This window comes from Hemibagrus wyckioides, linkage group LG04 (genome assembly GCF_019097595.1).
Source record: "Hemibagrus wyckioides isolate EC202008001 linkage group LG04, SWU_Hwy_1.0, whole genome shotgun sequence".
Lineage (NCBI taxonomy): Eukaryota > Metazoa > Chordata > Actinopteri > Siluriformes > Bagridae > Hemibagrus > Hemibagrus wyckioides.
In genome coordinates, this window is record NC_080713.1 from 2,143,899 (window position 1) to 2,215,987 (window position 72,089).

The following is a 72,089-nucleotide window of genomic DNA, read 5'->3' on the forward strand; positions in this document are numbered from 1 at the left end:
GAAAGTGGTGGTGAATTCCCGGGGTAAATAAATCATGTCCATCATCATGGTAATAATAATAATAATTATTATTGTTATTTTTTTATTATTATTAATTATTTATTTATTTTTTAAATACATTTAAAAACATTTTTCAAGCTGCTTAAAAATAACTGGACATTTATTTATTTATTTATTTTTTAAATCATATAGTTGTTTTTAAAATATTAACTGATACCAAGAATCATTTAATATTGTTTATTATTTTTTTTAAACTATCACTTTTTTTAAAGACTGAATCACTTCACTGTTGAACTCTTTAATACAAAAACACTCGCTAGTAAATGAAATAAAATAACAAAAAGTCTAAATATGATTAAAAACTCAATCCTGACAATCTTTCCCAGTTCCAAAGCCATTTTTTCCCCTGATTCCCAACTCTCCGACATCGGATCCCGACCCTCATGCTGGGAATCGGATCAATGCTCATAAATTATGATGAAAATAAATGAGACATCAATAATGTGGAGGTTTTTACATTTCCTGTGTTCTCCACAGCCTTTGGCTCCGTCTGCTCCCTCCGTCATACATCCTGCCATCCCGCTCCAGACAGGAAGTGCTCAGTTTGGGGATTCCTTTCAGCAAGCCCTCATCATCTGCCCTCCAACTCTACAAGGTGAGCTCCGGTCTGTGGAAAAGCGTCTGTGGAATGGTCTAAAATCATTAGCATGTTGTTTAAGAGCATTAATGCAGGTTTATTAAGTATTATGGATGATAAATAATGCGTTATGAATTTTTTTGTGTTGTTAAAGCAGGATTTATAGAATGTCAGTGAAAATAACTGAATAGGCCACGCCCACAAGACACGAATCAGGAGTTGATCAAGTTTACAGCTTGTCCTGCTTCCTCCTCTCACAGGTCTCCCCCCCAACCCCAACAAGCCGACGGGCTACTCGGTGCGAATGGAGAGCACGGTCCCGCTGGTGACCCAGGCCCCCACCATCCAGCCTCTGCAGATCAGACCAGGCGTCATCACACAGGTACACACCCTTCTCACCACATACAGGTCTTCCTACCATCACATGTTCATGTATCATTGTCATAATATCAGCATACGCCTTAATGGTAAAAAATATCACCCGGTCAGCATCTGAATCTGGAACGATTGACCGTTTTGACCTCCTCGCTCTCTATTAACTGACTCTCTCAAGAAGCCCCGCCCCTTCTCCCACAGTCGTTAGCCTTAACTCTAGTCATAACTCGAATTTCTTGCTTTATAGATGCACATATACGACGTCATGGCCACTGGATAGTTTTTTGAGTTCTTTCACATGAAATAAAATCTATTATTAGATCAAATCTGACACTTTAGAGCTAATTTAAATAGTAATAATAATAAAAAACTGACTTAAATGCTGCATGGGTTTAATGAGCTTATTTTATTTTTATATTTATCATATTTATTACATTGTGGAAAAAATGGTCAAATTATAACACGCTTCTTTTCAGTGTATTTTTGTAGACACTAAATAAAAGTGTAATTTTAATAGCTCATATTTTTCAGTGCAACAGTTTTATTTTGAAGTTATTTTTCACGTCACCTTTTCCAGCCCTGCACTATATGTATAGAGTTTTACATAAATGCGTAATATCTCCTTGTCTGTTTGCAGCAAGCCTGGTCCAATCGGGCCCAACAGATCCTGGTTCCGGCCTGGCAGCAGGTGACCCCGGTGGCGTCCGATTCTGTGGCAGGACCACAGAGGCTGGCAGACTGGGGGTAAGTGAGGGGTAAGGAATCTGAATTTTGGCGTATCATGTGCTAGAAATATCATCACTTCATCACTTCTTGTGTGTTTTAGGAAAGTCCGGCCTCACGGAAACCACTACAGCTCCATCCTGCCCCACCCCCAACCTCTGCTAGCCAATCACATGACAGCCATGTCAGCGCACCAGCCAATCAGCATCGGTATCGCTCACGTGGTGTGGCCGCAGCCGGCGGCTAACAAGAGAAACAAACCCTGCGCTAACAGGTGAGTCTGACGCGCGAATCAAACACGACCCGAAACTCAGATTATTCCTGTTATGATAACGTGACACTCTTTTTATTTTAGGACTAACTTCTTACACAACAGCAACACACACACCACCGCGTGCCATTCCCCAAAGACCACCACCGCTCACAAACGCACAGAGGCTGCCGAGGGTCAGTGTCCCGAGACGGAAGATTGTGTGGTGGAGGCGGAGTCACAGGCTGAGTCTCAGGAGGAAGAGGAGGAGGAGCCTGCATGCTGTAAAGTGGAGGTAGAGGTGGAGGCGGAGTCGAACAGACTGGGCGTGTCTGAGACGCAGAGGCAGGCCGTGACGGCCGACACCCCGAGTCCAGCAGGCAGCGTGATCAGCATCAGCAGTGATGAAGAGGAGGAGGAAGAGGAGCCGGAAGCACAGAAGCATTCAGTAGAGTGAGCACAAAGACCAAGCTTTAAGTTTTTTTTGTTTGTTTGTTTGTTTGTTTTTAAATGATTTTGGAAACAAAACGGTATAAATTTCAATTTGTGTGTGTGTGTGTGTGTGTATAAGGTGTAAAGGCAGTCCGGAGTGTGAGGCATGTCGGAGTACGCTGAATATGGAGCGAGTTTGTTCTCTCAGCAGTCCTGACTCCAGCCTCAGTACCAGTTCATCAGCATCAGTACAGTCCAGCACCTCACCCTGCAAGAGACCCAACAGGTACACAAACACACACACACATACACACACACACACACACACACACACACTAACTTATTCTCTCCATCCAAAAAAATCTTATCTTTCACTTTAATAACCAAATCCTGTAATATAGTTTCTAATCCCTTCTTCTAAATCTAAAGTGTGTGTGTGTGTTTGTGTGTGTGTGCAGCATGTCTGAGGACGAGCGAGAGAGCGGCTGCGATACGGTAGACGGCTCTCCTGCCTCGGACTCGTCGGGTCGAGCGGACAGTCCGTTCCTGGAGAGCAGTTACATCGCCGATGGGAATCAGAACTATAAAAGCCACGTGAACGCAGAGACGGAGATGAGCAAAGCCCCTGTACGGACCATGGTGGTGCCTCCCATGAGGGTGCAGAATAACAACAATGAACCGGCGGCCAGAACGGGTACGGAACTTTTCTATGACCATTCGATGACAGCTGTAAAGGTCGAGTCAGGAGTCGGTGACATTTACAGGCTTGACCTCAAACATGAATTCGAAGAAGATCTTAAAGGATCTCCACAGCCACACAGGTGGTAAAGAGATGTCCTGGTAGATCCTGACCCGGTGCCCTGAAGGGTTCTGGAGTTCATTCCTGTCAGGTCAGGGTGTAATCAGACACCGGCACTGGACCCACATGCTGTCGTCTGTTTTCAGGTCACATGTCTCGAGGTCACACGGCTATAATAGGTGAAAATCGGCCGGTGATTACAGCTGCAGCCTGAATCCTGAACTTCTCCATTCTTTACATGCACCTGAACATTCATGCAGTTTTCCAGTCAGCCAATCATGTGGCAGCAGCATGACACAGAAAATCATACAGATAGCTTCAAGAGCTTCAGTTCATCTTCATCAGATGAAGAGAAAGTCTGATCTCTGTGACTGTAACCGTGGCCTGGTTGTTGGTTTTGAGTTTTCCAAAAACTGCTGATCTCCTGCTGGGATTTTCACACCCAAGTCTGTAGCGTTTACATTAGGTTATTACAGCCGTGGTGAACATAAAAGAACTCACAACACATCAAACTTTGGGGTGGATGAGCTACAACAGCAGGAGACCAGGTTCAGGTTCCTCTCCTGGAAGCCAGGAGCAGGACTCTGAGGCTTTTCATCATGAGCACAGACTCACCAAAACTGGAGAGATGAAAATGAGACAAAAATTTGTCACAGAGATCAAACTGATGTTTGATGTGAACTTTCAGTGAAGTTCTTGACCTGTATCTGCTGTGTTTCATGCATTGTGCTGCTAATACATGATTGGCTGATTGAATATACAGGTGCTCCTAATAAAGTGGATGGCATCATCAGCTGCATGCAGACACAAAACACATTACTGTTTAAATGATGCTTTAATTCCTCGAATAAAGTCCTACCACTTTGATACAAGAAAACATCTGGATTTTTAAATACTCCAAAAGTACATTATTTCACAATTTCACAAAATGAAACCAACTCAAGATTCTAAAAGAATCCCCTGCTAGTGTTTTATATTTAAGTAACAGAGCAGCATGTACCATGTATTTGTGTTTCCAGATGTGTCCTGTTCGGCTCTTAACACTCCCAGATGTTGAGAAGCATGATTCACAAACACATGGCTGCCGTCCCATGCTTTCTGTCTTACTGTTTATGATCTGAAGCTCTGTCATCATTGCTCTAATCTAATTCCATGCTGACTTCGTGTTTAAGGTTGTATTTCTTCTCGTCTGCGCTCTGGTGGTGTATTTTTAGACGCTGGTGTGACCTGAAACTTTAAATACCAATATTATCGGTTAGCTGATTCCACATCCTGCCTGCAGGGGTCACTGTTTTCAAACTGTTTTATTAAGTGGTCACTAATTGCACTGCAGATGGTGAAGTCCAGGTTCTGATTAGTTAGAAGGTGTTGATGAGTTTCCGATAACAGCAGCTCACCGGTTTAGTTAATACAGACACCATGTTGTTGTTGTTGCTGTTTCCATAGCAACAACTCAAACAGGGAACAATGGATTGGCTGCATTTAAATCTAACAATACTTAAAGATTGATAAAAATAGTTTAAGATTTTATCCTCCACTTGAGCACACGGTGTTACAGGAAAATAATTGACTCTTTTATTCCATCAGTCCCGGAGCCGTTGTGTCAGGTGAAAGGTCGCGTCGGTGCCGTCAGACAGCCTCATCACTCAACCCCGCTCCTGAACCGACCGCAGAAACTCATCCCTCCATCCCAGCAGTCACAGCCACCGCCGCCTCCACCACCACCACCTTTTGGGCAGGTCAGTATTCCTCTGACATTACAGTATTCCTCTGACATTCCTCAAAAATTACATTTTTGGTATGTAATACAGTTTCTACTATTTATTGTTTATATTATAATAATATAATAATTTATAGCAAGAAGTTATTCAGTCTTTACAGTCCTGTAATAAAATAAATAAAAAAAAGAACACTATTTATTTATTTGTTTGTTTGTTTGTTTTGACGACCCTATTGAGCAGTAGATGTTTATGTTAATGTTAATATTTCTGGCAATTTATTTTTAATGAAGATACAAAACCCATCAGATTTTTTGTTTTTGTAAATAAGACTGAAATAAAAAATGTTCCTACGCTCATGTTTATTTCATTCCTCCGCTTTGTGGTTTCAGCTCCAGCATCCCGCTTCGTCCCACACAGAATGGAACGGCAACTACAGCCACCGGCGGCCTCAGGCTTTCATCCCCCCCACGGTGCACGGGCACGCCTTCACCCTTCCACACAGCAGCCCCACCCACTCCACGGCCCATCCCCCCGGCCCGCCCCTGGGCATCGTCCACCCCCACGCTCAGCCCGCGTTGCTCTCGTACCCGCCTTCGGCTCCTCTGGTGCCCACCGGCCACATGTCGCACCTCCTGCCCTCGCCCGGTACTACACGGAGCCACGTGCTCCTTTCGCACCCGGCCAGGCACCTGGTGCACCAAGTGAGTGTGGGCATCAGCGCCCGCCTCTTGCCCTCGCCCACGCTCCACCCTCAGGGCCAATTCAAACCTCTCTTCCCTTCACACTCGTACATCGCATCTCCCGCCTACGCGGGCTTCCCGCTGAGCCCCACCAAACTCAGCCAGTACTCCTACATCTGACGGCCTCTGGGTGCGGGCAGCACGTCCGCCCCCGCCCCCGGTCTGGGGGTGTCTCACAGGAACCACACGTCATCCGGATTTCATGCCCAAAGCCATGGCACAAACAAGAACCCAAACAAGCTGTTTTTTTTGTTTTTGTGAACCACGTCAACTCGGGTGCAATCGAACTTTAATCGAGCTTTAAAAAAAAAAAAAAGAACGAATGTTTTTCGAAGGTATTTCGCAAGTCGGTGAAGAACGCAAAGAGGAAAAAGCAAGTATGGATGAAAAAAAAGACAATGTGTTTTGCACATTTTCTACAACTTCTTGTCAGATTTTCAAACGAAGCACTCCTCCAAACAGGTGAATAAAAAGGAGGCGCAAAAAGAAAAAATCATGGAACCCTGCACCTCCCCCCCCTCCTCTTCCTCGTCCCCTCTCAAATCTATTTTTCTATATTGCCTTCTGAATTGTTGCGAGACACATCTCTGTTTGTAAAGCCACCCCAGTATCCCGGTCACCGACCCCTGACCTGCACATTAACGTCCACGTCGTGATGTTCTGCCTTTTCAGAGTATTTATACCGGTTGTGGTTTCAGTGTCCAGTCACTTAATCGGATTAGAAACGTGGTCGTTCCTCACGCTGCATGTGTTCTTGCATGAGCTGCAAACGTCGACGTCGGATCGGATCGAAGAGACGCCAATAGATGTCGCTCTTAAGTGTTCCAGTCATGACACCCGCTGCATCGTTTCAATGCGTCCTCAGCCATAGTGCCTTAAATATTTGAGGTTGTTCATGTTACTACTTCTATAAATATAAATATATATATAAATATAGATCGATGTATCGGACTGCAGCACTTGAAATTCGGATGGGTCCGTGCATTCTGCGTGTGTATACGCACAGGTGTATGCTTTCATACCTGATTTGGCATGGATGTGTCGCATTGCACAAAAAAATTGGATTTTTTTTTGTTTGTTTTGTTTTCCCGTTGTTTTTTTTGCGAGGACGGCATGCTTTCCTGCTGTAGCGAAACGCTCGCTGTTTGTTTCCTCCTTCTTTTATTACCTTCGACGAATGAACTCGTGTACAAAAAGCAAGCATCGAATATCGCTTAATGTTTGATAATCGATTTCTATTAGGTGGAGAAAATATAATTTAAAAAAATATATCTACAAAATTACTACTAACAGTGTTTGTACTGTTTCATGAAACCGCAATACAATCGAAAAATAGTCGTCGAATCTTCGGACGTCCGTGCGTTTTTCCTTTTCTTTTCTTCCTTCTTCTTCTTCTTCTTCTTCTTCTTCTTCTTCTTCTATTATTCGTTTTCCTTTTTTTGAGATTCTCGGAGTTTTCGTATTCTAGATGTGTAGAATGTGGTGGGCATGGCTTTGACTAGATGACGAAATGCTAAAAAAAAAAAAAAAACTAGGTTTCTGATCCCATGGTTTGGATTCATCTTTAGCCTGACAGACCATGCAGTATTTGGAATATAATCTAATCTATATGTACGGTATATCTCCTAGAGCTAGTCTATTTAGTGCTGAAGCTTGACGAGGTGTGACTTTTTAATCTTGTGCAATCGTTCTCATTTATGCATGTGTGAAACGTGTTTCCTTTGGATATTCTGTAATCCGTTCTCAAGGCTTCAACCGGTGTCGACTGCTTCTTTTATACATTCCGTCAGGGAGATAATAATATGTACGCTTCGTGCAGGTTTTGTTTCGTTTTTGGCGTTTACTTTTTCCGGTAATCGTGCGTGCCTGTACCGTTTATTTCTTTTTTTTGTTTCTTTTTAATATAAAGTTGCTTGTGCAGCACCAAAGACTGTAATTCGTAAAATTAATTCATTTTCTAAGCAAGGTAGCTATTCTCCCTGCATTAGACCTCATGTATACTGTAGTAAACCTAGTCCTGGGGGTATGTTTTAAGACTAAATGGAAATGTATTTGAAATATGGCTATTAGGTTAGCGTTTTAGGTTTTAGCTTTTTTCTGAGCAAGTAATAAGACGCATCATCTATCTTGAATGTATCCTAGATAAGCTGCTATATTAATTATTGCCACTTCTGATAGCTGTGAAATTAGACGATTCATTTATTTTCTCTCTTAGTTCACGTCTGCGTTTGTAATTTTTATTTGATTTTGTTTGTATAGTTCTCTCTTCTTACCTGAGATAGACGTGTATTTGGGTTGAATAGTTTTGCCTTCATGTTTTTTCAGAGTGTAAATGTATCTACTGTATCGCTGTTGATGGAGATTAGGGTTGGAGTTTGTCGCTCTGTGGGCTGGCGGTGTTTCGCATCAGTATTTTTTAACTTTCGTTAACTGTTCCTGATCAAACTTAAAGGATTCTGTTCGTTTGTTTTTCTACGTTTTCTTTATACGATCGCTCGCATGACGGACGACGTCGTTTTAATGATCGCTCATTTAGTCGGACGAAGCCAAAACTTCAAGGGAAATATTAAGCCCCGCCTCCCAAAAATAACACTTTCTATAAAGCTGATATTGTTAAAGATTTATGGCTGTGTTTATAATTCTGTAAGTCCGTTAGCATTAATAATGAATAACGAATTATAATACAGGAAACAGCTCCAGGATTTGGTCAGCGCAGAAATCTGAGGAAAACTACAAACTCATGAGGATCTCGAAATTTTTTTAAAACATTACAGCAGATTTTTTTGCGTATGGTTCGACCCAAAACTGCAGGAAAGCTGCTGCGATTGTTGAAAAATTGCAAGATCCTCTCGAGTCTGAAAGTCAGTTCAGATGCGTCTCAGTGAGAGGAGCGTGAAAGAAGAATCTGGTGCTTGAGAAGTTTTACACAAAGACAAGCTGAAAAAATCAAGTTACATCACAAATATTTTGAAAATTTAACAATCCCAAAAAAAAAAAAAAAATCATTACAACAATAAAAGTAAATTCTGAAATTCTGGAGGGACTGATAATGAAATGGATATTTATAGGAAAATAATTATTAAATTTTTATGAATAATGACAGTGCATTTTACAAAATTAGATATTTTTGAAATATTCATTATAAGCCTTAATTTTTTTTGTGTAATATTTTAGGTTGATTCTAACTACATTTTGTATATATTTCAATAAATTCAGAATATTTTTTCCCTTAAATTGGAAAGCTCAACTAAGTACAGCGCTCACATTATATTCAAAAGAAATTAATTTTTTTTTTAATGCTGTTTAACATCTGGAAATAATTTGTCGGTCCTCTAATTTCCATAAATATTAAGTTTAATTTCCAAGTTGGAAAAAAAAAAAAACCGACATAATTATAGTAAATATAATAATAATTAATGAATATTTAAACAATTAAACAAATGAATAAGTAAATTTTTTAATGGTTTAAATTTCCATATAGAAATTTAATATATTATTATATGTTTACCGTCTGCCATTAGCTCTGTGAGCACAGTGCTGTGTATCGGTGCTGGATATGGAGAATAATTATATCCACAGTTATATAAATTTATAAATATGAGCTTCATAGAGGAAGTGTTTCTGAAGTTTATTCTCACAGTCAGCAGTAAAAGAGTTAAAAGCTTCATGTTCATGTCCTGCATGTGGATGAAGCTCAACACGTGGTTGTTGGTGTTTTTTTTTGGTTTTTTTTGTAAGGAATGTCTGAAAACATGATTTAATTTAAAGAGAAAAAATAGATCAGTGCGTGTGCCTTTACCGAGGAGACGTGTGGAACCGGCCGAGTAGCAGAACCAGACGCTTTATCCTCCGTTCCTGGGATCGGATACCCGAATGAATCCATCTGACGATGTAGAAATTCAAGTCGTTATTTTCCGCGTTTGTTTTCTTAGCTACAGGAGATGTTTACGTATCCGTGTGTCCGCATTTCGGTTTCGGAGAAATTAAGTAATTAAATAACTAAATCGATTGTTTCCGAAGTTCCGATCCGGAGCGCTGTGTATTCCGATCCCCGTGAAACGGCCTTCACCAGCAAATCTGTCTCCATTAACACATCGGATATTGTTGCAAAAATGACTGTACTTTTATTTCCAGAATCTTTTTTCTTCGTCCCCTTTAATAAAACCTACTGAAAGACTTTTTTATTGTTAAATTCACAACATTGCTGTTTTTTATCCACTTTCTGACTGTTTTTGTTGTTTTTTTCTCCTAATCAGCCTACTATAAGACTGCATTTTAATCACCATTTATTATTATTATTATTATTATTATTATTATTATTATTTAAAAGTAAAATTGTTCCTACTAATCTGTTGTTGCTACATTGCGATTATTACTTTTGTTTATTTTATTTTTTAAATCTATCCACTTAATTCAGGGTGTTTGTACTAATCTGCTGTTGCTACTGTATTATATCCTGAACCACCTCTCAGTATGACGGCTTGGAAAAGTCCTAATGCATATTATTTTTATTTTATTTTTCCTGGATTTTTATTCGAGTTTTTCTGCTTGTTCGACTCCCCGCTGATGAAATCAGAGCTGTTACTCATCATTTATTCGCCCGTCAGTCCATTCTGTAGCTTTGGTTTGCTTTTTTATTGTTTCGTTGAAGTTTTCCTTGGATGCTACACTAGTTTTTTGCCATGTAGCAATTGCACTGTGCAATATTTGAGCGTATGAGGACGGGACGGGGGGAAAAGTCCGACTCTCGGATGTGTGACGTCTTTATGGTTTGCGATAGTTTGTATCCTCTCTAGTTCTCAGTGACTTGGATGTGACCGGGCTTCGTCACATTAAGCGGGTTTTCCAGGCGACTCTTTTTGGTGAGTGTCATAATAAAGAGTTTATGGTGTATTGTCAAGATTCACTTTGAATTAAAAAAAAAATCTATTGCTGCAAACTCGGATACACGTGTTTTTATTATTATTATTATTATTATTATTGTTTCTGCATTATAGGTAACATGCCGTTCTTCTCAAGTTTAAACATTTACACACCAAATAAGTTTAAAAAAAAATTAATTTACACCAAGACGTTTCAGTTCTTAATAAAAGAAATGGTCCAAGATGATAATATTCAAATGAAGCTGTGTAATGATATTCATCATATGGTCTTTTCCATGGGGGATTACACTATTGCCAAAAGTATTGGGACACCAGTATCTCCAGATCATTGAGTTCAGGTGTTGTTTTTCAGGGGTTGGGCTCGGTCCCTTAGTTCCAGTGAAAGGAACTCTTAATGCTTCAGCTTCATACCAAGACATTTTTTGGACAATTTCATGCTCTTTGTGGGAACAGTTTGGGGATGACCCCTTCCTGTTCCAACATGACTGCACACCAGTGACCAAAGCAAGGTCCATAAAGACATGGATGAGTGAGTTTGGTGTGGAGGAATTTGACTGGCCTGTACAGAGTCCTGACCTCAACCCCATAGAACACCTTTGGAATGAATTAGAGCGGAGACGGCAACATTGTCTAACATCAGTGCCTGACCTCACAAAGGGAGGAATGGTCAAAAATTCCCCAAAACAAACTCCTAAACCTTGTGGAAAGCCTTCCTAGAAGAATTGAAGCTTCATACTACATGAAACTCCATATTACATTCATGTGCATGTATAGGCAGCCATCCCAATACTTTTGGTGACATAGTGTATGTGTTAATTAATTAGTTTTTTTTTCTATTTCTAAATGTTGCTTTATGTTACAGGACAGGATACACACCTTTGGTACACATTGGAATGTATATTAGGTTAGCATTAAATACTTAAAAGGCAAACAAACAGAAATAAAAAGAAGCAGAACCAAATCACCATGAGAGAAAATATATTTAATAATAAATTGTTTAATAATATTATTATTATTATTATTATTATTATATTTATTTATTTAATAGCATTAATAATAGCCAGTGTTAGTCTCAGATGGACTGAATGAATAAATGAAGAAATGCAGAGTGAAAGAGGACTGAGGAGAGAATAATACATAAAGATTAAATGGTTAGTTTTAAGGTGATTTTATTCCCTTGTTGTTCACCTTCTAGGTGTTTAATTAGAAAATAAAGATATTTACTAATTCCCAGACTCTGCTTCTCCATCATACAGCAGCTAACACCGGTCGAGGCTGAACATGTTCTTCCTCTGAGACACGTGAAGCCAACGTCAAACTGCTGCCCCTGCTGCATCACAGGGCACACTCGGAGAACACACTCGGAGAAAAGCACTAATCCATTCTCTTCCTCACACAAAAGAGTACACAGATGCTCATATCTGACTCGTGTCACTGGAGAGATATGCCCCGCCCTCATTCACACGATCATGAGCAGGACGCTTGGACTCCTGGCCGCTGGATTCAAACTCATGACCTCCTGCAAAACTGATAAATGTAGCTCCAGTCAGGAGTCCAGGTGTTTCACCCTGCACTGTGAGTGGGTCCGATAAAACACACATTCATTAAGGGTATTTGTAATGTAGTAAAATGTGCAGGGTTGCATGATGGGGTGATCAAGACATTGTCCATGAGAAAGGGAGGTGGGATCACCGCCCAAATCAATCTGTGGTCATTTTCTTTGATGCACAGTTTAAGGGGTGCCAATACTTTCTGCACAACCTCACACACTGATCTGTGTGATCGGTGGGTGTGATGAACTGATTCCATTGTAGTGTGTTATGTTTTCCACCAGGGGGCGCAGATTGACTCCGTTCTCGAGTGGGCTGCATGCGCGAGACATTTAATAAACTAATCAATTAATATGCAAATGTTTTCTCTCTCTCTCTTTTCAGTAAATCTTTTATGAAGTGCGTGCACAGAGCATCACCGGAGCTGAAAGGATAGATAACGGATAGGTGTGTGTGTGTGTGTGTGTGTGTGTGTAGAGTGCTGCAGTTGCAGTGATGATGATGATGATGATGATGATGGTGATGATGATGCTCGAACCGGAAGGCAGCAGCAGCTCTAGCAGCTCCTAAATTCAGTGAACACCGGAGGACAGCGCCAGGCTGCAGGAGCGCGCGACGCTTGGGTTGGGTTGGGTTGGGTTAGGGTGACTCGCGGTTCCGGTTCGGTTCGGACAGATGTCTCAGTCACGGAAACGGAAATGGCTTCCGGATCCAGCTCGAGGACTGCGCGAGGAGGAGAGCAAGAAGAAGAGGAAGACTTCGTGGACCGCGCGTGGAGGTGCCTCCGCGCCTGGCGCTCCTCCGGGGCGCGTGTAGTAGGCGCGAGAGCGGGCGCGTGCCTGCGGCGGCGGAGCGGCAGAGGCGCGCGCGTGGGAGGCATGCTCGCGGTGTTGGTGCTGCTCCTGCTGCACGGTGCGCTCGCCGACCCCGGTAAGAGAGAGAAAAAAACTCCTTTCTTTGCTTTATTTTAGCCCCTCGGTCAGACCTCAGTGTGTGAGGAAGTTGGAGCCTTGATAATGAGAGATAGGAGGGGGAGAAAAATATGCACCGATGCGTACCGGTTTCATGCACGGTAGCGCGTGCACTTCTACCTCGACAATGCGTTATTAACGGCGTATAACTTATGAACTAAAATCCCAGGTTTTCTCTTCCCTCTCCTCCTCTTCTTTTTGTTTTGCGCATTTCACTTGTACCGCAACGCTTAAAAGCTTCCGTCATCACCATGGCGACGTCCCAGCTCCATACAGACAACTCCAAAAATATTGGCACCCTTCATGAAAATGAGTGCTCTTAATCACACCGTCGCTGTGGTACAGGCTCTGTAGAGATCACCAGCACCGAGGTTCCACTTTCCTCTACTTTCTCACCTGCTTTCATTCAGACCAGGGTTCAAAACCACTGCGGACCAGTTCATTCACAGGGACCAGTACCGTGATCACTGGTGTGGTGAAGTTTCCTGTAATGTGTTTGTGTATGATGTGTGGAAGGAGTCTCCAGTGTCAGCGCTGAGTAACAGTCAGAGTTAAAGCTGCAAGTTTCTCACTAACACGTCAAGATGAATTTCTCTAAATAAATTTAAGGGAATAAAGCTCTGGTGAAGGATCTTCAGGTTTATAGCTGCTATAACGTAAGCGACAACAGGAACTAACTTGTTACACAAACATTAAATGTAACTATAAATGGATAAAAAGTATGACTAGGAATAAAACACTTTATATAATACTGTCATAGATTTAATCAACAGTAGCTTAGTTCCACACCAGGCTGTTGTGGATTATTTTCCTAAAACAGTGACATTATTGTCCTGACTGGTGTTTTTTAAAGCTGCATATGTATTTTATATATACACTGTGTTGCCAAAAGTTTTGGGACGTCTACCTTTAAATGAACATGAGTGTAATATGGAGTTGTCCCGCCCTTTACAGCTATAACAGCTTCAACTCTTCTGGGAAGGCTTTCCACAAGGTTTAGGAGTGTGTTTATGGGAATTTTTGACCATTCCTTTAGAAGCACATTTGTGAGGTCAGGCACTGATGTTGAACGAGAAGGTCTGGCTCACAGTCTCCACTCTAATTCATCCCAAAGGTGTTCTATGGGGTTGAGGTCAGGACTCTGTGCAGGACAGTCAAGTTCCTTCTCACCAAACTCACTCATCCATGTCTTTATGGACCTTGCTTTGGTCACTGGTGTGCAGTCATGTTGGAACAGGAAGGGGTCATCCCCAAACTGTTCCCACAAAGAGCATGAAATTGTCCAAAATGTCTTGGTATGAAGCTGAAGCATCAAGAGTTCCTTTCACTGGAACTAAGGGGCCGAGTCCAACCCCTGAAAAACAACACCTGAACTCAATGATCTGGAGGGGTGTCCCAAAACTTTTGGCACTATAGTGTAACGATAATTAATCACTCTTTTCTCCTCAGTGCATAATGATTTCTTTTGTTAGAATAGATCTAATTTCGAAGCTGCTCACTTTGTAAATAAACGGAAATAAGTATGTTGTTGAACAGCCACTAAAGTTAACAGGTAGACATTTGTTGTGTATTTCGAATCGTTTGTGTAAGTTTGCTGTTTCAGGTTGCTTGGAGATTTATAAGATGCAGATCCTTTATTTGTTTAGTCTCACTGAATTTCTAAATTTAGTCCAGTGTCTCTGTAACGGCTGCACCTACTGTACATAGTGAACAACAGTGACTTGGGGAGAGAGAGAGAGAGAGAGAGAGAGAGAGAGAGAGAGAGAGAGAGAAAGGAGAGAAAGGGAAAGAGAAAGAGAGAGAGAGAGAGAGAGAGAGAGAGAAAGGAGAGAAAGAGAGAGGAGAGAAAGGGAAAGAGAGAGAGAGGGAGAGAGAGAGAGGAGAGAAAGGGAAAGAGAGAGAGAGAGAGAGAGAGAGAGAGAGAGAGAGAAAGGAGAGAAAGGGAAAGAGAAAGAGAGAGAGAGAGAGAGAGAGAGAGAGAGAAAGAGAGAGGAGAGAAAGGGAAAGAGAGAGAGAGGGAGAGAGAGAGAGAGAGAGAGAGGAGAGAAATGGAAAGAGAGAGAGAGAGAGAGAGAGAGAGAGAGGAGAGAAAGGGAAAGAGAGAGAGAGAGAGAGAGAGAGGAGAGAAAGGGAAAGAGAGAGAGAGAGATTTTTACATCCTCATATCCATATCTCAGAGATACAGGAGAGAATCAAACACAACAGTTTATAGATGCTGAAATTATAATTTGTTTTTTGCTTGGAGCAAGAATACTGTTATTTAAAAAACTTACATTTTTAAGAGATTTATTATTTTATTATTATTAATGAAAAGGATTATTTTTTGCTCTTTAAGCTCGCTAGTTTCTTCCAGGTACCAGTAACTCTGGACTTTAGGACACTAGACGGTCACTAGCCCGTGAGCCTGTTTGCTGGTGTTACTGTAAAGCCATGACATTAAAACACTGGCTGAATAAAATTCTGCTTGCTCCTGACATCTTTGTGCACTCCAGCAAAATACTGCGTGTTGCAACCTCTGCGTTTCTGCCGGCCGCATGCTGGAGTGACTTCCTGGATTTCTCTACCTTCAGTCTGAATACAATTCTGAAGTCGTTCTGCTCTGAGAAACTCCTGCAGTCTGATCTCACTTCTAATGGAGGTCTAATCTCTAATTCACACTGGACAGTGAAGTAGAGCAGAATCCTACAGTCTCTCTCTCTCTCTCTCTCTCTCTCTCTCTCTAATTCATTTAGTCTTTAAATCTTACGCTTTATTCTCATTTATTTTAAAAGATTATTGATCAAGTCTAACAGCTGACCTTTGATTTCTCTTTTCTTGTAAAATCCTCGTTTGTTGTAAACACACACACACACACACAAAGAAGCACATTTGTGAGGTCAGACACTGATGTTGGACGAGAAGGTCTGGCTCACAGTCTCCACTCTAATTCATCCCAAAGGTGTTCTATGGGGTTGAGGTCAGGACTCTGTGCAGGTCAGTCAAGTTCCTCCACACCAAACTCACTCATCCATGTCTTTATGGACCTTGCTTTGGTCACTGGTGTGCAGTCATGTTGGAACAGGAAGGGGTCATCCCCAAACTGTTCCCACAAAGAGCATGAAATTGTCCAAAATGTCTTGGTATGAAGCTGAAGCATTAAGAGTTCCTTTCACTGGAACTAAGGGGCGGAGCCCAACCCCTGAAAAACAACACCTGAATTCAATGATCTGGAGGGGTGTCCCAATACTTTTGGCAATATAGTGTATCACTTTATCAGCTACACTCCTGTAAATTAGATGTATAAATACGCTAAAAAAATCACATACTACACCTTTAACCTCTGAGTGGAATCAGATGTGTGTTCTGTCGTGTCTCCAGAAACCAGAGCCGTATTCAGGACACAGTAGAACTGGGTCATGGTGCTGAGAGAGTCAGGAGATGGTCTGATTTTAGAGGAAACACAATGAATGTTTGCTTTGTTTTCAGAAGTCGCTTCATCTGTCACGGTGGTTTTATTAGATACAGTATAGAAACTAAAAACCAGCATGAAACACTCACCACATGATGACAATGACGCAGGGAAATGTTTTTACGACAATTGGAAATTTAATCAATGTACAAACAAATGGCTGCATAAAATATTTCAAATGAAATGTGAAAGTTTCCTGAATGCTGATTGGTTAAAAATGGACATCTCTTTTGCTTTTAAGGAAAGATTGAATCTAAACTAAATCTGAATTTCGTGAATAGAATCTAAAATCATTTTACTTACAAATTCAGATGAAGGGGAAATGACCTCTGGTTCATTCAATGAAGCTTTTATAAAGTCACTTACACTGCATTGCCAAAAGTATTGGGACACCCCTCCAAATCACTGAGTATAGGTGTTGTTTTTCAGGGGTTGGGCTCGGTCCCTTAGTTCCAGTGAAAGGAACTCTTAATGCTTCAGCTTCATACCAAGACATTTTGGACAATTTCATGCTCTTTGTGGGAACAGTTTGGGGATGACCCCTTCCTGTTCCAACATGACTGCACACCAGTGACCAAAGCAAGGTCCATAAAGACATGGATGAGTGAGTTTGGTGTGGAGGAACTTGACTGGCCTGCACAGAGTCCTGACCTCAACCCCATAGAACACCTTTGGGATGAATTAGAGTGGAGACTGTGAGCCAGACCTTCTCATCCAACATCAGTGCCTGACCTCACAAATGCGCTTCTAGAGGAACGGTCAAAAATTCCCATAAACACACTCCTAAACCTTGTGGAAAGCCTTCCCAGAAGAGTTGAAGCTGTTATAGCTGCAAAGGGCAGGACAACTCCATATTACATTCATGTGCAGGTAAAGGCAGATGTCCCAAAACTTTTGGCAATATAGTGTATTCAGTGCAGTGACACACTCACCACTTTACTAGCGGTGTATTTAATTAAACTACTATTGAACTGAATGTTTTTTGATTTTAAACTGGTGGATCTGTAGATGCCAGTTTACTGGACCCCTGGATTTGGATTTTTAATAAATCCAGTGAAGCTTTAAGATCCTCACATTCCTCTGGTTAGTCTGTAAGCATGCAGGTCAAGGTTTTAGCAACTGGTGATGTATGTTAAAGAGTTTGGACGGTCCATAAAGACAGGACGAGTCCATTCAGGACGAGAGACGAGCAGAAGCAGATGGTTGCTCACTTCTCTGTGTGTGTCTCTGCCAGAACCACACTTCATCATTTTAATAAATGGGATTGGTCGGTGAAGGGTCACCTCTCTGCTCCGTCTCTCGCTCTGCTTCATGATGGGACGTTTACAGCCTGCAGCAGAATCTCTATCCTCATTCACACTAATGCCATTTTAAAGAGAGTAGGCAGAGAGATGTGTGTGTGTGTGATTTATTCTCTCGTGTTTTATCACATCCATCCAAAAAAGATGGCGATTTTTTCATCAATCTGGATCAAATATTCACTTTACAATCCACAGCATGTGGACTTAGATACCAAAGGAAGGCTGTGTGTGTGTGTGTGTTTTGTAGATGATTAATTCATCAGTTATCAATTCATTATTTGGATTTAAGGGATAATGTTTTCTAAATGATATGTGATAATGTGTCAGAAATATTCACAGGGCATTTGTTCCCACACTACACAGGAAAAAAGTCATGCTAGCTCGAGGATTTTCCTTTAACGTGAACAAATTTGTGAACCACATTCACAGCTTTCACCCTCAGTACCCACCTCATCAGGGCCTCAGGGGTTTAAACAAAGCTACTGGATTATTTCTATTCAGTAAAACAGAACCAGTTCAAGTCACCAGCTAGAAACACTGGAAGCTAAAACCTCGTAATTTTCCCACAAACCCACAGCCCATGTTTTTTCTCGAATAGTGTGTGTATTAACTGTGTGTGTGTGTGTGTATGTGTGTGTGGTACAATCTCCAAATTATTGCACATCATTTTCTGTCATTTATCTCTCTTGGTACTTTTAAAAATCTTAGAAGTCTTCTTAAAAAGGCTCACTGGATAAGTAGCAGTACTTTTTCAGAAGGAGTACAGTAGATGTAGAGAAGCTTAAATTAGCCATGTGCTGCACACGGCCTCGTACGTTCTCCTCAGTACTCGGGTGCCAGCTCCTCCACCGCTAACACCCACACACACAAAAGCTGTTTCCTCCTCCATATTGAGAATAAGCACAGATTTAAGTCATACTGTAGAGCTGATATTTTAAAACCAGGCCCAGGAGAGAAGACACACCATTCAGCAGCGTCTGAAGGCAAAATGTAGATGTACAATGATGTAGATGTTATACTGCTGGTAAATAAAGATGAAGAATTCTTTATTTTCCCAAACAGCAATTCTTTTCTTCACATATTCCAGGTAAGGTTAGGGGTCAGAGTTATGATACAGCACCCTAGGAGCAGAGAGGGTTAAGGGCCTTGCTCAGTTGTCCATCAGTGGCAGCTTGGTGATGCTGGGACTCAAACCCTGATCTTCTGATCAACAACCCAGGGCCTTAACCACTTGAGCCTACAAAGAGGAAACAGGTTCAGTGAGATGAAGCTGTAGAGTCTGAAATCTTTTTTTTTTTCCAGAAATTTGTTTTTTCATTGTAATATAATGTCCATATGATTGATTATGTCACAATACACGTTATCACAATACCTTCCTAATGTAATATTTATTTATTTAATTTTATTTGTTTATTTATTTTTATTTAATTTAATTTTTATTTTATTTTATTTAAGAATTTCATGTTCCTTTAGATCTAACATTGCCTCAGTTTTAACTCACTTACCCAGAGGCCAAAAAAAAGACCTTCCTCCTGTTGTTGTTGTGTCCATGTTGATGACTGAGTGTCTTTCCCATGTTCCTCTCCACAGTGGAGGTTATTATGAAGCTCATATGAAAGTAGACACTCAGGACTTTAAGAATTTGTAGTGTTTCAGAAGGATTTCTGTTTTTCTCTAGACTACTGGGGTGATATATTCATAGAAAAATTCCAGGTTAGTTTTTTTCCCACACAAATGTTTGTATTTTCAAAGTAAATGTTGAAATCAAACCCATTTCTGCTCTCTGAGATGCTCTGAGTGCTTGTTCATCTAAAAAGCAGCTGAAATTTCATCTTCAACCAGTAAAATTCTGTGTAAGGTTCTCCAACAGAGGGAAAAACACATGTCTAAAACACACTGAAAGTCCTGACTCATATATATATATATATAGTTCTGTTATGATATATTATGAAATACACATTCAGTATCTTCAGTATAAAGATCTTCAGTATTTTTGCCCCAGTGCACAGAGTCAGTGCTGAAATTACACACATTAGCGCTGGTGCTTCTTTATTTTACTCATTAATGCTTCAGACCTTCAGACAGCTTGATATCTGAGTTTAATATGAAGTGAGGTGAATTATGTATGGTGCAGTTCTACACTTCATATTTCAGTTGATTTAGAGAGGTCTGGTGTCTGCTCTGGTCTTAACCTTTAGTGTGGACTGAAGTGTGAATAAAATTACTGCAAATAATTTCTGGAGATATGGTTGTTATTATCATAGCATCATTTTTAATAAAGCAGATATGAAGAGGCTTGAGATGTTTCTCTCTTTGAAGGAATGTGCATGTGCTCACTCTGGGGGTCAGGCCTGAGCAGCCTGATGTTTCGGATTTTTATAAATCCTCATAAATAAACCCAAGTACTGTATATGTACACAACTCTTGCTGGAGAACAAAAGGATGGAGACAGAGATGAAGATTAAGATTAAGATGGAGTTGGAGATGGGGTTGAGATGGAGATGGAAGTGGAGGTGGGATGGAGTTGAGATGGAGTTGGAGATAAAGATGAAGATATAGATGGAGTTGAAGATACAGATGAGATGGAGTTGGATATGGAGTTGAGGTGGAGATGGAGTTGAGGTGGAGATGGAGTTGAGGTGGAGATGGAGTTGGAGATAGAGTTGGAGATGGAAAGGGAGTGGAGATTGAGATGGAGATGGTTTGGAGATGGAGAGCTTTACCTCTGACCGTTACAGTGCACTGACACTGGAAACTCCTTCCATAAATGATCAATAAACACATTTCTCCTTTAAGAAACTTTTTATGAGGCTAAGAAGCTAAATTCCAGACATTATGAAGAAAACAATAAACAAATCATTTGGATTTTGGATTTTTTTTCACACACCCTGTTTCATTCATACAGTCATAATGGTCTAAATCAGGTTCTTCCTGAGTTCTTGAAGGGTTCGTTGTGTAAATAAGGATTCTTAGCTTCAGAACAGTTACAGGAGTGTACAGACTTAGATTCAGTCACTCTTTTAGCTTTCCTGGACAAAAGGACACACAAGTGTTAGAGTCTGCTGCAGTATCTGAGCTCAGCCAGAATTGTGTCACATTCACTAGGTCACTCTCAGAGGGGTTAGATTGATGAGCTTGGCTTTATTAAACTGATCAGACATGTTTAAGCTAAAGCCGGACTTCCTGATTCCCAGAGCTTTCTACAGAGACGAAGATTTAGAGCTGGAGCATAAAGTCCGATCTAATTCTTTTTAACACGTCTAATTTGAGCAGGAAAGACTGTGCAAAATCTGATAAATTTTCTTTCCAGTGTGTGTGTGTGTGTGTGTGTGTGTGTGTTACAGATAATTGACAAAGAGTACTTCTGTAAATTAGGTCATGTGCACAGAAAATAGAGGAAGTAATGAATGTAACGAGCTCTGAACAAATAAATTGCATGTCTAATTATGGGTCACCTCATAAAGATGGTGAGTTATATATCAGAAAATTAGATGAGGACATAAAATAAAAGTGTGTGTGTGTGTGTGTGTGTGTGTGGTCATAGTGTTGGACCAACTTTACCACAATGTCATTATTTTGCAGTTTTGTCATTATTGAGCCTTAATGCTGAAATAGACTTTCACAAACCTAATACAGTCATATTCATCTATACACACATTCTCTGCAATTTTATATACACTACACAACCAAAAGTACACTATATTGGCAAAAGTTTTGGGACGTCTGCCTTTACATGCACATGAATGTAATATGGAGTTGTCCCGCCCTTTGCAGCTATAACAGCTTCAACTCTTCTGGGAAGGCTTTCCACAAGGTTTAGGAGTGTGTTTATGGGAATTTTTGACCATTCCTCTAGAAGCACATTTGTGAGGTCAGACACTGATGTTGGACGAGAAGGTCTGGCTCACAGTCTCCACTCTAATTCATCCCAAAGGTGTTCTATGGGGTTGAGGTCACTCATCCATGTCTTTATGGACCTTGCTTTGTGCACTGGTGTGCAGTCATGTTGGAACAGGAAGGGCCAAATTGTGATGGCTAGACCACTGGATCAGAGCATCTCCAAAACTGCAGCTCTTGTGGGGTGTTCCCGGTCTGAAGTGGTCAGTATCTATCAAAAGTGGTCCAAGGAAAGAACAGTGGTGAACCGGTGACAGGGTCATGGGCGGTCAAGGCTGATTGATGCACGTGGGGAGAGAAGGGTGGCCTGTGTGACCCGATCCAACAGACGAGCTACTGTTAATCAAACTGCTGAAGAAGTTAATGCTGGTTCTGATAGAAAGGGGTCAGAATACACAGTGCAGGACGGGTCAGGGCTGTTTTGGCAACAAAATGGGGACCAGCACAATATTAGGCAGGTGGTCATAATGTTAGGTCTGATCGATGTATTTTCATTTATTGTTGTTTTAATGAATTTGCATATGAGGCCAGTTAACTCTATTTTCTGCATGGAGGGGTGTAACTGCAACAGTGATAAATGTTTCTCCTCCATGTTCTTCATGTGTCTCATACAACTTCTACCTTGTGTTATATTTCTATTTATATTTCCATTATATACAGCTTGAATCACTGAGTTGAATAATCGCTGCTGTGGGAACAAAGTCATGGAGGTTATTAGACCTCCAACACCAGTCCAAGTTCATTTTGAATAAATGGCCGAGTTTTCGTTGGACCTCTTCAGCGTTCTGATTGAACTATTCATGAACTATCGATTGTCTGGTGTTTTGGAAGCAGAAGTCTGTACTGTGGCTTTTGTGTGTGAGAATCTGCTTTCATATGCAGCAATGGATTCAGAATAAATAATGATGATGATGATGTGGGTAAAAATTCCCTCCATTTATCACTTGATCTCTGACTGAGCAGGTTTGTTAAGAAGGACAAGAAGGACATTTTTTTGACAGAGGATGTGTGCAGAAAGATTAAAGCAGGAGTTTGCGATGTGTTAGGCCACACATGAGATACTGCAGAGTGTAAGTCAACACTCCAGGGAGATGGAAAGTGTGTCAGTTCCCCACTAGGTGTATAATGGGACAAAGGGACACCATGACCTTCACTGTTTCTAGTAAGTGGCTGCTATAAACTCAGGTGTGAAACTGGAGTGTGCGACATCACACACCTCCGTCCCTCCTGTCCTGTTTTCCTCACACCTCCTTCCCTCAGTCTGCCAGCGTTTATATCACTGTACTTCCCGTTTCCACACAACAGTCAGAATTGTTTTCATTTAGCTGACCACAGGCTTGACCATGCTGATTCAGTTAAAAAGACAAAAAATATGATAAACACAAGATATTAATATTCTTACTTTTGGAAAATTTTGGAAGCTATTGGTGGCTACTTTTAGTTAACTAAGCTGGTTTAGCTTCTTTATTTACAATGCTGCAGTTATGGTCAGCTAAACCTAGACTATAGCCATGAGACTAAAATAAATCCCAAACAAGGGTCAAACACTGAACACTGGTATGTACCTTGTTCTGCTGATTTGTTAACACAGTGCCCCTTTTGTGCATTGTGACAAACCCTTTGAGATGTAACTGTTCTTTTATCTTAATTATTAAAAATGATGAGCTACATTTTTAACGAGCTTCCGTTTTCCTGACATGCCTTAGCAGCTGCCTCCTGTTTATTATGTGCCAGACTTGCAAATCCTAATAAATGAAACATAGGGGCTCCCAGATATTGTCGAGCATGTAAAAAAGATGTGTGCTGACTGGTAAGAGAGTAGGCTGGTTGGATAGACAGATAGATGGAAGGATGGACAGACAGATGAAGGCGAGACCCCTCCCAATCGTCCTGCACAGAACCACGACATGTCCAACATATCTCGACATGTGACACAGACCCACAAGGAGTGTGTGTGGCTGTGGTGTAAAGGTTATTGTTCAGCAAAGCCTTGGCAAAATAAAAGTATGGACTTTGAGAAGATGCTCTTTGTTGTAATGCTTAATAATCGTCAATTAGATTTTTTTTCTTGAAATTACAAATTACTATACCAGTTCTGTTCGGTCTGTTCAAAGTATTTTAAAGGCTTTTTAAATAATAATTGTGCTTTGTGTGCTCTGTATTGTTCAGCAGAACTATAATTCCAACTGCCTTCTCCACAAAGGAACTTCCAGAACATATGACAGGAAAATTAAAGCTTCTATCCTCTATAGGATTTGAACTACATTGTAAAGATTCCCAATATAACCATCCGAACTTTCTCTCCCACAGATGAAATGAATTACGAAGCGTCTGGATCATTGGCATCATCTCTGGACCAAGGAACCCTTTCCAGCTTGTCTCTTCGGCCATCTGGTTTGCTTATGATAGATGAGGCTCCAGATTCGCTCGTCCATTCTGATCCTACAAGTCGACAAAGGGACATGAGAGAGAAGTCTCTATCAGCCGGAACAGCTGCCAAACCACAGATCACTCTTCATTCAGGCTCCACTCTGGAGAGTCTCATTAAGAGCCTCAACCAAACTAAGCTTTCACCTGCAGAAGGTTCTATTCAGAGAGCAGAGCCATCTTTTATGGTCCCTTCCTCTGCTGTGGTGCACATTAGAAACCAGTCCTCTACTTCAGGTTTGGTGATACATACAATTACCAGTTTTGTCACATCACAACCACTATCTCATACTGTACCTCCAGGTGCCACCGATGTCAGGTCATCATCATTACCAACGCTATCTTTGTCATTGTTACCTTCACCAACACTACCATCATCAACAATATCAACAGTGTTAATCTCCTTACCATTACCATCATTAACATCTTCAGATTCAGCTTCATTATGGTCTCCATTGAGTGAAACCAAACCAGCACATTACCCTTACTCTCACATATCTGGTTCTTTTCCCATATTGACAAGAACCGTGAGAACGATGCATGATCATGGAAAGCTGTACGGTTATTTTCCATCTGTATCTACGGTCCCACAGGATACATCAAGTGATAACCAAATGCAGTTAAATGGCTCCAAAAACAGCTTGTTTACAAAGGTTTATGAAGACCCAGCAACTCAGACTACTTTAGCTCAAGAGAAGTTGATCCACACCAAGGCGGCTTTATCCTTAAATGATAGCGAACTGGTACCTTCAGATTATTTCCTAACCAACCATTTGACGGTTTCTACAACAGGTTGGTCTGAAACCTATAAGAACCCATCCTCTCCAGAATACAAATCATTTCTAAGAAGACCAACTAAGCAAATTCCAACTGGTTACCTGAACTGGGACGAAGCGTCCTTCAGTGAAAACAATAAATCTCTGGGGTTATATAGAACATACCTGACCATACAGGTCCCATCACAAGCCAAAAATAAATCACCTAGAGCTACATCTCGAAACTCTTTTTTTTTTAAGACAGATGTGACAACCATGGACTCTCGATTTTCTAGAACCCACTTGTCTGGTCCAACTGATAAACCAACATCAGTAAGCTTTCTGCAGAATCCTGTTTCTGTCTTCGAATATACAAAGCCTAAAAAGGTGTCAATGCTAACAACTAGCACTAACAGAACTCTAAAAACCACTGGTACTGAACAGATAGATAAAGGTTTTTGGGATGCACCACCCACCAACATCCCGTCAACACCAGTCATGGCTAACAGAATTGACACAGTCTCTTCTGAGACAGCAGCAAGAGCAGTGACCTTGTCTAAACGCTTAATAACTGCCATCATCTCCAGCTCTACATCAAAACAGGTGACAAATAATCTGTCAAGTACCAGAACATCAGTCCTGCCGGACAGAAAGTCTTTAACCTCTCGGAATAGTATAATTTCCAATTCTGTAAGCACATCAGGTCCTGAAATACATATTCAAGATTCGTACACCTCAGCAACTTCAGTGCAGACTCCTATGGAGACAAGTTATTCCTTCATGTCAGAGTTCTTGGGTTCAACTTTTAGCAAGACTTCTGATTTGTCATTTTTTCCAACACCTTCATTACTCCTTCTTAATATGATGCAAACAACTAAAAATCATTTGGAGACAGATTCTTCAGACAGAAGAATCCCAATTACATCTGGAATATTTAGCAAAAACCCTTTATTTGTTTCTGCTCAAACAAGGGTACCAAAAGACACACTTGTTAATGATACAGCATCTGTTATATCACTGAAACAGACATCTGTGCCTAGTATTGGTGCCCAGGGCCTTAACCTTACATCTCTAAAACTGACCGCAAACTTTGCTAGGAAAGAGAGCTCAGTGAGTAGTGGCTTCTATACTACTTCAGTGTTAAAGTCTACATCAGAAACAAGTAAATCAGATCAAACAATGACTGGAGATTTTAGTAACATATATGGTCCAGTGCAGCAGGTACTTAGAATTAAAACTGGACAGTCCTTTTCTTCAACAAGCAATATGACACTTTCCTTGCATATGGTATTAAATACATCATCATCATCATCATCAAATGAATCTGTTAGATTAAACACAAGAGGTATCCACGTGTTCCCAACTAGGTTACCAAAAGAACTATCACCAGCAACCTCACCTTCAGCATTATCACCAGCATCACCACTGTCAAAATTATTACCTTCATTGTTACCAGCATCGTCACCATTAGAATTCTCAATAGCACCATCATATCCAGAATTGTCATCACCAACAGCATCCACATCATCACCATTCTCAGTGGCAACACCATCAGGTTCATCAACAGCATCACCACCATCGGAATTATCACCAGTATCATCACCATCATTATTGTCAGTTGCATCATCAACTTTAGATTTATCAACCACATCATCACCATCACTAGTGTCCTCACCTTCAGAATTATCACTAGCAGCAATGTCCAAATTATCTCCAGCATCACCAATGTCAGAAGTATCATCATCAGCATCAGCTTCAAAACTGTCTCCAGCATCACCATCAGAACTATTACTAGCATTATCACCATCAGAATTGCCACCAGAATCAATATCAACTGAATTATCCATAGCTTTATTACTATCAGAATCATCAACAGAACCATCTACATCCTTATCGTTAGAAATACCAACGACATTTACACCATCATCATTATCATCACCGTCCTCAACTTCAGGATTATCACCATCAGCATCCACACCATCAGAGATACCACCAGCATCCTCACCATTATCATTATCAGTGGCATCAGCATCAGGTTCATCTACAGCATCATCACCATCAGGATTATCACTAGTACTTACATTGTCAGAATCATCATCGTCATCATCATCATCTTCAACACAGTTACCAATATCACCAGATTTATTATCATCTTTATTATCAGTGGCATCACCATTGGGTTTGTCATCAGCCTCACCACCTTTGGAATTATCACCAGCATCATCACCAACAGAATTATCTCCATTAGCATCTTCACCATCAGAAATACCACCATCATCATCAGTGGTATCAGCACAATCGGAAATATCACCAGAGTCATCACCATCAGAATTATTGTCAGGAACATTACCTCCATCAAACCTATCACCTATCAGGTTTTCACCTGCATCATCATCATCATTATCAATGGAATTATTACCTACAGAATCAACACAATCACCAATATCACAGTTAGAATTATATCCATCAGAATTCAATTCATCAGAATTACTTTCAGCATCATCAGCCACATCATCAGTATTGACAGCATTCACATCTTATTATGATTCTGTGTTTACAAAACAGTTAACGAAGTCTGTGTCTATATCACCACAAAGAATGCTGATTTCATCATCCTCATTATTACCATCATCATCATCACCACCAGAAGTATCACTGATGTCATCACCATCAGAAATATCACCATTAGAATCATCATCATCATCATCTCCACCAGACGTATCACTGATGTCATCATCATCAGAAATATCACCATTAGAATCATCATCACCACCATCATCATCATCATCATCATCCTCATCATCACAATTATCACCAGCAATGTTACCAACAGAATTAACAACAGGATCATCATCATCATCATCATTAGACCTATTACAGTTAATGACTTTGGTGTCACCACAAAGAATGCTGATTTCATCATCCTCATTATTACCATTAGCATCATCACCACTGGAAGTATCACTGATGTCATCACCATCAGAAATATCACCATTAGAATCATCATCATCATCTCCACCAGACGTATCACTGATGTCATCACCATCAGAAATATCACCATTAGAATTATCACTGCCGCCACCACCACCACCACCACCATCACCATCATCATCATCATCATCATCATCGTCATCAGAATTATCACCAGCAACTTTACCAACAGAATTAACACCAGGATCATCATCATCATCATTAGACCTATTACAGTTAATGACTTCGGTGTCATCACAAAGAATGCTGATTTCATCATCCTCATTATTACTGTTAGCATCATCACCACCAGGAGTATCACCGATGTCATCACCATCAGAAATATCACCATTAGAATCACCATCATCATCATCATCACCACCACCACCACCAGAAGTATCACTGATGTCATCACCATCAGAAATATCACCATTAGAATCATTATCATCATTGTCATCATCATCATCATCATCATCATCCTCATCATCAGAATTATCACCAGCAATGTTACCAACAGAATTAACACCAGGATCATCATCATCATTAGACCTATTACAGTTATTGACTTTGGTGTCACCACAAAGAATGCTGATTTCATCATCCTCATTATTACCATTAGCATCATCACCACTGGAAGTATCACTGATGTCATCACCATCAGAAATATCACCATTAGAATCATCATCATCATCTCCACCAGACGTATCACTGATGTCATCACCATCAGAAATATCACCATTAGAATCATCATCATCATCTCCACCAGACGTATCAATGATGTCATCACCATCAGAAATATCACCATTAGAATTATCACTGCCGCCACCACCACCACCACCACCATCACCATCATCATCATCATCATCATCATCATCATCAGAATTATCACCAGCAACTTTACCAACAGAATTAACACCAGGATCATCATCATCATCATCATCATCATTAGACCTATTACAGTTAATGACTTCGGTGTCATCACAAAGAATGCTGATTTCATCATCCTCATTATTACCGTTAGCATCATCACCACCAGGAGTATCACCGATGTCATCACCATCAGAAATATCACCATTAGAATCATCATCATTATCATCATCATCATCATTGTCATCATCATTATCATCATCACCAGAAGTATCACTAATATCATTACCATCAGAAATATCACCATTAGAATTATCACCACCACCATCACCATTATCATCATCATCATCGTCATCATTAGACCTATTACAGTTAATGACTTCGGTGTCATCACAAAGAATGCTGATTTCATCATCCTCATTATTACCATTAGCATCATCACCACCAGGAGTATCACCGATGTCATCACCATCAGAAATATCACCATTTAAATCATTATCATTGTCATCATCAACATCATCATTAGACATATTACCAACACCATCACCACAAGAATTATTACCATCACCATCAACAGAATCATCATCATCATCATTAGACCTATTACCAACACCATTACCAACAGAATTATCACCAGAATCATTTTTATCCTCTTACTCCTCCTCCTCCTCCTCCTCATCATCATCGGAATTATTACCTACAGAATCATCACACAAATCATCACAGACACCAATATCCCAATTATTGCCATCAGAATTACTTTCAGCATCATCCCCAACCACATCATCAGTATTGACAGCATACACATCTTATTATGATTCTGTGTTTACAAAACAGTTAATGACTTTGGTGTCTAAATCACCACAAAGAATGCTGATTTCATCATCATTATTACCTCCATCATCATCATCATCATCATCATCATCAGAAGTGTTGCTGATGTCATCACCATCAGAAATGTCACCATTAGAATTATCACCAGCAACATTAACAACAGAAATAACACCAGGATCATCATCATTGTTATCATCATTATCATTAGACCTATCACCATCATCACCAACAGAATTAGCAGAAGAATCATCATCAGAAGCATCACCACCAGAATTATCACAAACATTATTACCAACAGAATTTTCACCAGGCTCATCATCAGATTTATCATCATCAGCTTCAGAATTATCACCCACATCAACAACACCAGAATCATCACCGATCTCTTTATCATCAGAAGTGTCAGAAACATCATCACCAGCAGAAAGATCACACTCACCACCAGAATTATCACCAACATCACCATCACAGTTATTACCATCTTATTATAATTCTGTGTTAACAAAACAACCGATACCACTGAGTTCTGTACCACCATCAGAACTGATCCTGACTCCAGCCTCCTCATTATCACCATCAGCATTAACATCACCAGCAGTATCATCCTATTATGATTTCTTGTTATCAGAGCAATTTATATCTCCATCACCATCAAAAACATCTTCATCATCCCCAGATTCATCTCTATTAGCGCTATCTTCATCACCACCAGCAGAACATTTAACATTATTGCCATTACCATCAGTAATAACATCTGAAACTTCATCACTGTCTTTAAAATCATCATTAATGTCCTCTACATCATCTGAACCATTGACATATTATAACATATCAACATCAAAGCCTTCATTGCTGCTCTCTCAGATCTCTGCACTAATCCCATCACAGGAAGTGAATGAACCTCATCTTGTTGTTACAGAGAAATCTACACCGAACCAGTGGACGTCTGGTCTTCCGTCTTCTGTCCTGACATCTCAAGACCCCAGGCTTCATGCGAAAGGAAATGACTCTGATTTACCTCCATTCCAAATGATAAGTCCTACATTCCCAAACAAAACTGGAAACACATCGGTCTATTCAGAACTTCTTACCCAGGAACTACCAGATAGCAATGTCCCTCAACTGACCACCATTACCACCACGACTGCCTCCACAACCACTACCACAACTACACAACTGACCAGCATAACTCAGTTAACCAGCACCACTTCTGCAACAACCACAACTACTCTGAAGCCTCTCAGAACTATAGAACCTACTGTGGCCCCTAAATGGCCCACCTCCAGCCAACGGGTCAGGATCAGTCCATCCAGAACCACCACCACTACTACCACCACCACTCAAAGTTCTTCAATCAACTGCAACATAACCGACAGGATGTGGGTTAAAACAGGTGAGAACCCTTTCATTCCTTGTAATGCTTGGATGGATGTTGACTTTGTTGTCTTGAGGGTGGTGCTAACCTCATAACCTCAAGCCTCTCCACTCCAGTTTATTCTTTATGTCCTTGACTTTCTCTGGCAGTTCTGTCCATCCACATCCGGAGGAACCGGCTGGACAATATTTTGAAACAGAACCTTCTGAAAGGTTTGACTTTGGCACTGGTGAAGGCTCTGAATGACAGCGGTGTCCGTCCGCAGGTCAGTTTGGATTTTTGGTTTGGTCATTTGTTTTTTTGAAGATAAGTGTTTTTGAAGTGCTGCACATTTAAACTTTCTTTTATTTAATTTAAGATTATTTCTCTAATTCAGATTTTCATCAAAACCTTTCTGATTTCATATTGGCACCTCACAAGTTATACACTATATTGCCAAACGTTTTGGAACACCCCTCCAAATCATTGAGTTCAGGTGTCGTTTTTCAGGGGTTGGGCTCGGCCCCTTAGTTCCAGTGAAAGGAACTCTTAATGCTTCAGCTTCATACCAAGACATTTTGGACAGTTTCATGCTCTTTGTGGGAACAGTTTGGGGATGACCCCTTCCTGTTCCAACATGACTGCACACCAGTGACCAAAGCAAGGTCCATAAAGACATGGATGAGTGAGTTTGGTGTGGAGGAACTTGACTGGCCTGCACAGAGTCCTGACCTCAACCCCATAGAACACCTTTGGGATGAATTAGAGTGGAGACTGTGAGACAGACCTTCTCATCCAACATCAGTGCCTGACCTCACAAATGTGCTTCTAGAGGAACGGTCAAAAATTCCCATAAACACACTCTTAAACCTTGTGGAAAGCCTTTCCAGAAGAGTTGAAGCTGTTATAGCTGCAAAGGGCGGGACAACTCCATATTACATTCATGTGTAGGTAAAGGCAGACGTCCCAAAACTTTTGGCAATATAGTGTATTAACTGAAACCTCGCACTGAATGGATAACAGCACAGAGCCACTTCCTGTCATTTTTAAAACAATGTTAAAAACATTGTAGAGAATTCGCACAACATTTTAAACTCCTTTTTATTTGGAGCCCTGTGCATTTGGAAGATGTTTAAAGATCCATCTATAGCTGTTGAGCTAAAATGTCTTGGTGCTCAGCTGAAATCACAAGAGCCTTTGGAATACCAGATACTGAAGAGTTCGAAAACTTTCTTAATGAGACGTTTTTTTCAGGATGACTTTCTCCTCATTGCACAGAGAGAGGCTGCACACCCATGCTCCCAAATTTCTGTTAAACATCTGAAAAATTGATGACTCCAGTTGTCTTTAATTGTATTCTTTTTTATCTCTTTATGTTTTATGTATCTATTACTGCACTTCTACTGCTCATTGATAATCCGTTCCTTTTTCTGCTAAGATTAAACGTGTGGTGTTTTGTTCAATATTAATGCCATCCCTACAATTAATATTTAAATATTTACTGAAGCCAAAAATACAATTCTTGAAGTCCGAAAGCAACCCTCATCAACCCTTTCTGCACAATGTCATAAAGTCATCAATACACCATATTGCCAAAAGTTTTGGGACGTCTGCCATTCCATGCACATGAATGTAATATGGAGTTGTCCCGCCCTTTACAGCTATAACAGCTTCAACTCTTCTGGGAAGGCTTTACACAAGGTTTAGGAGTGTGTTTATGGGAATTTTTGACTATTCCTCTAGAAGAATCACATTTGTGAAGTCAGGCACTGATGTTGGACGAGAAGGTCTGGCTCACAGTCTCCACTCTAATTCATCCCAAAGGTGTTCTATGGGGTTGAGGTCAGGACTCTGTGCAGGCCAGTCAAGTTCCTCCACACCAAACTCACTCATCCATGTCTTTATGGACCTTGCTTTGGTCACTGGTGTGCAGTCATGTTGGAACAGGAAGGGGTCATCCCCAAACTGTTCCCACAAAGTTGGGAGCATGGAATTGTCCAAAATGTCTTGGTATGAAGATGAAGCATTAAGAGTTCCTTTCATTGGAACTAAGGGGCAGAGGCTGAAAAACAACACCTGAATTCAGTGATTTGGAGGGGTGTCCCAAAACTTTTGCCAATATAATGTATAGTTTTCCAAAGAATTTGACCTGTCAGTAACACTGGAATAAAGACTCCATGAGTGTGAATGAGTCCTGCTGATGTTTCTGAAGGCCCCTTAGAGGAAATGCAGTCCACTAATCCTCTAATGATCTTTTGAATTGAGGGAAGTGTGGGCAAGGTTTGACTCTGAGCCTCACTGAAACACAATCCCTCAGTTTAACCTTCAGGAGGTGTTGATTGCTGACTCAGGCAGAAGGCCAGTTCACATCCCGAGCAACAAAACTCAATTGTAGAAGAAATCCTGCAGTATCCAAATCCCACCCCCAACACACACACACACACAGACCTAATTTGCTGAGCAGTGAAGCCATCTGTCATTTTGTCATTCCCTGAGCGGACCCAACCTCAACCTTGTTCTTTTCTTAATCTCAAGTAAAATTTCATTTCTTTTATAATGCTAAGGCTTTCACAGTGTCACGGTTAATCGCTATGTTTGACCAGACCGTCGAGTTTTTCAAAATCAAAATACATTCCCATTTATTAATGCTTTAACCAGATCAAGTTCCTCACTCCGATGGTTGTGTCCGACTGTGACTCCGCAAAAAGACTCTTTCCCTCTGGACTTGTTCTAAATGACAGTACAGCAGCCTACATGCAGGGTTGTGACTATACTGGATGTACTGGTGTTTAATCCGCTAATGTTGAAATATTTTATATTGGTACCACTGGGGTGATCAAACATGACAGCTAGCTAGTTATTTTTTCATAGCGACATCATAATAAATGTTGACAGATTTTATGGAAATGTCATACCTAATAATACACTATATTGCCATAAGTTTTGGGACGTCTGCCTTTCCATGCACATGAATGTCTCAGCTCTAATTCATCCCAAAGGTGTTCTATGGGGTTGAGGTCAGGACTCTGTGCAGGCCAGTCAAGTTCCTCCACACCAAACTCACTCATCCGTGTCTTTATGGACCTTGTTTTGGTCACTGGTGTGCAGTCATGTTGGAACAGGAAGGGGTCATCCCCAAACTATTCCCAATGTCTTGGTATGAAGCTGAAGCGTTAAGAGTTCCTTTCACTGGAACTAAGGGGCCGAGCCCAACCCCTGAAAAACAACACCTGAACTCAATGATTTGGAGGGGTGTCCCAATACTTTTGCCAGTATAGTGTATTTAAAGTTAGCAGATAGAGTAATTGATCTTTTTGTTTATTTTTATGTAATGTGCAGATTTTTTCCTTTCCTTTTCATTTTTGCTGTGTCTTTTTAAACAGTTGATTAATACGCTGATATCATAAAAGCATGATATTTTTTTCATACTTCCTCCTTTTTTTCCACATTTATTATTTCCTATCTGAGAAGCCACACCCCCAGCATATGAAGGAAACTGTTCTGCTTTGTCCGTCATGTCATTTCACACCTCTTTCGCTCCTTGGGATTGACTGATGCTCTGATCCTTCGCTCCTACAGATTGAAAGTCTGTCCACGGTGCCCAACGTGACGGTGGGTTATTACGTAATCCGTGGAGATATGGTCTACATCACGTCCGTCGTAGTGGAGGCTCTGAGCTCCTACGGTATGGACAGGCTGATGGCAGATATCCGGCAGTTTGTGCCCATGCTGCAGGCGGTGCCAGTCCCAGCAGCCCCCTGGAGGCCAACTCCTGCTATTTCACTCATGCTGAAGACAGGTCAGAGACACAAACTGGCTCTGAGAGCTGGCGCCTGCTATGAGCTTGATTTACGTCCAATAACTGAGACATTCAGCCAGGAAGGAGAGGATGAGCTAATCTAATAAGGTTATATAGACCAGGGAGGGATTTTTCTCAGAATTAGGCATGTACTGATTAATTTTATGTCACTTGTCTCATTATAGTGATATTATATTAAGATGTTATTGCTCTCTTAGCAGTACCTGTCAGCTGCGAGGACGTGTTGGCTAGCGTTTTGTTTGGGATTTCGTTCAGTTTTGTCACGCGTCATCTCTTCTAGCACGCTGTGCGTGTTTACTCACACCCGGTCACTCGCTCTCAGCTTCAGATCGCAACAGAAGCAGGATATGTTATACAGCAAGTGAAGATTTTTTTGTATTTTATTTTTTTGAAATAATTTTTAAAAAGCAGCATTATGGATAAATTGGACACAAATGAATAATCAAACACATTTTGCAGTCAAAGAGCAGGAGAAATTATTACAGTTTGTTTAAAAGTGTTTTTTTTTTTTTAAAAAAAAAGCAGCTTATTCCAGTCCAACAGGAAGTTTGACAGGAAGTCAGTTCTGAAAGCTATTTCTTTAACCATCAGAATGATCCTTAACTTCACTAAAGGCTGGTGTTCATAAAGCTACATAACACCTTCACAAGCCCTTTACTGCTAGCGCCTTTTACTGAGGTGTGACTGAAAATATGCTAATGTTTAATTTCTCTATACTGTAAGTCTAAAGTGAGTGTGTACTGTATGTAACTCTGTGTGTGTGTGTGTGTGTGTGTGTGTGTACAGTTTTGAGATTTGTAGGACCAGGAGATGATCTGAGGTCCTGCAGGTTTGCTCAGCTGATGGAGGAGAGACTGGAGAACGCTTTTGCTGAGGCTGAGGCTAAAGTGATGAACTCTTACAGCACACTCAGAGTGAAGGTCTGATCTTACACACACACACACATACACACACATTTTAAAACTATATTTTAAAACATATGCCACATATGCGCTATTGAATTCTGGACTCTGATTGGTCAGAACATGGCTTCATCACACCACGTCAGTTCATCACTTTTCTATAACGGCATGTTCCCCCAAGGAGGGCAAATGTTTTATTCCTCACATAAGACAACATAACTGAGCGTAATTAGATTAAAGCATGTCCCCTAATTATAAGCTTCAATAGAAATGTAGCATTAGCATATTTTGCATGGCTAATTATTTTTTGATTGCTTTGAGAATTACAGCATTTGAGCTGACTCAAGACTTTTGCTTTAAAGTTCTCCGAACGGTTCTTTGTGTAGGTTGGAAACATCTCTGTTGTAGGTTTAGGTTTCTGCAGAACCTTTACAGACAAATGAACACCAATTAGACCAGTTAGGTGTAACTCTTTATTCATAAATTGTCTGTTTGTCTGGTTTTATGTTGTTTCTCAGATCCTGGGCGTGTCTCAGTCGGCCAGTTCTCCTGCAGTTTCTGTTATATACGTGGTGCATAACAGAACAGTGACTCTGAACGGCACCGTGGCCAGTAACCTGCTGAGCCACCTGACTGCTGAGCTTGTGGGCTACTTCCTCTTCTACCCTCCACTCATCACTGCAGAGCGTAAGGTTTTTCATGGACTCTTTATAAAACTCCAGAAGTTGATGAGATAATAAATCTCAGCTTGTCATGCTAGAGAGAAAGCTCAAAGTGTAAACTCAGCTGTTCTGAAGATGTTTGAAACGTTACAGCTTTATCAAAGTGCTGACACTGGAGACTCCTTCCATAAATATTACAACATGCACAAGAACTAGAACTTACTAGAACATTCCACTCAATAATTATGGATTATATATTTACATTTACAGGTGCAGTGTGAGGAGTAATACGAACTTTGAGGTAAGATGGAGCTGGTCCATTCTAGGCTTTGTAGGCAAGCATCAGTGTTTTAAATCTGATGAAGCTACCAGAAGCCAGTGGAGGAGTGCAGCAGTAGGGTGGTGTGGGAGAACTTTGAAGAGGTTGAACACAAGTCACACAGCTGCATTTCGGATCATTTTGAGGATGTTCAGAGGTAGACCTGCCAGTAGAGAGCTGCAGTAATCCAGTCTCCCAAGGTGGCGATCAGTGGCTGAAGGGGAGATCAGAGATTATATTTTATCGTATTTAGACATTTCTGTACAGAAAACTCAGCTAGAGGAAAGGCAGCACCCAGTACGCCATGCTGGGTTATTTTTAGACAGCTTAATATGGTTCTTGTTTCTTCAGAAGGTCAAGAGGAAGCCATCTGATGTCTCTCATGAAACAGAACAAAATAACCGTTGTACGGTTCGAGGCAGATTGTGTGACTTCTGGGTGCTTTGGCTCAGCGGTCAGGCCTACGTTTATCACTCAGTCAGCACGTAATGCAGCTTTCTCTATGCTACATGATCGCTGTGATTGCTGCTTATCTCCATTTCACTTCTTACCCTTTTATTTTTGGCTCTTGGACTGTGGATAAATCTGAAACAGCATTTGAAGCAGAAAGGTTATGCAGTCATGTGAGTCAGGAATTCTGGAACTGTAGAATAGACAGATGAGACATGATGAGAGGTCAAGTGCTGCTTAAGAAGACTTCTAGAGATAGGCCAGAATGCTGGATTTGGATTGGTCAGAAGGTTAGGGATGATTAAATTTCGGTGATTCTCAAGGGGTAAGGTTTTAACGTTTCTATAGTAACAGCGTAAGAGTGTAAGTGATGATATGATGTAATTTTGTTTAAGGAGAACTTTTTAAATATTTATGAAAGGAGTCTTCAGTGTCAGTGATGTGTAACTGTGTAGTAACACAACAAGCTGAAACATAGAGATAAAAGACAGCTTCATAATAAAGTGAGAATCGGAGCTAGCTTGTACCATTCTATATTTATCTTTTGTAACGATCAAGCAACTTTCCACCCATTCTGTAGCTGGAAGTAGATGAGAGAAAAGCAGCATGGTGGGCATGAGGCATGCCAAGGTGGAGAAGGAAGGAAACTTGGATACTTGGCATGCACTATGCAAGACGTGAAGGCTGTTTCCTGCCCTTCCTGGCAAAAGGGAAAGCTCAATCATCAGATCTAATTAAGATGGAAAATAATTAACAATGGGGGAGTGCTATTACAGGTGTCTGTGTGTGTGAGGGCGGAGCATTAAACAGCCCCTCAGGCAGATGGGAGGGAAACACACATAAGAACACATGTTCTTGTTTGCTCAGTTCTGGTCCTGGTGGCTTCAAAGATCTTCACTTCTTCTCTCATTAAAGAGCCACCCCAGTGAAATGACTGAAAAAAAAAGATACAAAAACATGACCTGAAATGTAGATGTATATTTTGCAATTAATTGAATCAACTTGCTTTTTTAACCCGTCGCTTTCAACTCATCGGCTCATTAGCGAAGCCTCCAGGGGGGCCGTGCTATTCTCTGCTATTCGGTGCATTACAGAAAGACTGACACCTCCATTCAAAGTGCTGGAAAAGCCCAATTTCCCCATCTGCTGCAGGATCTCAAGAGCCGTATTAATTTGGTCTCTCAAGCCTCAAGGCTTTTTCTTCAGCGCTGAGGAAGGATAAATGTTCTTTCAAAAATTCATAATTGGCTAGTACCAATCTAATCTAGCCCACTGCAGACCCTTTTTTTTTTGCACACGTATTTAATATGCAAAACAGGCTGCATGCTCTTGATTTTTTCCTGTCACAGAAGAAATAGGCCAAACCCTGGTTCTGATTTCATGCTCTCTGCTCCAACATGCCCTCAGCGGATGCAGCCGGCCGAAGCTTTTAATCACTCTGCCGATATGTAACCGAGTCAAAGTTTCATTAGGAAAATGCTGTGAGGCTTCACTCCAACCAGTTCGGATGGTGCGCTCAGCAAAACCCTCGAAAAAGCCTCTGAACTGAGGATCAAAGCACTTCACTTTAATCCCCTGCATCTCTCTCTGTCCTCTCTTGTAGCTTTGGAGTACCACAACCTCAACACCTCAGCAGATACCAAGGATTTCTGGGTAATCACAGGTAAGCGTTTTGATTAAGAACAATCAATCAGGAAACCTTTGTATTGATCGAGAACGACCAATCAGGAAACATTGTTTAATTTTCTTCTCAAGTCATCAGACTGCTTTTAGTTCACCCTGAAGATGCTGGGAGTTGGTCCCATGAAGATTTGGTTCTCTGTTCCCATCAAGTGCATTTTGTCCTTTAGTTTGAATTTGGTTTATTGGAATTTAACCTTTTGACGGGTGTCAAAGGTTAAGGTATGGGTGTATTCCTAACCATATACAACTCCCTATTATTTGGGACTGACTCTCAAACTCCTCTTTTTAGATCATACACTTGTTCAGTGGTCAGAATAATCACAACAAAGCTAAATCAGGGCAACTGGAAATTATAAATGCCACTGATTTCTCTTCAGACTGGTAAATCATATTAAAAGGCTTTATTGCTTTGTTTTATGTTACTATGTGAGCAAGTAAGTGAGTATAAATATTTACATTCATGTGTCCTTCAGGAGAAGGGAAAGCCCTTATCAGAGAGATTGTATTTCTTTTGCCTTGCATGCTTGTGCCTGTCAGGATGGTCGATATTTCTTGAGCTAGGTCTGCTGCAGTGTGATTGGATTAATGTTAGCACAGGAGGTAAATTACTACAACTTCTGCCTTTCTTCCATGCTTTGCTGCGGATTGGGTTTAGTGATTCAGGATGTGGAGAACTCGTCTCTGGAGGCTCAGTACCAGAGTTTCGCCAGTCTGATGGAGCAACGCTTGGCAGAGCTCTTTGTGGTAGCATATCAGCAGGGTGCCCGCTTTAAACGCGCCACCACGGTGGGCAGCTACACTGTTCAGGTAAGTCTAAATCTAAAGAGTAATGTGATTTGGAGGTTACTTGGTATGAGGTGTAGTTATGTGATGAAGGCACTAGTGCCACTGTTACTTACCTCCCTCTACACTCTCCATCATTGAGAATGGACTTCCATAGGACCACCACTAAGTATGATGGGTGCTAGTCCATTGCAGAGCAATGTGAGCTTAGATCATGATGGACTACAGTAATTCTAATGAATGACCTATATGGCTGGTTGACCTTGGAAAGTAATCAGTGAGTTCATCTACAGAGTGTAGACAGTGCAAACAAGTCCTGGCCAATGATGGGTTACAGATCAATGTTTGCTTTGAAGGACTCCAAATTGAACAGGTCAAGGATTTCAAAATCTTGGGTCAATGGTTTAGGTCTTCACAACCCACTTTGCTCAAGTGGAGCATGTAGAAGAAAAAAAACATATCCATCAAGGCCTCTTTTCCTAACACTGATCCTGTTATGACTGTGCTATGGATCAGAGATGTGGACACTGTTCAAGTCAAACATGAGCAAGCTTGAAACATCCTAGTTCTATAAATCCTGGCAATCTCCCCCCATAATTACCTTCAGAGTGAGACCATCAGTTGCGAAGAATAAGCCAAGGTCGAGGAGGTGATCCAGAGATGAAGATTGTGATGTTTTGACCACATATACAGGATAACATGGGCAGTGGTCGGTGACTGGAAGATCGGGGTTCAAGCTCCAGCACTGCCAAGCTTTGGCCTTGTTTGCCAACCATAAAGCATGAAGAACTATTTCCAGTTCTTTTAATCCGGCACCCACAGTAATGTACAGGTTCTTGTACTTGTGCAGACTCTAGCTAGAGACCCAGTATTCATATTCAGACATCATCTTTTTTTCTGTGCTTTCTCTCTGATCTCAGATGGTTGGCATGAGGCGACTGGTAGGTCCCAAAAACCCAGTGGAACTCACCTATTACGTGCAGTCGAATGGAACACCACTTCCTGGAACAACTGCAGCTAAAATCCTGAACACTGTGGACTCTCAGACCATGGCTCTGACCCTGGGATATTTTGTCCAGCTCCAAGCTGACGGTTTGTTAATATTCCTGTTCTTACTTTGAATCGGTTCTGCCTCCTACCTGCCTTACTGATAGACAAGTGCCAGCTTAGGGATTAGTCATGAAAATGAGTGTTTCTACACTATTCCATTTTCATATGTGTAACTACACAGGGATTTGATTGGGTTTCCCCCCACAATGAACACATACATGCTTGTATTATAAGGTGCTATAAACTACTTCAGTTCTCCACAGGAGGGAGGAAGGATGAGGGAGTTCATCTAGAAGTAGAAGTGTTTGCAGGATTGGGATGTGAGCAGGAAGTATTTACAGAATGGTGAGAGTATCTGCAATAGTTGAAGGGCGTGTACAGAAATGTGCAAGACTAGAGACTAGGTGTTTAAAGCATGTGTGGAAATGTGTGGGTGTGTTTAGAGCTTCTGCTAGGGGTCTGAGTATCAGTGGGATGGGGGATGTGTCCGAGTGTCTGTAGTAGCAGGTGGGTTTGGTCAGAATGTATGTAACATCAGGTGGGTGTGATCAGAAAGTCTACTATAGCAGATGGCCATGTTCAGAGTATCTGTGTTAACAGGTGGGTGTGGTCAGAGTGTCTGTAAGAGCAGGTGGGTGTGGTCAGAGTGTCTGTAGTAATGTGAGTGTGGTCAGAGTGTCAGTAAGAGTTGGTGGGTTTGTTCAAAGTGTCTGTAGTAGCAGGTGGGTGTGGTCAGAGTGTCTGTAGTAGCAGGTAGGTCTGGTCAGAGTATCTGTAGTAGCAGGTGGGTGTAGTCATAGTGTCTGTAGTAGCAGGTGGGTGTGGTCAGAGTGTCTGTAGTAGCAGATTCCCATGTTGTGAGAATCTGTGGAAATAGGTAGGTGTAGCCAGAGTATCTATAGTACAGGTGGGCATAGCCAGAGTGTCTGTGGTAGCAGGTGGGTGTGGTCAGAGTGTATGTAAGATCAGGTGGGTGTGGTCAGAGTGTCTGTAGTAGCAGGTGGGTGTGGTCAGAATGTCTGTGGTAACATGTGAGTGTGGTCAGAGTGTATGTAAGATCAGCTGAGTGTGGTCAGAGTGTCTGTAGTAGCAGCTGGGTGTGGTCAGAGTGTCTGTAGTAGCAGGTGGGTGTGGTCAGAGTGTCTGTAATAACTTGTGGGTGTGGTCAGAGTATCTGTAGTAATGTGAGTGTGGTCAGAGTGTCAGTAAGAGTAGGTGGGTTTGTTCAAAGTGTCTGTAGTAGGGGCAGTGGTGGCTCAAGTGGTTAAGGCTCTGGGTCATTGCCTGGAAGATCGGGAGTACAAGCCCCAGCACTGCCAAGTTGCCACTGTTGGGCCCTTGAGCAAGGCCCTTAACCCTCTCTGCTCCAGGGGCGCCGTATCATGGCTGACCCTGCGCTCTGACCCCAACCTCCAAGGATGGGATATGCGAAGAAAGAATTTCACTGTGCTGTAATGTATATGTGACAAATAAAGGCTGTTTCATTCATTTCATAGTAGCAGGTGGGTGTGGTCAGAGTGTCTGTAGTAGCAGGTAGGTCTGGTCAGAATGTCTGTAGTAGCAGGTGGGTGTAGTCATTGTGTCTGTAAGAGCAGGTGGGTGTGGTCAGAGTATCTGTAGTAACATGTGAGTGTTGGGTGTGGTCAGAGTGTCTGTAGTAACATGTGGGTGTGGTCAGAGTATCTGTAGTAACATGTGAGTGTGGTCGGAGCGTCAGTAAGAGCAGGTGGGTGTATTCAAAGTGTCTGTAGTAGCAGGTGGGTCTGGTCAGAGTGTTTATAGTAGCAGGTGGGTGTGGTCAGAGTGTCTGTGGTAACATGTGGGTGTGGTAAGAGTGTATGTAAGATCAGGTGGGTGTGGTCAGAGTGTCTGTAAGAGCAGGTGGGTGTAGTTAGTGTGTCTTTTGTATGTAAATATAAATGATCAGAGTTTTTGTAGGAGCAAGTGGGTGTGACCAAAGTGTCTCTGAGAGCAGATGGGTGTGGTTAAAGGAAGTTTTTGAAGGGGTAGGTTTGGTCAGAGTGAGTTTAAGAACAGGTGGGTGTGGTCTCAGAGATCAAGTGGGCAGGGTCAGCGGATGTGCAGAAAGGCTAGGTGTCATCAGAGGGTCTTTTGGGGGAAGTGGGCGTCGTCCGATTGTCTGTGGTGTGTGTAGTGGTAGGTGTGGTTTGAGTAATTTCTTTGATAGTCAATTAGCTGAGCTCATGCTAGCAGATATCAGAGAAAGATTATATGTTTCCTGTAAGTTCTTTTGGTTCCTCCTATCATACAGCTGTGGTAAAGGGCCCTTCTAACAACCTCTGGATCATTGCTTCTGTTCTGGCTCCGATCGGCATCGTCACCATCATCATCATCATCATCACTGCTGTTCTCTGTCACAAAAACAAGAGCGACTTTAAAACCGACGGAATTGGCAACCTGAATCCACGTGTTAAGGTAAAGAGAAATCTGCGTGGAGGTATTATTATTATTATTATTATTATTATTATTATTATTATTATTATTAATGAGTTTTTTTACTTTTCCGGGAGCATCTTGAGTACTAGAGCGAGAGAGAGTGTGTGTATATGTGTGTGTCTGTGTGTGTGTGTGTGTAGATAACAACTTTTTTTCTCCCTTCTTTCCCGTACAGACGACATACCGGAGAGACATGAGTTATTATCACCAGGTACCTTCTAGAACTTTCATATTCTCTCGTGTTCATTTCTTGGTGTTAAGGTGCATCTTCAGTCACCAGTTAGGTTTATGACTTTTGCTCTATTCTTAGACAGTTTACAAGGCGATGCTGATTGATGCTCTCCGAAAGTGTGTGTGTGTGTGTGTGTGTGTGTACGTGTGCATAGACCCAAATAAGTGGAGTATGTATTGGGAACAAGGTCAGAAATTCTCTGTAGGTTTTTTTTTTTTTTTGGTGAAAGTAGGCCAGCTGTGCTATGCAGGGTACCGAGTTCTGTAAGATGGCAAAAGTAGATTAATAAATAAATAAATAAACAAATAAATAAATAAATAAAACACAGCTAAACTTGTTTAAGATTCTTTAAGTTTTTTTCATACATCTTTATCATGAAGACACATTGCGATATAACGACACGGTTCGATCTTTTTTTCTCGTCCAGTTTTCTGGTTTTGACCCATTTTATCTTGATGTAACCCATTTTCAACACCGATCAGGTATAACACTCTGAGCAGTGCCAGGTGAGGTGACGTGAATAACTCTGAGTATCTCCTCATCATGGCACCTGTTAGTGGGTGGGATATATTAGGCAGCAAGTCAACATTTTGTCCTCAAAGTTGATGTTAGAAGCAGGAAAAATGGACAAGCTTAAGGATTTGAGTGAGTTTGACCAAAAGGGCCAAATTGTGATGGCTAGACCACTGGATCAGAGCATCTCCAAAACTGCAGCTCTTGTGGGGTGTTCCCGGTTTGCAGTGGTCAGTATCTATCAAATGTGGTCCAAGGAAGGAACAGTGGTGAACCAGTGACGGGGTCATGGACGGTCAAGACTCACTGATGCATGTGTGTATGCTGAAGAGCAATTTTAGGGACCTACATAAAATTTTTAATGACAATTAGAGAAGGGTTCTAGATGACACAATGAGAGGAACTGGAGAAATAATAAATATTTAGGTGTTAGTGTGTGTGTGATCTACACTATATTGCCAATAGTTTTGGGACGTCTGACTTTACCTGCACATGAATGTAATATGGAGTTGTCCCGCCCTTTACAGCTATAACAGCTTCAACTCTTCTGGGAAGGCTTTCCACAAGGTTTAGAAGTGTGTTTATGGGAATTTTTGACCAAATATTCCTGCTGCTCCCTCATGACTTGCAGCCGTATTTCTGCTCATCTGATGATTGGTTTCTGGTGCAGCCTGTTCAGGGATTCGACTATGCGAAGCAGCATTTGGGTCAGCTCGGCGCCGATGAGGACAGCGCTCCTCTTCCTCAGGTTCCTCTGCCGATCCGAGACGCCTCTCTTTCCATGGAAAAGGTCATCCATCCTGACGGCACCAACTCCAAGAAGACCTTGAGCGGAGAAATCCGGAAAAGGTTTGGACATTTTGAACATATGAATAACTGCTCTGTGAGTTAATATGACACTAATATGATGCTGACGTACTTCTTGAGCTCTGATTTTGTTTATTTGAAAGGTTTGTTATTTGTTAAAAAAAATGGTAAAGTGAGGCTGTGAAGATTTACAAATCACAAATTATGAAAAAAACTTGTTAAAAAGAGAGAGAGAGAGAGACTGAGAGAGAGACTTAAACATCCCCGCACATGAACCTCCGCCGTCTTGTTGCTATGGTTTCCTGCAGCAGGTTGCCGAGCGAGGACGGTTCTGTGGTCAGCGTCGAGTCGGCAAGGCCCGTCTCAGTACGGGGCTCCACGGTGAAGAAAATCACGACACAGCAAAATCTTATAAAGGAGGAAAGTAAAAAGAGGACGGGTGAGAGTGAGAGAGCAACACACACACACAAACACACACACACACACACACATTTATATAACAAATTTATATAACAAATTTCGATCCACATCATCCAAGTACAAACTGCTTTCTGTTTGAAATGGTGTAATTATTTCACTCCAAATATTTTATAAAACTCCACAAACTGTATACTACCTGTCAGTATTTTTGACACACGATATAACACATACACACTGATCAGCCATAACATTATGACCAGTGCCATGAAGTGAATAAGACTGAGTATCTCCTCATCATGGCACCTGTTAGTGGGTGGGATATATTAGGCAGCAAGTCAACATTTTGTCCTCAAAGTTGATGTTAGAAGCAGGAAAAATGGACAAGTGTAAGGATTTGAGCGAGTTTGATGAAGGGCCAAATTGTGATGGCCACTGGATCAGAGCATCTCCAAAACTGCAGCTCTTGTGGGGTGTTCCCGGTCTGCAGTGGTCAGTATCTATCAAAGGTGGTCCAAGGAAGGAACAGTGGTGAACCGGTGACAGGGTCATGGGCGGTCAAGGCTGATTGATGCACGTGGGGAGCGAAGGCTGGACCGTGTGATCCGATCCAACAGATGAGCTACTGTTGCTCAAATTGCTGAAGAAGTTAATGCTGGTTCTGATAGAAAGGGGTCAGAAAACACAGTGCAGGACGGGTCAGGGCTGTTTTGGCAGCACCAACACAATATTAGGCAGGTGGTCATAATGTTATGCCTGGTCAGGCTATATTTATATAAATATATAACTTTATAAATATATAAGTTTCAAACTTCATTATTATTATTATTATTATTATTATTATTATTATTATTAAATGATGATGCTCCATAAGTAAGGGTGTACAAACTTTTGACTGGTAGTGTAAATGCTGTTAAATTTTTTCAAAGATTCTTTAAAATTTTCAGTATGTTTTATGTATTTTATGTAGTCGATTCTTCTTTTCTTTCCTTACCTTCTTCTTTTCTTCTTTTGGTAAAATCTTGTGAAATTTGGTGCACTGATTTGGGAGGGTCTGAGGAACATTCTGACCAAATTTAAGCCATGTTCTGTCAACGCTCTAGCGCCACCATCGGGTCAAATTTGAGCCTCAATTGGAAATTCATTTATGGTCATAACTTTTGAAGCATGTGTCCACAATGTAAAATCCAGGTTTCTCTGTTTAATGAGGTTAATTCCCACATGATGACATTTTCCACCATCTTGGATTTTGTCCAAAACGTTTTTCTCCTACAAATATTGACCAATTGTCACCAAATGTATCACATTTTCAGAGAAAGCCTCACAATAGTTCTGTCACTGTGTGTGGTCAAAACACACACATTATGAGTACTTGGGCTCCAAAAACGCTACTTGCTGCTTTAATTTAGTTGTATTTTTCTCGTAAATGCTGTAGAACGGTGTAAAAGTTTTAATAATATAAAAAATGAAATTAATCGAGACAAAAAACGAGACTTGTTCCGAATCCTCCTTGATGTTTATTCATGACTTGATAAAAACAAGGTGTGCCTTGAAAGTGAAGTGTGGGTTAAACTGGAAGCGTAAATATTCTGTTCTGTGAAATTTTATTATAATAATTAAAATATATTACAGTGACACAAGAGCTACCTTTAGCAATCTTCCAGAAAGCTATGTTGAAAGAAATTCAGAATGTTTCAAAGACTGCTAATAATAATAATAATAATAATAATAATAATAATAATAATAATAATTTGTATGTTATAAAATCCCTCAGTGTCAGACGATTATTATCTCACACTCTCTGATGCTTAGCTCCACCCCTCATCGTCTGAACAAAATAGCAACAAGCAGACGCTAATCAGGATGAGAATCATCCTATAGAACTCTATAATCTATGAGATTTGAATAACAAACACACACAGACATCTCTGTGCACACACTCTCTCTGAGAAAAACAGACGCTTCCTTCACACATAATTATCTGTCATGTAGAGTTCTCCCTCACGCTGCGTTAGGATTGCAGGGAGTGTGTACAGCGCATCGTCACAGCCATATGCTGCTTCAGCTTCCCGACTGTCGTCTTTGACCTTCCAGGTAGATGGAGAGAGGACGCGTAATTCCTGTGAATAATGAGAGGGAATAAATTCATGTGTCATGAGAGATTGATGTGAAGACAAACGTTGTACTGAACATTCGCATAAGGAACTGCAACAGATAATACAGTGAGGGTGCCAATACTTTTAGAACCCTGTTAAGATGCTGTGATTCCTCTTCACACACTACTATGTCATGCATATTAAATTCATCACAATGTTGTAATTATATTACACTGACCAGGCATAACATTATGACCTAATATTGTGTTGGTCCCCCCTTTTGCTTCCCAAAACAGCCCTGACCCGTCCTGCACTGTGTATTCTGACCCCTTTCGATCAGAACCAGCATTAACTTCTTCAGCAATTTGAGCAACAGTAGCTCGTCGGGCCAGCCTTCTAATTGCTCCCCACGTGCATCAATGAGCCTCTGGTGAACCGCCCATGACCCTGTCTCCGGTTCACCACTGTTCCTTCCTTGGACCACTTTTGATAGATACTGACCACTGCAGACCAGGAACACCCCACAAGAGCTGCAGTTTTGGAGATGCTCTGATCCAGTGGTCTAGCCATCACAATTTGGCCCTTCATCAAACTCGCTCAAATCCTTACGCTTGTCCATTTTTCCTGCTTCTAACATCAACTTTGAGGACAAAATGTTGACTTGCTGCCTAATATATCCCACCCACTAACAGGTGCCATGATGAGGAGATACTCAGTCTTGTTCACTTCACCGGTCACTGTTCAGAGTGTTATGGCTGATAGGTGTATATTTTAATGTTTTGAATTGTTTAGCTATAAGAACGTTTTCCTTTTGCCGGAAATTCAGCTCCATTTTGTATCAGAGTCCCAAATCTGCTCTTTTCCTCTATGTAGGGTGTATCCTAATGACACTGTGCACCCTACCTAGTGTCCTAAACCAACAATAAAACACCACGTGTAGAAAAGCTCAAGTTTTGTGTGTATTTTCAGAAAGCTGTCTATTAAACGTACAGTTTGAACTTTATAAATATAAAACTCATCATGGAAGCAGAACACGAAAACAACCTAAACCCAGTGAAGTGAAACGTTCTCTAACATCCCAAATCCATTCCTACTAACTAGGTTCCTCATTTCGGGATTGGTTTCGATGAAATGATCTGAGCTCAGAGCTGCTGATGTTTCCACAGATAAGAAGGTGTGAGTTCAGGCTGTGTGTGTGTGTGTGTGTGTTTGTTTTGGCAGATCCGTATGACACCTCATCAGGATCTCTGCAGCTCATCTCTGTAAAACCCATAGCAGCACCGCCGGCACACTCGCAACCAGCTTCTTCAGATCGCAGTCAAGATTCGGCCGCCCTGAACGGCGAGGTACGCCATTTTTAAAATTTTTGGCACCCAATAGAGCTCAAGTGGTTGTTGACCAGAAGATCGGGGTTCAAGCCCCAGCACCACCAAGCTGCCACTGTTGGGCCCTTGAGCAAAGCTCCCAATCCACCCTGCTCTAGGGGCGCTGCATCATGGCTGGCACTGCGCTCTGACCACAACCCTCAAGTTCTGTCAACGCCCTAGCGCCACCATGAGGTCAAATTTGGACCTCATTTGGAGATATGTTTATGGTCATAACTTTTGCAGCAAACTGTAAAATCCAGGCCTTTCTGTTTAATGCACCCTATGACATTAATTCCCACATGATTACATTTTGGATTTTGTCCAAAACCTTTTCCACTCCTCCTACAAATATTAACCAATTGTCACCAAATTTATTGCGTCAACTTCAAAGAGGAGCCTCACAATAGTTCTTTTACTGTCTGTGGTCAAAACACACACATTATGAGTTCCTGAGCTCCAAAAATGCTGCTTTTTAAAATCTCAATCATCTTTAGCATAGCAAAGCGCCTCCATCCAACAGAGATCAGCATGACCAGAAAGAAACCAGGTCAGCTTTACCTGCAACTAAAAGCATCACAAACCTTCTTCAAATTCTGACCTGAACGACTTTTTACCAAATTATCGAGATGAACAAACTGCCTTGTGTCCTGTGTTTTTTTGTGTGTGCATGTAATAGTTGTTTTACTGGATGCGCCTCCCATGCAGTGAAATAAAGCCCCAAACGCATGCCTATCCTGGCCTCGTTTACTTAAATTAGCATTAAAAAAATTCCATGAGACCTTTCCCTTGAGAGTATATAATTAGTTGACCGATGGGAAATCAAGGCTTGAGTGCTCTTCTTTTTTTATTTCTTTTTATTTTTCGCTTTCAGATAATCCACCTCCTCCTCTGTCTCTCCTCAGGTGAATCTGGCTCTGAAGCAGAAGTCGGACATCGAGCATTACAGGAACAAGCTAAGGCTGAAAGCTAAGAGGAAAGGTTACTACGACTTCCCATCAGCTGAAGGCACCGCCGGCTCCAAGGCTCAGAGACACGAGGGCGAAAAAGCCGAACACATCCCGGCGACACGGCCGTCCAGCAGAACGCCAGAGTACGACGACGACCGGAGCTCAACGTACGTCAAGTCTCGCAGAAGGTTAGTGTGTGATACGAGATATCATCATTCTGTTTTTGGAGTTTTCATGATACTGTGTTATTTTAGTGGTTAAAAACCTCTCACCTCTGCTTAAAAAGTCTTACCTGGAGCATGCAGATTTATACCTAAAAGCTGCTGTTGGTATCATAAACATGGCCCTGGGCTCATCCCAGGACTCTGCTCTTAATGATAGTTCTGTTTCTGACGTTTCTCCACGTGCCACCCTGAAGAGGTTCCATTCTCCCTGTTCTTCTCAAGGTTTCTTCCTCATGTCTTCTCACCACTGTAAGCTCTTGCTCGGTCATCAGAGATCTAACGTTTTTTACACACTTGCTGTGTTCTATTTTGTTCGTGTTTGTTTCTTGTACTGACAATGTGATTGGTCCAATTTGTCACATGACTTCCTGTTTCTTGTTCTCGTTCGTCATTGTGGATATATAAGACCAGACTTTTACAGAACTGGAGTGCTATAATTTGCTCATATTTTTGGTGCTTGAACTGAAAGCATCACAAAAAATATAAAAAATAAATAAAAGCACTTGACACCCTGCCTTGTTAAAGCGTTTTTTTTGCAGGGTAGTTGTAGCTTAGTGGTTAAGATTTTGGACAATGATCAGGAGGCCATGAGGTCAAATCTCAAGACTACCAAGCTGCAACTCCTGAGCCCTTGAGTAAGGCCCTAAACCCTCAACTACTCAGGTGTCTGAGATGAATGTAAGTTGCTTTGGATAAGGGCGTCTACAAAATGCTCCTCATGTTCATATGGTGTTTGTGAGGGAAATTAGCATCAGCACCTCAATTGATCAACTCAGACTAGTGTTGATTCATCTCAGCTGTGAATCGATGCTACAGTTAATGTAATGTATAGCGTCACCTCAGAGTAATCATATGCTTCAGATGTTCCTCAGATGCTACAGGTTTCAAGAAATACTTACACTATATTGCCAAAAGTATTGGGACACGCCTCCAAATCATTGAATTCAGGGGTTGGGCTCGGCCCCTTAGTTCCAGTGAAAGGAACTCTTAATGCTTCAGCTTCATACCAAGACATTTTGGACAATTTCATGCTCTTTGTGGGAACAGTTTGGGGATGACCCCTTCCTGTTCCAACATGACTGCACACCACTGACCAAAGCAAGGTCCATAAAGACATGGATGAGTGAGTTTGGTGTGGAGGAACTTGACTGGCCTGCACAGAGTCCTGACCTCAACCCCATAGAACACCTTTGGGATGAATTAGAGTGGAGACTGCGAGCCAGACCTTCTCGTCCAACATCAGTGCCTGACCTCACAAATGGCCGCGCTTCTAGAGGAATGGTCAAAAATTCCCATAAACACACTCCTAAACCTTGTGGAAAGCCTTCCCAGAAGAGTTGAAGCTGTTATAGCTGCAAAGGGCGGGACAACTCCATATTACATTCATATGCATGTAAAGGCAGACGTCCCAAAACTTTTGGCAATATATTGTATGTCTTGTTCATTATGATCCAGTCAGACCGGTCCTACAAATAAACAGCCGTCAATTCTTGAATGAAGCATGTGACTTAAATCAGCGGCTCTGGATGGCTGAGAGGTTTGAAATCGTCTTGGCCAATTTCGGCAAATCCTCTTATCAAGCTACAAACGACAACAGCAGCAGTGTCTCTCTTTCACTACAGCCAATTACTGATGATTATACACCAAGCCCAAGAGTTTATCCCCAGGCCCAGTGTAATCCAACCATTAAACCCAGACACAAGGACAGTATTTAATTTTTTAACCAATGCAAGGACATCTGGGTCAGCTAATGGCTCTGGTTGCAGCCACTGAAGGATATCTGATCCAACTGTCAACGTGACACAGCCTTTTTTAGCCACCTTTGGCTAATTTCATGCTTGTGTGCAGTGTGTAATGGTGTGATGGCCAGATTTAAGCTTTGAGAACACACATATGCTGATGATGCACTCAATCAGTTTTGTACATGGAGGGGAAATGAAGTGAACTGCAAGATGGTCAGAAGAGGAAAACGTCCAAAGCATTCAGTCTGGAGTCATGTGTTTGTTAGGTTTCACTTTTCCTGACAATCTGAATGTCCTGATGTCAGTCCATACATGAGATCTAAAGTCTATTAGAGCTGCTGTGATAAAAATAATAATCAACACCTTCGATCCAGAATCCAACATTTCCATTCCTTTGGCAGACTGGAACACCAGCGTACTGGTAAAAAAGGGTTAAAGTCTAGGATGTGAATAACTTGAGTTCCATATGTTTATTAATTGCAGACATTCTGAGGTAAAATATCCAGAGTATCGGAGCAGGCAATCTTTAAACAGTCCGAGTCCCGGAGGAACCGAGATGGATCTGCTGGTGTTGAGAGAACGCCCCCGGAAAGGCATTCGCAACAGCGGCTACGACGTGAGTAATGCTAATCTGTACTAGGCTAATCTTTTAGATGGCTTTGGTTCTTGTAACTTGAGCTGATGTTTCGGAATACATCATTCTACATCAAGTGGTTGATCTGAAGATTTCACTGTGCTGTAATGTATATGTGACAATAATAAAGGCTGCTTCTTAAAGGCTGCTGGATTTCAGTGAGATCGTCATTCTACAACTCAAGCTATAAGATATCTTGTAAAGGAGAAAGGATTTAAGATCTGTGATGAAAAAATGAGAAAACGTGACCTTTTGTGGGTTAAAATAAATGCCAAATGCTCAAATCAGAACATAATCGTCATTGATATGGAGGTAGATTTACATTTCTGCTCATATTTTGTGAAGGATATTAACTGTTAAATAATTAATTGTATAAGCCTAGTTCAAGCGCTATCAGAATCCCTAGCTGAAAGACACACCCCCATCCTCACCCACACCCACCTTCTCAGCCACGCCCCTGAGAAAATCTGCTCCAGACTCCAATATGACACGAAGCTACTTAAACATTTTTAGACAAACATCCTGAAGAGGTCTCTAATACAACAGACTGGAAAAAAATAAAAGCAGATAAACAAGCGATACATCTCAAGTTTGCTCTCGGATCTTCATAACATCTGTAAGCAGCTGTAATAAAAACCTGATATGAGACAAGAAGACATTGAGTATGGCCCTGTGATGGACTGGCGTGTGATGGCCTTTCGCCCAATGTGTGCTGGGATCGGCGCCAGCAGATCCCCGTGACCCTAATTAGGAATAAAGTGGGTATAGAAAATGGATGGATGGACATTGAGTATGTGGAATATTTGTTTTCATGTGTTGGTGTAAAATGAGCATCATGATGTAGTGGACAAACATTTTGCTCCGTAACCATGGGAACAGATTGCACAATCACGACCTACTCCATCCATGCTAACTACTGTAGCTAGCTAGCTAATGCACTTCATTTAACATAAATGTGCTTACTTTATAAAGTATTATAAATGTATTTTAATGCCCAGTGTTCAAACCAGAGAAACATAAACAGAGAAAAAATCTACAAAGTTTTCATGACCGTTCAAACAACACTGTTTTCTGCTTGACATTCATTTTCTCCAATTAGCGCCCTCTACAGGTCAGTTTGGAAAAGACATTTCTAAGACACTGTAAATGATATAGTAGATACTGTAGATGGACTTGGAGAGTGTTTTTGTAGTCGGGGAAACTGGTACCTCTTGAAGTTGGGTTAATTTATTCATTATTAAACATTAAGTGCTTAATATTTCATAAAACAAAATTCTGCTACCATGATAACTGAATGCTGGAGAGACAAAACATTTGGAAAAAAATGATAAATCATTAATTTAAACTCTTCATTTAAAAATAGAATTAAATGAGGTTCTTGACGTCTGAGGAAACGACTGAGGTCTTAATTCGGAGTTATTTCGGTATTATCTTAAATCGGCTCTTAAAGCAATGGCTGTCTTCTGAGCAGGAATTTTTGTCAGCCTTGTGATATTTTTGTCACTGGTGCAATATCCAGTAAAAGCCACTGCAGCTGGATCTCCTGATCAGACAGAGAATCCATCTGAGATTACTGCAGAACCTCGAGTCAGGCACCGGCTGATTTACGAGCTCCGGCATGTGGTGCTCCCTGTTTCCTGTGACATGAGAAAGAGGGAGGAAAGAAAGGAGAAAGATGGTGGACTGAGGCAGACAAATGCAGAGAGAGATTCCACCACACACACACACACACACACCTGCAGTAGACTGCAGATGAGCTTTGTTTTTCATTACTGCACTAACTCAGCGTTTACGAGCTCAGCCCCGGCTATTAATCAGAGGAGGCGGAGCCGAGGCCAGTGATAAATAAACACCAGTCTCTCAATGCTGTTTAAGCAAGAGCAGCAAAATGCACAGATCTCAAACTGCAGCTCAGTGTGGACTCGTGGTTATTTTAAACACAGAGACATTTAATAACGAATGTTCCTAGCAGCAGGGGTGCATGGTATCTATACACACATAGTGAACCCAGCAATATAAGGATTATTTTTTGCAGATTGCAGATGATTTAAACTGGATTATTTTGCTTTTTTGTATCAACATCAGTGCTATGGCGCTATGGGTTTATGCTATTGTGAGGATATTGTCATGTCTTGGTGTTGATGTTTCTATTCAAACCACATTAACAACCAGATGTAATTCCTATTCTAGGAGAATAAAAACCTCCACTTTAGTTGATAATTCTATAAATACACTATGTTGCCAAAAGTTTTGGGACGTCTGCCTTTCCGTGCACATGAGTGTAATATGGAGTTGTCCCGCCCTTTGCAGCTATAACAGCTTCAACTCTTCTGGGAAGGCTTTCCACAAGGTTTAGGAGTGTGTTTATGGGAATTTTTGACCATTCCTCTAGAAGCACATTTGTGAGGTCAGACACTGATGTTGGACGAGAAGGTCTGTCTCACAGTCTCCACTCTAATTCATCCCAAAGGTGTTCTATGGGGTTGAGGTCAGGACTCTGTGCAGGCCAGTCAAGTTCCTCCACACCAAACTCACTCATCCATGTCTTTATGGACCTTGCTTTGGTCACTGGTGTGCAGTCATGTTGGAACAGGAAGGGGTCATCCCCAAACTGTTCCCACAAAGTTAGGAGCATGAAATTGTCCAAAATGTCTTGGTATGAAGCTGAAGCATTAAGAGTTCCTTTCACTGGAACTAAGGGGCCGAGCCCAACGCCTGAATTCAATGAGGGGTGGGGTGGAGGGGTGGGGTGTCCCAAAGCTTTTGGAAATATAGTGTATTTTGAAGGCATGTTGGTGGTGTCATGTAATAATGTAATATCTGCTCTTGACATGTTCTGTGTTTCTCAGACGGAGCCTGAAATCATAGAGGAGACCGATGTGGATGGCTTGGCCGCTCGCCATCACTACGGCTATGGACGGCAGGCCAAAGGTCACTCGGAGACGTCCACGCTGAGCTCCCAGCCCTCTATAGATGAAGTGCGTCAGCAGATGCATCTACTCTTAGAGGAAGCCTTCAGCCTGGCTTCTGCAGGTCATACCTCATCCAGCAGAAGGCAGCAGTACCAGCGACAGCACCAGGCCATTAGCCCTTACAGCCCTGGCCCTTCTGTTCCCTACTCCGAGGGGCCAACTAGCGTGCCTGACACCATGAACCACGCCCAAGGTGGACTGCAATGGGTACCAGCCTATGGCCCGGACCTCTATCAGTGCAGCTTGGGCAAACCGGTAAGCTTTTAGAACCCACTTCCCCAGCTACCCAAGGCCTCAGCAGAACCAGTTTACTTTACAGCCTCATCATAAAAATGAAAACCTGCCCAAATCCCTGCATACACATTATATCATAAACAAAACCCTTATAACCCTTCCTAATACAGTAGCTCAAACTCTGCACTGTTCAAAACATCATAAACAAAACCTCTACTGATACATTACCTCAAAACTAAGAGCTCTCAGGCATTACATCATCCCTAAACACCATCTCATGCATTACATCATTCATTACATCATCCCAAAACACCTTCTCATGCATTACATCATTCATTACATCATCCCAAAACACCATCTCATGCATTACATCATTCATTACATCATCCCAAAACACCATCTCATGCATTACATCATTCATTACATCATCCCAAAACACCTTCTCATGCATTACATCATTCATTACATCATCCCAAAACACCTTCTCATCCATTACATCATTCATTACATCATCCCAAAACACCTTCTTATCCATTACATCATCCCAAAACACCTTCTTATGCATTACATCATCCCAAAACACCTTCTCATGCATTACATCATTCATTACATCATCCCAAAACACCTTCTCATCCATTACATCATTCATTACATCATCCCAAAACACCTTCTCATCCATTACATCATCCCAAAACACCTTCTCATCCATTACATCATCCCAAAACACCTTCTCATCCATTACATCATCATAAAACACCTTCTAATGCACTGCATCATCCATTACATCATCCCAAAACTCTACCTCTCTCTACATAATCACAAAAAACACCTTCTAATGTATTACAAAACATCTAAAGCTCCACCTAATACATCATCCCAAAACCTCCTAATGGATTACATCATCAAAAAACTCTGCTGTGTTACATCATCACCAAAAAACTAATACATCATAACAAAAAAAACCTTTCAACTTATTACATCATCAAATACTCCCAATAGATATCATCACCAAAAATCCACCTAAAGCATTACATCGTCACTAAAACTACCCTAATGTGTTACATCATCACAAAAAAACCCCTAATACATCATCAGAAAATTCTTAACACATTACATTGTCACAAATAACCTTCTAACCTTCTTCATTGTAATAATAATAATAAAAATAATAAAAAGAATTGCTAATGCATTACATCATCACAGACACCTCCACATTACACACATTATGTAACACAAAACAAAATCTCGTTAAATTAATGTGTTACATTGCAACTAAAACTCATCCCTGTTATAAAAGCTTGTATCATTTATACCCAGGTGACTCATATCTAATCAGAACCCACACCAGACACAGGGCGGGTACAATGAGCAGGTGGTGTTAGTAATCTGTACGTCTGGTAGCTCTGATGCTCTCTGCACTGTTCAGACCTTCAGGTTCACTCAGCTGCCGGAGATGGCCACAGTGTCTCCTCCTCCTCCTGTTCCTCCCAGAACAGGCCCAGCACCCAGGAGCTCACTGCAGAGGTACGAGCATCAAGTCATCATCCATGCTAAGCTCCAGACTGTCGTGTAGAAGCTTAAAGATTTCTGTTGCTACTCTGCCATCTAGTGGTGAATAAGAGTCAGCACATGTTCTACCTCTTCCTCAGGTCTTCCTCGGATCTCGGCCCTAAAGCTCACAGCTCCGAATCGTCGGTGCCGGATGTGTCCAGTCAGCAGGACAGTAACACGTATGTGCCAATGAGCAGAGGGCCACTCGCACCCGTCACCACTGAGCCTGCACTCAACCACTCAGGTGTGTGTTGAATACATCACCGCTCTGAATTCTAATGCTTTTCTATTCATTTATTACAGGAAGCTTTCACTAAAAAAAAGACTTGTGTTTAAAAAGTAACTGCTTCGTTAAACTATTTAAAATTAAATAGACATAAATGTCCTTAGCATCTGTTTATTATTACCAAGATACAGTTCTAACACAAATTAATCTAGAATTGTTTCCATTAAGAATGAAGAAAAAAGAAAAATATAATAATAAGAAAAAAAACTATTATGAATGCTTAATCAGTCTCTTTCATTTCTAATAACAGGTATTTTTCTCTCTTTTTTTAAAAAAAATAACTTACAATAAATAATCAATTTTAATACATACTATTTTTCTTTAAACCTGCCACATCATATTTCAAATGTAAAGCAAGATATAAAACTATAACAATTATATATATACTATGTGTGTTGTGTTGAAATATGTGTTAAAATGTGTGTTGTGTGACAGGAAACCCGATGACTGCTGTGTACTCCATCCCAGCCAGCAGGCCAGGCTACCCGGGATACTTCATCTCCACTCCTCCTTCGTCCTATCACAGTCCCTCCTGGATGTCGTATCCCCCAGAGCCTGAGGACGTGTCCTCACCGTGGACCGAATCTGTATGAGACTCCCTACCTTTCACACCCCTACACTCTCATCACATGGAACAGTCCCGAGCCGTAACCGAGTCGTAATCGTCACTGTGCTGCTCAGAGCGTTATGGAAATCCTCCATGACACTCACATAAATAATTTCATAACTTTATTATATTTCACATGATGCCAGAATACTGCTGGATGATACGGAGAGGTAATACTGAGACTGTGAGCAGTTATGTCACCATACACTCATACGTTACTCTGAGTTAATGTTATATACTTTTATACATTTTTTAAGAAGCTTTACATATTTTTTTTTAACAAAATGTTTTTAGTGTTTATTTTTCATCAAGTAATAATAATAATAATAATAATAATAATAAATGAGAGTGTGTGTGCCCTGCAATGGGTTGGCACTCCGTCCAGGGTGTATCCTGCCTTGATGCCTGATGACTCCTGAGATAGGCACAGGCTCCCCGTGACCCGAGTATAGATCGGATAAGCGGTACAGACAATGAAATATCTTGTCAAATAATAGTAATAATAATAATAATAATAATAATAATAATTTCCAAATATAATATTATTTTATTGCAAATAACAGATTTTGTACATTAATACTCACATTTAATGGAATATAAATAATTTTTTTTTTAAATTTCTTAGATTATAGCAGCTATAAACACCCTCACCCTCGTCGTTCCCTCACCAGTCACTCTTTTTTATTTTTGTTTAAATTAATTACACACACACACACAAAAATTGTCATGTTTGCGAGAAACCTTCAATGCGTAAATTTTTTACTGTTTATTTGTGTCTAAAGCAGTGGTTTCTGTTTCAGGCTCCGTTGCCAGGTTACGCTGAAGCTTTTCCGAACCCGCGTTACCCTCGAGGAAGCGCTTTCCAGTGGAACCCCAGCCAGGCGGTGTCTCCCCCTCAGACGGAACCCGATCAGCCGTTCCCTCTGTCGGCTGAAGCCGTGGACGTGATCACCCCCATCACGCTGTCCACTTCGGCTCTGGTCCAGGCCATCCGCGACGAGGTGGCCAAGCTGGCCAGAAAGCAAGCGGACATGTTCGAGTTCCAGGTCTAGATCTCGCTCCTCCTGTAGAACCGGAGGACGAACTGCACTCAAGCTCTGGAGCACTCTTCTTGCTGACTCTTTGGCTGCAGCCAGACTCCTGAATTTTACTGGAAACTTCCATTCTTTAAAAGAGCTTCGAGGTGTATTATGTGTTTTATGAAATTCTGCCTGTTTATACAGCTTCGTCTCCTTTCCTACACCGGCATTATATTTTAGCATCGAGTAAAGAAAGCTTTTGGATAAAAGACAATATCAAATCCATCGCTACTTTCATATCTAACTCAAATTCTGAACAAACAGGAATGATGAATGATGATGGTTATAAAACACACACACACACACACACACATTTTTCTGAATCCACCATGAAAAACTCCACTGATCCAAATAAATAAATTATTGGCATGGTGTGATGAAGCGGAGTTATTGATACCATCAGGAAGTTGATTAGTTTCCTATTTTTTTTTACACCACAATAATCCTATATCACTGTTTTTTACATCACTATAATCACTGTATTGCCAAAAGTTTTGGGACGTCTGCCTTTCCACGTACATGAATGTAATATGGAGTTGTCCCGCCCTTTACAGCTATAACAGCTTCAACTCTTCTGGGAAGGCTTTCCACAAGGTTTAGGAGTGTGTTTATGGGAATTTTTGACCGTTCTTCTAGAAGCACATTTGTGAGGTCAGGCACTGATGTTGGACGAGAAGGTCAGGCTCACAGTCTCCACTCTAATTCATCCCAAAGGTGTTCTATGGGGTTGAGGTCAGGACACTGTGCAGGACAGTCAAGTTCCTCCACACCAAACTCACTCATCCATGTCTTTATGGACCTTGCTTTGGTCACTGGTGTGCAGTCATGTTGGAACAGGAAGGGGTCATCCCCAAACTGTTCCCACAAAGAGCATGAAATTGTCCAAAATGTCTTGGTATGAAGCTGAAGCATTAAGAGTTCCTTTCACTGGAACTAAGGGGCGGAGCCCAACCCCTGAAAAACAACACCTGAACTCAGTGATCTGGAGGGGTGTTCCAATACTTTTGGCAATATAGTGTATATTATGTGCTTTTCTGACCACTTTTTATTATTTTGTCACACTTTCTGTATTTGGAAACAGGAAATAAATCATAAATGGATGTGTAATAATATTTACCGGGTCCAGTCCCAAACAGTAATCTTCTCTAAGAGCTGTGTCAATTTTTTAATTGTATTTTTCTTTCATTTTTGTTCATTGATCTATTAACATGGATTTATCCGTACTTTTATTTATTAGTAATTCTGAAGAGCTTCAGCAACAGAACCAGAACCAGAACTGCTGTAACTTTAAACCCTGAGCCCAAATGAAACAGAGTTGTTTTTTTAATTACTTAAATTACATTCAAATACATGCATTGACTGAGAATTTGTGCAGTTTTACACAGGAAGAAGAAATAAACTTGTGGATGGATTTCGTGGATTTGTTTTTAAAATCTGATGAATGTATGGATGAATGGATCTGAATGAATCTAACTATCTATCTACAGCTGAGTGCAAAAGTTAGCACACCCCTTAACTCTGAAACAGTCTATCTATCTATCTATCTATCTATCTATCTATCTATCTATCTATCTATCTATCTATCTATCTATCTATCTATCTATCTATCTATCTATCTATCTATCCTTATTTATGTGTCTATTTGTGTAAAGTAGACTGTTTTTTTAAAAGTTTCTGTTGCAAAATCAAAATATTTTATTGGACGTTTGACGATGTTTAAATGTAAACTATCAATTTTTAAAGTTTTGAATTGTTCTTTTATTAATACAGACACACTGTAAGTGTCGATAGTTGTGAAATAAGAGAAGAACAAGCTGTTACAGGAAAATGAGGAGGTTTAACTTTCTGTCATCTCTGGACTTTATTCTGGACTGAATCTCTGACTGCGGTGTGAAAGCAGGACAGATGCTGAAACCTCTGACTGCTGTGGCTGTGTATGAAGGTGGAGTGGAAGGTGAAGGTGCTGAGATGGGAGTTGAAGGTGGAGTGGAAGTGGAGGTGCTGAGATGTGAGTTGAAGATGGAATAGAAGGTGGAGGTGCTGAGATGTGAGTTGAAGATGGAATAGAAGGTGGAGGTGCTGAGATGTGAGTTGAAGATGGAATAGAAGGTGGAGGTACTGAGATTGGAGTTGAAGATGGAATAGAAGGTGGAGGTGCTGAGATGGGAGTTGAAGATGAAGATAAATGATGACTGACAGACACTGAAAGAGGGTGCTATTCCTGTTTATCTGCAGTTTCTTTGTCTGCTGGATTTGGATCGATTCTCCATTATCGTATTGGCTGTGATGGGGTCTGTCCAGTGTTGAGGTGGAGAACAGATGGATGTGTTGGATGTGCAGTATGTCACATCTCATAGGTTTGGGTGAATATTGTAGTGAAAAACAGCATAGCAATTTGCATTCGCTAATCATGTCTTTATCGTGTCTTTATCATGTCCTTATAGTGTCTTTATCGTGTCTTTATCATGTCCTTATAGTGTCTTTATCGTGTCTTTATCATGTCTTTATAGTGTCTTTATCGTGTCTTTATCATGTCTTTATAGTGTCTTTATCGTGTCTTTATCATGTCTTTATAGTGTCTTTATCGTGTCTTTATCATGTCCTTATAGTGTCTTTATCGTGTCTTTATCATGTCTTTATAGTGTCTTTATCGTGTCTTTATCATGTCTTTATAGTGTCTTTATCGTGTCTTTATCATGTCCTTATAGTGTCTTTATCATGTCCTTGTTGTTGAGTCTCATGTTGGAGTCTGATGGCTGGTCAGGAGTGTGAATATTTATCTCAGTAGGTGATCTTTTCCTGCCTGACTTTTATCAGTTCCTCTCAGACTCTCAGTTCCTGGAAGCAACTCTGAAAGGTTTCTAAATTGCTCAGAAAATTGCACTGAGAGCAAAAAACAAAACAGCTTTTAAAGTGATTGTATTGATAGGAAGACAAATAGCGGAAATTTGACTTGCAGGTAGAGAAGTTTCTTCATTACTTCCTGAAAGCATAAACCACACTTACTTTAAAACAATCAGGAGATTTAACTGACATTATAATCAACAACAACACAGACACGTGTCTCATTTCCTCACAAAATACACACTTCAATCTCGCCAAACTCTATATTACTCTTTTTAAATTGAAAATCTTTCTGTAGACAAAGTGCTTTCACTGTGCTCAAGGGCCCGACAGTGGCAGCTTGAACCCCAATCTTCCGGTCAGAGACCCTGAGACTTAACCACTTGAGCTACCACCACCCTGGGTTTTCACATATCCCAGCTTATTATCAAGCTGGGGTCAGAGCACAGGGGCAAGCCATTGCACTGCACCCCTGGAGCAGGTGGACTTAAGGGCCTTGTTTAAGGGCCCAACATTGATAACTTGCCAGTTTGGAGGCTTGAACCCTGACCTTCTGATCAGTGACCCAGCACCTTGACCACTGAGCCAACACGTCCCTAAAGATAGATTTTAATACTTATATTTTTTCACTTCTGTATAATATCTCAGGACTTTTCCCTCTCCTGCTTACATCCAGCATCTTCGACTTTCAGTGCAACGGTACATTTTATACTCTGATATCTCCTCTGGGCCCCGGGGCCTTGGCTCCAGTGTTCCTGTCTGTTTTCCTCCAAATCTCTTTCTGCTCTTCTACACACTCATTACATTAACCTTGGACTGACCTTGTGGTTTGTGTAGCTCAGAGTTTACACTCTTCTGTAGCGCTGCTTCATGGTTGTAATGGTATCTGATCATAGAGAAGTCATTAGACAGTAGCATTCGACTTCAGGCTTCATTTGAGGCATGTCCACAATCTTTTTGCTACTTTTTTAAACAAATAAATTATCTTTTTTTTCCCCTACCGTTAATTTACACACTGTTAATTTTCATTTATTTGTTTATTTATTTTTATTAAGTTATTATTTATTTGTTTATTTATTATTTTAAAAATTCGTAATTCTTAAATTTCATTCTTTATTAATTTATTTTAAATTAAATTAAGATTTAAAAAAAGATAATGTTTTTATTTTTAACATTTATTTATTTTTAAGATTAATTTTTTATTTATTTTCATATATATATTTAAATGTATTTATATAAAAATATCTGTCTATCTATCTATCTATCTATCTATCTATCTATCTATCTATCTATCTATCTATCTATCTATCTGTTTATTTTTAGAGGTGAATGAATGAATCCTGGACATTGTTACTATCACTATTATTCAAAGCAGATTTCAAATCCTAAACTCCTACTTTTTTAATCCTCTGAGCAGAGATACTGATGATTTGATGACTAGTTTCCTATAACAGAATACAGAATATCCCAAAATGTTTTATTCCTCTTAAAATCGTTTATAACATTATCATTTTTTATCACTTTATAGCGATATACAGTATACAACACTGTGGAACATCCTATTCCTGTTTGTTTCAGGTCATATAACTAAAATGCTATAAAGAGTGTTTTTGACACTGGAGACTCTTTCCACACATGGAAAAGTGATCAATGATTTTTGAAGATGTTTTTATATACAGCGTCCTCAATGTGAATGAGCTGTTACTATAGCAACGATAACAAAATTAATATGTTAGAGGAAACTCAACACCTTTAATTCTGACCAATCACAATCCAGAACAGCAGCGTGGTTATACACTATATTGCCAAAAGTTTTGGGACATCTGCCTTTACATGAACATGAATGTAATATGGAGTTGCCCCGCCTTTTGCAGCTATAACAGCTTCAACTCTTCTGGGAAGGCTTTCCACAAGGTTTAGGAGTGTGTTTATGGGAATTTTTGACCATTCCTCTAGAAGCACATTTGTGAGGTCAGACTCTGATGTTGGACGAGAAGGTCTGTCTCACAGTCTCCACTCTAATTCATCCCAAAGGTGTTCTATCGGGTTGAGGTCAGGACTCCGTGCAGGCCAGTCAAGTTCCTCTGGTGTGCAGTCATGTTGGAACAGGAAGGGGTCATCCCCAAACTGTTCCCACAAAGAGCATGAAATTGTCCAAAATGTCTTGGTATGAAGCTGAAGCATTAAGAGTTCCTTTCACTGGAACTAAGGGGCCGAGTCCAACCCCTGAAAAACAACACCTGAACTCAATGATCTGGAGCGGTGTCCCAATACTTTTGCCAATGTACTGTATCTATATACTGGAAAATAAAGACTGTATCCATCGATACTGTGTTTGCATTTGTATCTTGTCTTGAGGTCCAGAAGCTGCTCATGCTCATGACAGGAATGCGTAAAAAATTTTGTCACGTTTAGTGAGAAGGTGAGAAGACACTGACATGATGCTGCACCACCTCATAATTCAGACTGAATAAAGCATCACACACACACACACACACACACACACAAAAGCAGAATGTGACACAATCTTCACACAGACCCATTATTTGATTTGAAGAAAAAGGCCCACAAGGCACTTGGGTAGTTTTAATGGCATCTCGCACACTATCGCCATCCAGACAATTACCAGCGAGCAGCAGCAGCACTTATCTCCCCCGAGCAGCCAGCGTATCATCCTCTCCACCTCCCCACACACTGATTACAGGTATAAATCTCACCTCGCCACCGCTCCAAATTAATGAAGGCAGCAGTCAGGGAAGGTCTCTCCTCTTGTCTCATCTCGGGTTATGTTCCATCTCCGCTTCTCCTCACTGCCTTGTTTACGGCCTGTTCCTCTTGTCAGTGTATTGTAGCTTCACTAATTAACAGCCTGAAGTATAGAGCCTCCATCATAGCATGCAATAAATCTGTTTTAGAACTCAGGAGAAGGATTTATTCGGCATCAACAGACAGTCGTTTATTCATGTTAGCACGCACGTTCGGCTCGAATGCGGTATCGTTTCCATAGTAACAGCTCATTTATTTATCGATCTGCGTAAAAATGTAGCCGCAAATGGACAAAAAGTTACAATAATGAACCGTTTGTGTTTGTAAACCGCTGTAGAATAAGAAGAATAAAACACTTCAGTGCTGTTACACGAAAATGATCAACATCATCATGGCAACCAGTCATCGTTACTCTTTATTGTTATGGGCTTGATTTAGTTTTTAGTTTAGACAGACAGAATTTTTTGTGTTGTGTGTTATTTCATTTGTGTCATTTCTTAAAACAAACAAAAAAATAAATAATAATAAAAATAATAATTTTAGATTTCATGTCAGATATGACTCCGGTTCACCACTGTTTCTTCCTTGGACCACTTTTGATAGATACTGACCACTGCAGACCGGGAACACCCCACAAGAGCTGCAGTTTTGGAGATGCTCTGATCCAGTGGTCTAGCCATCACAATTTGGCCCTTCATCAAACTCGCTCAAATCCTTACACTTGTCCATTTTTCCTGCTTCTAAAACTTTGAGGACAAAATGTTGACTTGCTGCCTAATATATCCCACCCACTAACAGGTGCCATGATGAGGAGATACTCAGTCTCATTCACTTCACCTCTCACTGCTCACAATGTTATAACTGACCGGTGTATGATCTTATTGATACGCTGTGGGATTCTGGTACCATGTGTAGTTAAATAAAATCGACATGTGAACAAAATGATTTAAATATCCTTTTTTTTTGCCAAAGTTGCATCATGATTAAACTTCATTTAAAAATTAATTTGTACAACAAAAATAAAATACTATACTAAAATACTACATGTAAATTAATCCTAGACTTTAATTAACCTTTGTTTTTGGAATAAATCTTCCAGTTTGCTGTATCACATGACCTGCAGTAGTGACATGGAGGCTGCAGATGGCGCTGTAATTCACCAAACAGATAAACAATCCCGTCATGCTCCTGATCTGGACATCAATTCAGTGAGCTGGAGGTAAAAATCTCACAGAATATAAGGAATTAAAATCAAATGTTTTGTTAGTTTAGTGAGATGAAGTCCATTCAGAGGCTCGTTAGCGTCTGAATCAAGTGATGGGATTTAAAACCTCTTCATCTGATGTATTTAAATCCTAACATGAACCAGCAGCAAAAAAAACAGGGATTCATTTCAGGGAGCCATGAATGTTTTTGTCACCTCCCACTCCACAGTGGGTTTAATGGCTCATATGGAAACTCAGGAATCTACAGATGATACGTCTTTAATACAAACAAAATATTATCATCTGTTTAACATGTTTGACTTCATAAACCAGATAGATAGATAGATAGATAGATAGATAGATAGATAGATAGATAGATAGATAGATAGATAGATAGATAGATAGGAAGATAGACAGACAGACAGACAGATAGACAGACAGACAGATAGATAGATAGATAGATAGATAGATAGATAGATAGATAGATAGATAGATAGATATACAGTCAGACAGACAGACAGACAGACAGACAGACAGACAGACAGACAGACAGACAGATAGATAGATAGATAGATAGATAGATAGATAGATAGATAGACAGACAGACAGACAGATAGATATACAGTCAGATAGATAGATAGATAGATAGATAGATAGATAGATAGATAGATAGATAGATAGATAGATAGATAGATAGATAGATAGATAGATAGATAGATATACAGTCAGATAGATAGATAGATAGATAGATAGATAGATAGATAGATAGATAGATAGACAGACAGACAGACAGACAGATAGATATACAGTCAGATAGACAGACAGACAGATAGATATACAGTCAGATAGATAGATAGATAGATAGATAGATAGATAGATAGATAGATAGATAGATAGATAGATAGATAGATAGATAGATAGATAGAAAGACAGACAAACAGATAAAGACAGACAGACAGACAGACAGACAGACAGACAGATAGATAGATATACAGTCAGATAGACAGACAGACAGACAGATAGATAGATATACAGTCAGATAGACAGACAGACAGACAGACAGACAGACAGACAGATAGATAGATAGATAGATAGATAGATAGATAGATAGATAGATAGATAGATAGATAGATAGATAGATATTAGAAGTTAGGAAAATGACACGTGATATTTTTATCCATTTATTGTTACTTTCAATGTACAAGATATAACAAGTGTCTGTTAGAGCAAGTTATCTTAAGGTTATGATGTTACAGCAGCTATAAATGCCATTTCTTTCTTTCTTTCTTTCTTTCTTTTTTTCAACACAAAAAACACAAGTAAAAAACAAAAAACAGCTTGTCATGTTACCGATAAACCAAAAAGAAGAGTAAACTCCTCTGTCTTGAAGATTCTGGAAAACACAACTTTACCTGTAACAAAGGTTCTAAAGCACTGACACTGGAGACTCCTTCCACACACGCTACATAAACACCTTTCTCCTTCACCACAATGAAATGAATGAGCTGTTGCTATAGAAACCATAATGTAAGAGAACACACGCATTAATGATAAATAAAGCTGTGATGTTCAGCTGCGCTCCTGTCCAGCTGAGCTGCTGTTAGAAAGATTTAATCCACACCTTCTGACCAATCAGAGTCCAGAACTCAGCAACCCCATGGTATAAAGCTATATTTCATATTCAGGGCATTCACACTTGTATTATTTTTTTTACTAGTGAGATTTATGATGTATCGTGGTCAGTCTCTGAGCTATTAAACGCTCGCCGTAAGTTTCGCTGTTTAGAAGTGAAAGCCTCAGCAGGATTCGGCGCTCTCTGGCTCACACCCACGACGCCCATTTCACTTTAATCTCCATCCATCTTTGTCCTTGAGTGGACTGATTAAGCCATTTCTCAGCTGTAGTGTCTGAAACGTCTCTGTGCTCCAGTGCTTTTCTCTTTTCTCACCCCCTTTTCCCATCCCGCATGTCACAGAGCTGCTGTTCATCCTCACGTAGCATGTTTGCTAAAAATTCTCATGATTTGATCCACTTTCAGCTCGGTTACTTTACACCTCTGGGTCATTTCTGGTTAGTGAGAGTGGATTTACAATCACACAATAGCGCCTGATTGAATATGCTGATTATTTTTAAGAGAAATAATATCACATGGTCAGGGTAATGCACTGAAATCACTGAAAAAGAGGAAACCTGAGAACCCAGGGAAAAGTACACGACTCATGGACAGACATTAATCTGAGCTCGGGATCGCACCCATGACCCTGGAGATGTGTTTAAAGTTTTACAGCCTAAACATCTGAATTTTAAAATGAAAACTCAACACAGACACCGCCAAAAAATCTCGTCAAGGCTTTAGACCTTATAGATCCTTTTTGTGTCGACGTCACCATTACATCAGCTAGCTGGAGGCAACAAAGGGTTAACTGAAGGTGGCCAATACAAACCAGTACAGAGCCGGCTACACGAGGAACACAAATGTCATCTTGTTCTGTTGTTGTGTTACAGAATCGACAGGGCTCCAATTTGAAGTTTTATCACATACCAGCTGCCACTCCCAGACAAAAAAACCCATGACAGCTGTGGTCAAACTCAATAACACAAGCGGACTGGACAGAAATGGTCATCAAAAATGCTGGAGTTTGCAGCGCACACTTCATATCAGATAAGTTTAAAGAAACTCTTGTTGTTTGTTGGTATGATGTATGGTTTGGTTACGTGTCTAAATATTTCTTATGCATGTCCACCTCATCAACAAGTTCCATGATTTCTCATGTAGCGCTAACTTTTTAGCGTGTAAGTCAGCTAACTGGTAGCTAACGACTGGAGACTAAACAAAGGAAACTGTTCCTGTCATCTCCCTTTCTACAGTTACCAGAAGCGCTGGGTTTTTCTATCAGATAGGTGTAAATGTCAGGTCATTCAACCTGAGGTCATCCGGTCAACAGGTCGGCCAATCTGGTTCCTTCCGTTAAAGTTAATGTTTTCAAATAACATTCTTGGTCCTGGACAGTGAGTGACCTAACATAGTCAGATAAATTGGGATTTTGAACAGTTATTGTTTAAAAACAAAACAAACAAAACTTGATAACTACCGTTTGTAAAGTGGTCAGGGAAATCTTTCTGCCTCACAATGTTTACTAAAAGAAAAAGGGTCTATAGACCTCGAGATCAGCCGTCTGAAATGAAAGATATATTCTCAGAGTGGGATTCTAAACCACACCACAAAAAAATAATCAAATATAATCTTAGCAAGGGAAGATATCTCAAATACTTGCTCACCTTTACACTTTCTCCTTCTTTTAGCAGCTAAATTTGCTCGTTTATAGAAGTTTCAAATGATAAACAATCTAATAGAAAAAGATGATTTATTTTATAAATTGGTAATAGACAATATTTCTAGAAGGTTCCCAAATCATATATTTGGTTTATTGTCATGTTTAATATGAAATAAGCTACATTTGAAGGTAATTTAGAAGATGTTTAATTGGAATGTAATTCACTGTAAGAAAGATAAAACACTTGACACAAGGTAATAAAAGTGAAGACACCTTTTCTGAGGTTAGCGGTATATCACATTTTGTCACCTGCTGTAATAGGAATTTTTCCTGTAGTCCAAACTATTTAGCATTTCTCGTTTTTTTCCCAGGCTGCAGCACACACTTACATTCTACGGTGTTCTTGGTCAAGGTCACCGATCCCACACACTGCATCCTGTAGCAGCGGGGGGTGGGGGGTGTAATACCTTGCTGATGCAAGAGGCTCGTCTAGACGGGAGTTTTGAATGAGTTCAGACAGATCAAAAGAGTCTGCTAAGCTTTCAGCTTCAATCTAGTACTAGCAGCGAGACGCTAGTCGCTAGGCGGTGACACACCGATCCTCCGCCATGTGGATTTAAGCTCTGAGTCCAGCACTGTTGCAGGTGTCCTGAACCATTTTTAAAATGTATAAATTATAAACACTGTTCATGTGGTTCATAACAATGGATGGTGGATGGATGGTGATTAGTCAGAAGAAAAAAATGGATGGTGGAAGGTTGGTGATTGGTCAGATGGATGGTGATTAGTCAGAAGAAAAAATGGATGGGGGATGGATGGTGATTGGTCAGATGGATGGGGATTAGTCAGAAGAAAAAATGGATGGGGGATGGATGGTGATTGGTCAGATGGATGGGGATTAGTCAGAAGAAAAAATGGATGGGGGATGGATGGTGATTGGTCAGATGGATGGGGATTAGTCAGAAGAAACAATAGGTGATGGAAGGATGGTGATTGGTCAGAAAAAACAATGGATGGTGGAAGGTTGGTGATTGGTCAGAAATAAAAACAGTATGGTGGATGGATTGTGATTGATCAGAAGAAAAAAATTTATAGCACCTTTTACAATGAACATTGTCCCAAAGCAGCTTTACAAAAGAAGAGAAACAGAGAAAGGGGAGGGGAAAAGATGAAAATAAAAAAAACTAAATAACTAGAAATAAGAATAAATTATTAATTAAATTATTAAACTATTTTATTTTATCCCTAATGAGCAAGACTGTGGCGATGGTGGCAAGGAAAAACTCCCTGGAATGATATGAGGAAGAAACCTTGAGAGGAACCAGGCTCAGAAGGGAACCCATCCTCATTTGGGTGACACTAAACAGTAAATAATGTAACTGTAGCTGATTAATGTACTATCTACAACAGCAATCAATGACCCATGAGGAACTATTAGGTCAGTGTAGTTTCTAAGCTCATTATAGACACTGAATGGATGGATGGATGATGATTGGTCAGAAGAAACAATGGATGGTGGATGGATGGTGATTGGTCAGAAGAAACAATGGATGGTGGATGGATGGTGATTGGTCAGAAGAAAAAATAGATGGTGAATGGGTGGTGATTGGTCAGAGGACACAGTGGATGGTGATTGGTCAGAGGACACAGTGGATGGTGATTGGTCAGAGGACACAGTGGATGGTGATTGGTCAGAAGGATGGCAATTGGTCAGAAGAAACAATGGATAGTGAGTGTGAGTTTGTGAGGATAATGTAGATCTTTCTGCAGCAGATGATATGGTCTGAGCTTCTTCCTAATGAATTTTATCAGTAAAGGAGATGAAGATGACATTAGTCTCAGAGTCCGACGCCTCTCTTGCTCCCGCTTCTCCTGTACCCATCACTTCAGCATCTGATTGCTTTCTCCTGAAGCAAAGTTTCCTCCGATCTTGGAGCAGTTAAATCCAGCCATAAGTCTTAAACTAAAGCTTTGATAAGAAAGTATTTGCTCTTAAACATGTTTTGAAATGAATGAACTACCACTCAACCTTCGAGAACGAAAAGATCGCTAGGCATGTGGATTTTATGAGGCGTTCAAGGACTTGTGTGTGTTTTACAATATTACTGAAAATCTAGAGAGCAAACAGATCTACACTTAATTATGAGATGAATAATTACAGATTTTATTTACTTTTAAATAATCTGCTGGATGACGAGATTTTTGTTTCCTGGAGTATGTGCTGCAGACTTTCATCTGGTCATGATAACCAAATTTTACCCAACAACATGGACTTATTGAAGAAAAAGAAGAAAAAAAAGGTAAAAAATGTAATCAAAATATGTAAAAATTCCAACGTGGTTGTAAGCCTGAAATCCAGACGGTAGCGGAAATGAACCTAGTAGATATTTATGGTAAGTGTGTCTCCACAATTTACTACCAACCCTGGGAGGTTGAAGAATTACACATGCTATCACTTTTTTCCGCTGCTGCTGCTTATGCTATGTAATGAGGTGATGAGGAATGCTCTGCCAGCCCTCTTCCACATACAGAGCTCACATAAGCTCGTGGTTGGCTAGCTTCCTAGTTGCTTTGATTGACAGGACAGAGACAGTATGCCCCCCCACCCAGAGAATCCCTGGCCAAGGATAACCATGTCATCATCACGATTTGAACTCCTGATCTCCTGAGCCAGAAGTATAGCATCCCAAGCTCAGACTATTTTAAAAATCTTTTTCAATGCATAGCTTCTTGCTAAGGCGTGGCACGTACAGCACTCGACTCTCTAGGATTGGTCGACTTGTCGCCGCCTGAGGCGCACTCCTGTGAGCAGATTAAGATTCAGTCATCATCCTGCTATCTGTGGGAGAGTCGGAGAAATGAGTTGCAGGATAAGTGACAGTGACAGAGAAGGAAGAGAAACAAATGGATTGAAGATCAGATTCAGGAGGTCTGAAGATCAGATGGATGAGGACGAACCGCCCTCTCGGGCTAATTGGGAGTAAATGTCCTGCTGTGGCACACACGCTTCACTCAGCATATGTTTCTGATTTGTGGCCATCGGCTGAAATAATGAGCTCGGGATGAAGCCAATTTCGAGGCAGCGAGGCAGGAGATCATATGTGTGTGAGAGTGTGAGAGTGTGAGAGAGAGAAAGAGAGAGAGAGAGAGAGAGAGACAGAGAAGAAACCCACAAGCTGGACATGTAATATTCATTTCTGTGATTCAGGCAGAAATGTAGATCTCAATTCT

The 72,089-nt window shown here is 40.7% G+C and overlaps 2 protein-coding genes across 2 annotated transcripts in view; both read left to right on the forward strand.

Annotated features, from left to right (window-relative positions):
- Window positions 1-6,173, forward strand: part of hipk3b (homeodomain interacting protein kinase 3b) — a 43,370-nt gene extending 37,197 nt beyond the window's left edge. Inside the window, exons 8-16 of the mRNA XM_058387731.1 lie at window positions 538-655; window positions 898-1,019; window positions 1,650-1,756; window positions 1,839-2,009; window positions 2,091-2,438; window positions 2,557-2,703; window positions 2,876-3,111; window positions 4,804-4,955; window positions 5,327-6,173. Coding sequence (XP_058243714.1) covers window positions 538-655; window positions 898-1,019; window positions 1,650-1,756; window positions 1,839-2,009; window positions 2,091-2,438; window positions 2,557-2,703; window positions 2,876-3,111; window positions 4,804-4,955; window positions 5,327-5,797 — 1,872 coding nt within the window. The 3' untranslated portion in view covers window positions 5,798-6,173. The remainder of the gene's footprint in view (window positions 1-537; window positions 656-897; window positions 1,020-1,649; window positions 1,757-1,838; window positions 2,010-2,090; window positions 2,439-2,556; window positions 2,704-2,875; window positions 3,112-4,803; window positions 4,956-5,326) is intronic.
- A 6,302-nt stretch (window positions 6,174-12,475) lies between these two features.
- kiaa1549lb (KIAA1549-like b) lies at window positions 12,476-60,204 on the forward strand. Its single transcript, XM_058387730.1, has 22 exons — window positions 12,476-13,040; window positions 24,038-24,391; window positions 30,500-30,973; window positions 31,105-31,220; window positions 34,514-34,733; window positions 35,541-35,674; window positions 36,175-36,343; window positions 38,691-38,750; window positions 39,426-39,577; window positions 40,474-40,645; window positions 42,876-43,039; window positions 43,236-43,271; window positions 44,476-44,654; window positions 44,921-45,051; window positions 48,347-48,471; window positions 49,395-49,627; window positions 51,889-52,021; window positions 54,889-55,266; window positions 56,672-56,769; window positions 56,895-57,040; window positions 57,518-57,669; window positions 58,490-60,204. The coding sequence occupies exons 1-22, from the start codon at window positions 12,809-12,811 to the stop codon at window positions 58,739-58,741; spliced, it is 4,110 nt and encodes a 1,369-aa protein (XP_058243713.1). The 5' UTR covers window positions 12,476-12,808; the 3' UTR covers window positions 58,742-60,204.
- Window positions 60,205-72,089: the final 11,885 nt, after the last annotated feature.

Coding starts and splice junctions, on each gene's coding strand:
- kiaa1549lb (XM_058387730.1), top strand. CDS start 12,809: ATGGCTTCCGGATCCAGCTCGAGGACTGCGCGAGGAGGAGAGCAAGAA. Junction 34,734..35,540: donor TTCACTCATGCTGAAGACAG/GTCAGAGACACA, acceptor GTGTGTGTACAG/TTTTGAGATTTGTAGGACCA. Junction 56,770..56,894: donor CCCAGGAGCTCACTGCAGAG/GTACGAGCATCA, acceptor CCTCTTCCTCAG/GTCTTCCTCGGATCTCGGCC.